At 42.2% G+C, this 71,865-nt stretch overlaps 1 protein-coding gene and 1 long non-coding RNA gene across 2 annotated transcripts; one reads left to right on the forward strand and one right to left on the reverse strand.

Moving 5' to 3' along the window:
- Positions 1-12,523: 12,523 nt before the first annotated feature.
- On the reverse strand, positions 12,524-13,723 carry LOC147601658 (uncharacterized). The gene is made up of 2 exons (XR_015257860.1): positions 13,612-13,723; positions 12,524-13,033 (listed from the first exon to the last, which is right to left on the reverse strand). It is a non-coding gene; the product is annotated as an uncharacterized LOC147601658 (long non-coding RNA).
- A 2,230-nt stretch (positions 13,724-15,953) lies between these two features.
- On the forward strand, positions 15,954-50,364 carry TBX20 (T-box transcription factor 20). Its single transcript, XM_086741667.1, has 8 exons — positions 15,954-16,174; positions 17,900-18,134; positions 19,385-19,549; positions 24,785-24,893; positions 30,470-30,628; positions 34,083-34,159; positions 45,635-45,744; positions 49,942-50,364. The coding sequence occupies exons 1-8, from the start codon at positions 16,048-16,050 to the stop codon at positions 50,280-50,282; spliced, it is 1,323 nt and encodes a 440-aa protein (XP_086597793.1). The 5' UTR covers positions 15,954-16,047; the 3' UTR covers positions 50,283-50,364.
- The last annotated feature ends 21,501 nt before the right edge of the window (positions 50,365-71,865 follow it).

Raw genomic sequence — 71,865 nt, forward strand, 5'->3', positions numbered from 1 at the left:
TATGAGCTGGTTAATACCGGCGTCATCTCTCTGTGAATCTGCATTAACGAGTCATTACAAGCAGAACCATGCATAAGTTGCCCTGAAACTTTACAAGGCACTCTGTTGCCTTCCTGAGCTGATTGAAGACGTTGCTTGAAATGTGCAAAGAAATACGTGCAGTGCCCAGTGTCTGTTCGACTTGTAGCCCCAATCATCTTTTCCTCTTGCTGCTTCTACTAGCTGGTGCTCGAACGATGCAATGGACCGCATCAGGTCAGGCACAGGGCTTCTACCAGCACTGATGAACACTGCCAAAATCTACTGCCATTAGAGCACAAATGTGGAGAAATAGCCACGGTGTTAAGTCTTTAATATCCTTAGCCATGGACAAGAACCGAGGGGTAGAGGAGGAGAGAACGGTGGGAGAGTGGTATGTTATGTGTCAAAGATGTGTGTCGTATCATGACGAACTGGTAATGGGTCCCCTGGTGCTTTTTCTGCAGTTTGCCCAGCCCTGCAAGCAGTACTTTAATTAACAGGCTAGTTATCCAAAGCCGTCTTTACTTTTCTGCTGGCTCTTCTTACTCAGTGTATTACAGTATTTGCTGCTCTGCAAAGCTCTGAGGACTTCTGCGAGGAGGAATGAAACAGCAGATTCGGTTCCCAAATGCTCTAAAGCTCCATTTGAAACCAGAGAGCAAGTCAAGGTTTTCCGTTGTTTGCATGGGAAGGTTTCAGATGATATAATAGTGTCTTTTTCATCCTCTGCAGCTCTGGTTCAGGTCTGTTAGCCATTTCAGCAGTGTCCCTCTGAGGGAACACCAGCGATGCTGCTGCTGCTGCTGCTGGCTCACAAAAGGCCCCACTTCCTTGACACATCACAGTGACTGTGAAGAAAGCCTTTCTCCATGTGAGCCATGCTGCAGCTCAGCCTGGTTCTCATTACGCTCCTCTCCGTACCATTATACTTCTGCAGAGAGGCAGTACCCACCCAACTGGGGTCACGTCTGCTGCTAACAATCTGCTGACATATTAGTTAAGTTATATGGGTTTCTTCACTGCTGCCAAGGGCAAAATATTCCCACATCTACAGTATTTCATTATCTTTTTTTTTTTTTCTTTTTTCTTTGTTTTTTTTTTTTTTAACCAGATGCTGGTCAAGCTGCAAAAAGCAGGGAAAGTTCCTGAAGCATTGTGCTCTTACCTTGTTAATGCTGTCCGGTTTCCTCCCCAGAAGTGTAGGATACAAATCAGCTGGGAAGTAGCAGTCAGGATTTTTTCACTTGGCCTGTCTGAGGGGTCTTCTGCTTTTTGCTTGTTCCTGCGCTCACCTGATGTGGATGCTGTGCAATTTGCTTTCAGTATCTCTTTTAACTGAGGGAGGTCTAACCTAATGAGTCACCTGCAGGACCTTCATCTTCCACACTGAACATATGGGCAGTTTGCAAGGCATCTTAATGCCTCTTCCAGAGTTTTTGACCCCAAAGCACTGTCTTTGTTTATATAACACAAACCAGATATGCTTCGTTGTTGTGCTGTTACCATGAAGCAAATACACTGGTTGCTTGTGTCTTGAAACTCGCTTCCTTAAGGAAACAAGGCTGAAACAATTCTGTCTGCTTGTCCATCCCACCCCTCCTCCAACAAAACTTCTGAAACACTTGGTTAATTTCAATTTAATTTGAAAACAAGGACAGGATGTTAATGATATTAAATGTATACTTGTTTGTGAATGTATATAGACTAATATAGAAGGCAGAGATTCTCTTTATGCCTCCATTGATGGAAGAATTACAGCATGAATTGGTTCTCTTTCTTATTAGATAATTATTGACATAGTAAACTTTATCACAAGACGTAAATTCATAGGTGACCAGCCTTCACAGACACTGCTACTTTATGCAAAGTATTTCTGTATGTCCCCTTTAATACCTGCTTCTGAGAAATTGTACCTGCACTTGCACATACTGCCTGCTCCATTGCATCATAGAGGAGCAGCCTCGTCCTCAGTAAACCCAGTATGGTGTAGATGTATTGGTAGACTTGTTCCTCAAGCCTAAGAAGTGGGTCTGGTTTCCCAACATAAAGAGTTTTGTGAAATCTGACATGTTCTTTCCTGCTTTGATTACTCAGGTTTATGCAATTGTTTCATTTGTTATAAGCTTCTATTTAAAAAAAGAAAGAAATTCAGTAAATTCAAATTATACCAGAGGGACTAAAAATAACTTTAGCTGTGTTGCATGTGCTGTTACGTCATATATAATAGTTTAAAGTTCTTCCAGTCCCTGGCACTTGGATAGCTAAACAAGCTTGTTAGGAGCTTCACCATAAGCCTTCAAAGAGGACCACACCTAGACCCATCTAAAGCTATTTGGTATCAGTGTGGCATGTTAATATAAAGTCTGCTGAACAGATAGTAAATCTGGTTTCTGTCTCTCTTCTGAAGGAGGGAACCCAACTTTTTAAAATCTGGGTTCCATATGCAGAGCCAGCTATGAAGTCTTTCCTTTCACAGGAAAAGCCTGCACCAGTGTCCTCAAGTTTCATCAGCTCTGTTATGTCTCTTGTGTCCCTTCCTTCTCCCTCCTGCAGGAGATTCAAAGTACCAGTGCTTTGGTCAGGCCGTCTCTTCTTTACTAGAGACAGACGGCGAAAAGTAGGTTTCATGTCCCTGCTCCCTGCCAATAACCAGAGGCTCGGGGATAAAATCGATGGGCGTGTGACAAGGACCTCAGTAACGAGCCTAGTGAGGAACCACAGCTTCTGGTGTCAGTCATTTGAGTCAACGAAGAAAATGTGACCAGGTTGTGGACAGCCTGGTAGTATAATTCCCTCTTAGTTGGGCTGCAAATAGTTTGCTGCAATCCTTCCCCCTTGATTTATGGCTCTGAGGAGAGGTTATTTTAAGATACCAAGAATCCAGTTCAGGAATATGGTTAACTGCTGAAACGACCTCATCTTTGCTAGGCACGTTTCCTGCCGATAGCTGAGTTCATCAGTAACGCTGGGTGTTAGCACGGCTCCAGCTAAACAGCAGCTTAAGAACATAAAACGGTGACACATCGTAGGAAGAACTGGGCAGAATAATCACAGTTTATTAACTCCTCTGGATCTGGGGCTGAGTGTGATGATGTTTCAGCTTTACCTCAAAGCTTATGCGTTCTGAGAGCGAGCTGGCATTTCACAGCAGAAATTGCTTTTCTTAAAAAAAAAAAAAAAAAATTAAAATGAGAACCAAAGTGAGTTACAGATGTCAAGGACTATAGGCTGCCAGTGAGGGCTATGAGATAGCATGCAGATGACCTAGGCAGTGCTTGAATAAATTGAAAATAATTTTGTTTAAAAGACAAGAGGAAAGAGAAAAGAGGGCTTTCAAAAGAACTAACATTCTTTCTTTCTCTGCAGATACGACCTCCCTTCTCTACCCCTGTAGCCCATACAGTTCTCATTCATGTGCTTGAGATGCACTCAACTGTTGGTTCTTTTTGGTTCTCAGCTTCCTGTGAAAGCCCTCTCATTCCCATGACAGTTGATTCTCCAGCATAATGCAGCTTTAAGAACACACACTTCTGTCAACAGGAAAAAAAAGCCCACAAGGTAAGCGACAGGGATACGTTGGAAATCCCACTCTCTGTGCAGTGTCTGCTTCTCCAGCCCCCATCACTGCCATCTACACATTTTGGTAGGATGGAACAAACACGTGCTGCTCCTGAATTCCACCATCACTGCCACTGAAAGTACCAACCTGTAACACACACAAATTTGTGGGCAAAAGAGCACAGTCTAAATGCAGACAAGAAATAGCAAGGTTAACATGTTATTCAAAACTGTATATACCCAGGTTTTAGTGGAGAAGATCAGGAAAATAATGGTGACCATTGTGTTCTGCTTGCGACTGCAGTCTGTACCCGTTCAGTCTTCCAGTGCTCAGGTCACACATTAGAGAGGGATCAGTCACTGTGGATTAGCACACGTCATCCATTTTAGTGACAGCAAAACGAAGTAATACTCCCTCTCCTGCAGCAGTCGGTGGCTTCTCTAAAGACATTTCCAAATTCAATTGCTCTTGGGTTAATTCCTCTTCTCTTCTATCATACTGCAAACTGGACAGCTGCCTCAGCTGGTGTCTGAATCTTCAATAGAGAAGAGGTCAGCGAAACTATTTTTCAACATTTAGCAGAAATCTACTGAAACTGTCAATTTTAGAAAGCTGATGGCAAGTTGTTTGACAGATGCCAAGTGGTAAGAGCCCAAATATACTATTGGGAATGTTTATTTGTGGGCATAATCTCCCCTGTCAAACTGAAGAAAAGGATGCCACGCCAGTTGCAAATATTAAGTGACAGATTTCGTACGGCCTTTCTTTTGCTGAAAACATGAATGCATGTTAAACGTAGAAGTGCTCCCCTCAATCCCTAGGAACACATCAGTTGCAAAAAGCTCACAACCCTTTGAAACTGAACTTGGGAAAGAAAGGGTTCAAATATTGGTTGCTTTGATAACAAAAATATTTAAAAAGCTCTCTGAAATCTGACCCAATTGAATACGATAGTGTCACCGGCTGTTAGCGAGTAGCCACACCAGCTTTAAGAATAGACTCTATCTTCTCCTGGGTGAAAGCTCAGACAGAGCCTACAAATCAAGCTGTCTTCCAAATGCTCTGTTTTATAAGCAGTACTAATACCAGCTCTCTGTATGATGCTTTTAATCAGCGGGCTCCAAAGCCTCTTATATAGCAGGCGGAAAGCATTCGTTTTTGGGCAAAGCAAAGTGCAGGAATGTAGAGCTTTTGCAATTAGGGGCTGGAGTCTAAGACTAGTAAATCTCGGTCTCATGTTCTAGTTACCGTCTTGTACTGATTGAGGGTAAATGTGGCATTGCCAAGGAAAGGCAGAGGCTTCACCTGAGGTGTAAAGCTGTCATTACAGCTGTAAAAGTTTAGCCGCGCTTAAGCCACTCTTTTTTTTCCCAGCAAGTATTTCCACCCCTGGGACTTAGCACCAGATCTTCTCTCTCTCTCAACTCTCTGGTCTTAATTTTTTTTCCGTTACCAAGTGTCATGTATGTCTGTTCATTTTGCCAGAATTAACCTTGGATTTCCCTTTTTGATATAAAATATGTGTTTCAAAATACTCATTAAATTATGTCCAGGCTTTCCGCCGTTACCTCTGCTACAGCCTACTGTATGCCATTAGCTTTCTTTTACAGTGCCAACCTTGGTTTTAGTATCCACTGAGTAAATCCACATAATTTATTCAGGTAGACTAAAGGGAACTTTCTTCTCAATTCTCATTTATTCCAGACATTTTTAGGATATCCACACTAATCGTGGTGAACAGTTTTAGCTTTTTGTGTGCTATGTAAAGGTAAATATAACTTTCCACAGGATCATTTACATCCAAGTGTTTCCAACCTGAGAAACGAGGTTTGTCTTAGCAGCGGCACTCTTAGCATTCCTGGTGTTAAAAAGTTATTAAAACATTTTTTTTTCTTGTACTGTACTTTGGTAGCTGTCTTTGAAATTGAAAGATGCACAACAAGGTTCTGTACTAGATACTTGTTCCAGAGTTTCTGTACAAGAAAGAGGAATATAGACCTAGGTACATAACAAGGGGCTATACTATGGACTTGTGAAGAGAACTCACTTATTTCAACTTGTGCTAGATCTAGCTCTTGGTCAAATCCTTAACTTGCCAAAAAGTGACAATGTAAAATTTTTTTTTAAACTTGAAATATATTATTCCAGCATATTTTTTAAAATAATTTCCATTACTCGAAATTACTTGAAAAAATTACTCCATTACATTTTAAAATAATTTCCATTACTTTCAATTAATGAAAGAGATTTATTATTCAACTTTTCTTTTTTTTTCTTTGACTCCATATACAGCTGGAATTATAGCATATGGCTTCAGGCTGATTTTCATCAATCGCTTCATCAAAGAAAGATCTCTTAAAGGCGGGGTGGGGAACAACAAGGGAAAATGTCTCACCCTAAATTTAAGAGACTACCACGGAGGCAAAGAAGTAAGTCACTGGATTAACTGGGCTAGGCTTATCCCAGACCTCAGCAATGGGTAGGCTTGAAAGTATAGCCTGTGCTCTCCTGACTTGACAGATGGGGAAGATAATCAACAGTATTAAGTCAGGAAAGCTTTGGTACTAATCATCAGCTACGTTGTGGTGGGGTTTGGCTGTATTTGGTAACTATAGACATACAGAAAAGCCAATTCCTGCTCCAAAGTCCTTGCAGCCTCATCAGAGGCAGGGACAGGCCAGCAGTGGAGAGTTGGATTTGTTGTCTTCCTCCCTTGATGACTGCCTTCCACAAGCATCACATTTTACAATGAGGTGGTGGAACACTGGAACAGGTTGCCCAGAGAGATGGTTGATGCCTCCTCCCTGGCAACATTCAAGGCCAGGTGGGACGGGGCTCTGAGCAACCTGATATGGTTGGAGATGTCCCTGCTCCTTGCAGGGGGGTTGGACTAGATGACTTTTAAAGGTCCCTTCCAACCCCAACTATTCTATAATTCTAGGAAGAATGCCTTCTGCCTGGCAGTCTTTAAAAAGTTCCCCATTTACCTTCCTAATGCTGGGCCAGAAGAGCACACTGTAGTGTGTAGAGCAAATGTACTTCAACCCTTGTGCAACAAAGAACTGTCAAAATAAAAGCCTAGGAATGGTGATTTCTCTGCTATGGAAAAAGTAAGATTCATGACGTGTGCAAGAGATGGTGTCTCTTTTTTTTTTTTGTGGAAAGGAGCTGTTTTCACACTTTTTACTTCCTGTTGTTTTTGTCTCTAAAATATCCAATTTACATGACTTATAAGCCTTTATAAACTATATATAATCATAGAACCTCTATATCTGTGATTATATTTATTGGTTATGTATAGCAAGATATTATTCTGTCGGCTGAGTTACGTTTGCTTCATTTCTGTTTTGCAGTAACAGCAGTCACAGTTGTGTTAAATTTTGTAAACCTTTCCTGTATCTCAAAAAGAACAACCCAACTTTGTATCCTCTAAGAAGGCTTGAGGCTAACTCATTATTTACTCTTGTTTAGCCATATTTTAAATTAACAGATTCGGGCACTACAAGATTATAAATTTTCTTTGTTAAGAAAAGATACACATTCCTTTATATTAAATATAAAGAGTTATAATCTCAGGTCTGTCATAGGGAAATATTAATTTCTGTGTCACCCAGAAGCCTAATTGATTTGAAGTTTCATTACCACAGTCGTTACTGCTGAAAGCTTTAAGATCGACCGCGAATACTCTGTTACAGTCAACAAGTTAAGCTCTAAAACCAGCCTAAAAATCCCTGAGAGGCTTGGTAAGGTTGAGCTGAAGTCTTGGTTCAAGTTCTCTGCTCCACACAAAATGAACTGTTGCCTTTACAGGGGCCACATTTTCAGCTCAGATAGCCTGAAAGCTGATGATGACCTACCTGGCTTTTAGCCACGTTTTATGGTGTGAATTCCAGGTTGATTGGTTTCCTCACTTTGATAGAAATAACGGGAGCAAGCTGGCTGCTGCTGCAAACGGGCCAGCAGCGCTCAGCTCCTACAGTTGTCTTCATGCCGCTGAAATGAAAACCCTTTCGGTGCCAGCCTTCCAGCAAAGTGTATGCTGAGAATTACACGGACTTGTGAATTGCTTTCCCTCAATGTTATTTACGACCACGTTTTTGAAATAAGCTTAGTTTCCCTCTGCAAGCTTAGCCATAGCCAGATAAATCAGCGGTATGTTACGGGTACTGAAATATGTTTTCCAAGCCCTAATGCTGAATACTTTTGAAATTGCAGTTAAAAAAAAAAAGAATTCCTTTTCATGCCAGAACACCCCCAATCCAGTTCCCCATACTGTTAAAATAAGCAAAAGCAATGCCTTTCACCATGCCACGGTGTGGGAATGCTTCTCCCTCCGTCCTTACAGTGTGGAAATTAGCCAGAAATCTCTGGCAGCCCCGTCTGCGATGCCTGATGGGTCCGGCAGCGTGGCCCTGTCTGCGCGAGCTGGGTTTCTGCGATCGTGGCTGTAAGGCTTCAGACAGCTGAAGGCTGCTCGAGCAGTTTCTTGGTGACAGCAGTGCTGCTCCCGGGCCATATAACATGCTTTAGGACAAGCTGTTCTGTATGATCTGGAAGAGTTGTAAATCGCAACGCTGCTTCTCACTTTTTGAGCTCAATAGGCCAGAAATGAAATCTTCTTTCTTCTATATGCCCCTTATGTCTCCTTTTTTCCTAACTTTTTTCTTTTTTTTTTTTTTTTTTGTTTTAACTACCATTTTCCTTTACCAACACAGATGTGGGACAGAAAATGTAGGTGCATCACTGAACAAAACTGGAAAAGCATCCAGTACTGAAGTTTTTGGAAAATGGCTGATAGTCTTTTTTTAATTCTTTCTACCGCCAGCCCTCAAAGCAAAACTCATCGTCTTTGGGCGTATTCCTACTGCTCTATGTTCACAGAGGGAAATATGCAGAGGTCAGCAGTTTCAAAGGCAGTCTCTAATTTTAGGTTCTTAGCTTTGGATATTTTGGGACAAAACTTCGGACACAACAAAAGAAGTGACAAGAAACTATAAATCTAGATGAAGTAAGTAACACCCAAGACATCTCAAACTGGAGACCCAAAAGTAGTGACTCTTCTATTTAAAAATAAAAGAAAAAAAAAAGTTTTAGTATTTGCCAGAAAATGTTTTTTCTTAGTTCTTGAGGTTTGTATCCTTCCCCACACTTCCTGCTACTCCTATTTTCATATCGCCATTACAGGCAACTCTTAAATTCTCCTACCAATCCAAGGCCTGCAAAAGCCGAGGAAAAAAATTGCCCTTTCTTTTAATGTGCATGTGATCATCTTAGGGTTGAATGCTGTGTAAATCTGAAATTTGTTTTGAGCCAAGAAAATGCTCCTTGAGACTTTTTCATTTAGCTGAATTTGTTCTAAATACTTTTTATTGGCAATGTATTGTTTATTAATGTCTTTTAAGTACACAGTGCTCAACAATGTTTATGTTGCAAACAAAAGACCTATTTAAATTCCAGTTATGTAATAAAGCTCAAAAATGCTGATTTATTAAATAATTATTTGAAAATCAAATATGAAACATGAAAAAAATCAAGAAGGCTTGTAAGAAAATGAAATTAAAACAGTTTAGTGTAAAATATCTGTCACTGATCACAAAAAAAAAATGAAATTCATATTGTTCCAAGAGCTCAAATATGTTTTCCAAGTCCCACTGCACAACCACACCACTCAGTAGCCAGAGATTTTCTTCAACCAGCAAATCGCAGGGACAGCTCTTCTGGAAACTGCAAATTCGAAATTTTGGAAGTACCACAGTACCTGATTAAAGGAGGGGGAACGATCGAGTTTTACAGTCTGCCAGGAACTGCTGTTCCATCTTCAAGTTGAAAGTCAAGAACAAGCTCAGTCCCATCACTGGGACAGACAAACAGGCAGATGTACATATGCCTGTCAGGATGCGGTAACTTCAGTGAGACTTCACAAGTCATGAACTAGAAGAGATTTTTCAGATGCTCTGGCAAACAGCTTCCACATCACTAACACACATTTTTATGTCTTTAAAATGAGCCCTGAAATACAGGAGTCTTGTTTTCCACTAAAATTTTGGTCCAAAGCAGTGGTTTCAGCTTACAGTAAATCTTGCGCTGTGGCAGATTGTGGGTTGCTTGTATTGATTCATGGAAGGCAACTAAGAAAAGCACCACTTGGTAAGTTTAAATGTATGGTACTGCAGACGTATGCGTACAGATACGTATACCTAAGTACACATATTTTTCATGTTGAAAAATATTTTTCATGTTGAAAAATATTCTCATCTGCTAAGTAAGCAAGTCATGCTTTATGATTTATAAAATTTTGAGGATTATTCTGAAGTGCTTTGGATGTAAAGAAATTAAAAATACTTTTTGCATAAAGAAACCTGGCAAACAGATCCATTTGCAAGCCATTGAAACGCAGTGCCCTCCGACGAAGTAGCTGGGCTGTAGATAGAAAATTTTGTGTTCTCTGATTACCTTTTTTTAAGACCTATGAGGGAGCTTTTCTGAACCTATCCATCCCTCCGACGTGCCAGCCTTTCTGCTTAGTTCTGACAGTGAATTCAATGCATATTTCCTCTAACTCTGCAAAACAGGTGGAAGGGCGCTTAAGGACCTTGGTTTGAAATCGCACATGAAATGGAGCTATAAAAACAGAACGTTAAAGATCATGTGTTTTTTTGTTACACCGCTGACTATTGCTTTAAACACCAAAATCCAAAGCGAGTGCTTGGTCACTGCAGGCACATGGTGTGTTGCATACGTCTTGGGTGCTGGTGGGAATAACTTGTTTTGCTTTGTTTTTTTTTTCAATTAAACGATGTTGGAAGAGCTGAGGAAGACAAACGTGTGTTAATTAGAACTTAAAATAAAATAAAATTTAAAAAGGCTCATGAGTTCTAGCATATAGACGGGAAAAGGGGCAGAGGTCCTTCACTCTGGGGAGGCAGGAAGGCCTTGCTGCCATCTCATCGCGGGGAGCCCAGCTTTGCCCTGGACCCCTCTCTGGTCCAGTGCAGACCTCCCCCCCCTCCCCACCCCTCGGGCTGGGATGAGAGGCTGGTCGGCCGCCTTGGAGCATCCCTCTCCCAGGGATGTAAACCTCTGCCCTCGCCGGGGCGGTGTCCGTCCCCCCCCGACCTTCCCTCCCCACCGGCGAGGGCATGAGCATCATCGGCGAGCTCCAACCCTTCATCCCCCTGCACAAGGGGGCAACCAACCCGGCCGGCTTAAAATGCGCTGCCTGCCACAGGCAGAGGGAATTAATTGCCTTGAATAACGACCTTCGTGGGTGCCAACAAGCTCAGGCCGGGGAAAATAACGTTCGGCGCGTTCGTGGCAGCTTTTCCGGGTGGGTGATGGTAAAAGCCGAAGAGATTTTTTTGAGACATTTGCATTAAACGTTGGCGTCCGGAGCCTTGCGCTGCTTGGTGGTGCTTGGCGCCATCGCTACAGAGCGTTAGGAGTACAATGCCGTAGTGAAAATTTCGTCGGCTTTTAGGGGCGGTTTAAAAAAAAAAATAATCTGTGGAGCACCCCAAAGTTGGATTTTTTTTTTTTTAAAGAAAAACGTCATCTCTTTTATTAAGCGTCTACTTCAGGTTTATATAGAAAATACAGTGTATTTTCTGCGCAGGTAAGGGGCGTTAAAGTCTACGAGGTGCCGATGCGGGTACATATAGCCCCGCACGTGTGAAGAGGTGTTTATATCCCCACGGATGCTCCCATATTCGCACTTTCCCAGCGTATGCCTACGCTCCCAAGCTTGCAGGAGAAGCAGATTTTGCTCTACGGCTTTGGACCAGGGTGGAGGTGTTTGATGACCCTCCTGGCTCTGTGTGTCTGTCTGTCTGTCTCTCTGTCAGCTGTGCCCGGCCGTTCGGGCTTCTCCCTGGACAAAGACCTCTCCCATCCAGGAGCGCAGCAGCCTGCAAAGTGTGAATAATTTTTGGCGAGGAGTTACACTAAGTGGGAAAGCTTTTAGCACATTATCCGCTGGCAATTGGGCTATAATCTAATTGTCAGCCCTCGGGTCTTAATAGAGCCTTTCTCTTTCCACCATCGGATTTGCATCTGGGAGATGCCTGATGGGTTTAAAACGCCTCGCATTTTGCTCCTAGAAGCCACCTCCTCGGTGTAGGTGACATTGAAATGTTTTGTTTGTTTGTTTGTTTGGGGTTTTTTTATGTTGTGAAATCGGGTCTCGGGTACCTGGGCTTCTGCCTTGCTGGCGCGGCTCTTGGCGTGAAAGGGAAGAAGCGTGAAGGAGTGACGAGGGGAGCGGGGAGGAAGATGCCCCCAGAAACACGGATAAGAGCGGGGTCTGCTCCGGAACCGGGGAGCGCAAAGAGAGGGTGAACCCGGCGGAGAGAGCGATGTAATTCTGGGCAGCAGGGGAGGGAAAAAAAAAAGAAAGAGAAGGGGGCCTGAAAGCAGTGCTGATAACCGCGTAAGGTTGCGGAGGAGCGAAATCCCGTGGGCAGGGGTTTGTAAAGCAGCGATGCGCTGGCGAGAGATGAACGGGCCACCCTGCCCGAGCGAATAAAGACGGGTCTTCACACTGGACAAGCTGTTTTCATCTCCAAGGGGGGTTGCGGGGGGTGGGGATGATAAGATTTTAACTCCTCCCCTCCCGAGGAGGGAATATGTTCCAGCCAAAAGCAGCACCGCGGGTTACCGGGCAGGGTTCTCGGGCTCTGGAGAGGAGACAGAAATAACGGGAGAGGAGGAGGAGGAGGGATGGGATGGGGTAGGGATGCCAGGTTATCCCAAGGGACGGCCGGGAGAGGAGCGGGTGTCCGCTCAGCTCGGCGCTCTGCGGGGAAACATCAGCCGGAGCCAGTTTGGAGGCACAGCCCCCACGGGTGCCGGTTTCGGGGTTGCTGACGGATTTGTCTCTGCGGCGTGAAGTGCGCGGCATGGGGGCTTTTGCGAGAGAAAAAAAAAAAAAAAAAAAAAAAGCCAAACCAAAATGAGCTCTAGCCCCTCTTGTCACAGTTGCTTACAAACCGAGCGTGGTCCCCTGCCCGCTCCGCGCCCCTTTCCGTACGCCCGCGGGGCTGCGCGGCCGAGCAAAAGCGCGCAGATTCGGAGCCAGTGTCACCCCAGCAAAGGCGCAGCTGAAGTTACCCCTGGGGCTCGTCAGGAGGACAGGTTTTCCCGGCGGGTTTCTGTATGTTTCTGTCCCTCGTGTCTCGTTCCCGTCGTGATTTTGGCTAGGTGAGGAAAGGGCCGGGAGGAAGCGATGCTCAGCGTTTTCGCGGGATCGGGTTTTCGTCTTTGATTTCAGGGATCAGAGAGAAGTTTTGGAGGGGGGTCGGGCTGCCAGCTCCCTGTTTGAAACCCGACGGTGAAACCGAGATTTAGGCCTGATTAAAGCCGGTAACGGAACAAGCCCAGCGAGGCAGGTAGAGGCCACCCCGCAGCGATTCCCCCGCACGCCGCGCAGGACAGCAGGCAGCTCTTTAAGCGTTCTCGCTACACGGATAAAAAAAAAAAAAAAAGGAAGGATTTAATTTAAACGGGTTCATACAAGGCAACGAAGCGCGGTTTGTGACCTCCCCTTCCAATCCCCATCCCCGGAGAGGGCCATGGGCAGGGGAGGCAAAACAGCCCAGGGGAGTGGGACCCTTCCCCACTCGGGTCCCCGGATCCGCGTGTTTTTCTGGCTCGGCCCCGGCGGGGATTCGGCGGCCGAGCTGAGCCCCGTTCACTGCCCGGGGGGGAAGGCGGGGGTACTCTGGGCGGCCAGACACCGCTCGTTTCCTTACCGGAGGCGGAGCGAGGGGAAAAATAAGAAAATAAAGATTCTCGTGGGATAGAGGGAAAAATTGCGTGGCTTAACTGAGCCATCCCATGTGAACGGACCCTGTTCAAAATAAAATAAAACGAAGCTCCCTCTCTCTTTCCACACAGGGTTTTTGATCCCCAAGGAGCGAGCAGGTATCCGCAAGCCCCCAGGGCCGGTCCCTCTCCCAGGATAGTAGCCCCCTGCCCGGATCCGCTCCACTCCGCGCCCGGCCGCGCAGTGTCCTCCCCTCCTCACCCCCTCTCACCACGCAGCGCTTCTTCCCCTACTCGCGACGGGGCCGTGTTCTTCTCTCCAAGCCAAAGGCAGCGACCGGTCACCCGGCGGGGCTGGAAATCCTGCGGGGAGGCGAAACAGAAAAGGGTTGGGGGAGGGGGAGGATGTCCGAGATTTGCTACAGCCGATCGCTGTCCCCCTCTCCCCACTCGTGTCGGTGTTTTCCAGCCAGGCGCGGTCACCACGGAAATACTCACCGCCGCCCCCCCGCCCCTGAGCCCCGACGGGACGGGTGCGCCCGGGCAGCCCCTGCTGTAGGGACAGGTATGGGGCGACGGAGATAAGCAGGATTCTCCAGAATCTGCTCTGGTACTTTGATGGGAACTTGGCTTTTTTATTATCCTTATTTGCGCGGCGCAGGGAGGAGGTAGGAAACCAAAGGGGAGTTGGGCATACCCACCGCGGGAAGGGAACAATTCCCTGGGTTGTTTCCACCCTCCCTTGTCTTTCTTTTCTGGCAGGCTGCACCCTGCTTTTCAGGCCGGGCCAAGAGAGCGCAGGGCCGGGACCCCGGGACCCCCGGCCCGCCGCCGGCAGCGGCCCAAGGAGCGGGGCTGTCCCGGGGAGAAACCGCGCTGTTACAAGCGGCGATCTCCTTCGGAATATAGCACTAAAGCAGCGTGGGAACTCTTTTTTGGGAGTTCGATTTTTTGGGATTGATGCCGGGGGAATGGTTCTTCCTGGTGCTCTCCGCGGCAAGGAGGCGATGCTTCCTGAACTGCCCGCGCCGCTGCAGGGGCTGGCTGTGCTCTCCCTCTGCACCCTTCTGCCTGCAACCCTTTCCCCCGGCTTACCCCTCGGGCAAGGCCGGCACCCCCAAACCATTGTGGCCCACACTGAAATCCCCCTGCCAAACGCCTCAGGCACTCCTGTTTGTGACACAATATTTCTATTCTATTCTATTCTATTCTATTCTATTCTATTCTATTCTATTCTATTCTATTCTATTCTATTCTATTCTATTCTATTCTATTCTATTCTATTCTATTCTATTCCATCTACCAGCAAATTCAGGTAATAAAAGGGGAAGCCACGCTTGGTTCTCGCCCATTTCCACGCAATAAGGCGCTATTCCGTGTCGCCCACTTCCCCGGCTGCGAAGGGCGCCCCGAAAAATTGTTTCTCCCCATCAATTAATTAAGTCCAACAGGAATAGGAGCGGCACAGATCTGTACCTGGGCGGGGGCAGTCCTTTCAGCAGCACATCTCTTGGAACAAGCCTGCCTATTAAAAACCCGTCGGATTCTGTTCTAGGTTTAGAAGTTGGAAGTTTAGTGACAAATCTGCGTGTCCTCTTGAGTCGTTTTAGCGAGCGAATATTTTCAGTGCTCATTTTATCTAAAGGACTTGAGTTAAAACCCCCGCTTTTTTTTTTTTTTTTTTTTTTTTGTTTACGGGAGGATGCTGACATGTGTTTCACAGAGTGCTGGTGAGCAACTTCCTTAAATCACTGCCTTGGAATAACCTGCTCGTTGGCACCATCAGCCCGTCCTGGTTTTCTCTCTGTCTTACGTGCTCGATCAATACCATCTAGTCTGGTGGAGTCGATGAGACGGAGCTGAAGAAAAATGCGTGACCGGTGGCCCACGCACTGGCTTGGCTTGGCCGGGAACCCAGCGAAGGGCTCACCTGGAGTCGGTCGGGGAGAGTGCATCTGATTGGGATGAGGATATTTGGGGTCCGGTGGGGAAAAAAACGAGCGCACGATCGGCCTTAAGGAGCCTTCTGTCCCAGGAGAAGGCACGCAACGACGAAAGCGGCTGCTTTAAAAGTTGTGAGGTTTTCAAATTAGTATTTGAAATGGAAAATTGACACGCACGCAGGAGGGAAAAAAAAATTAAAACCGACCGATTTCTTCTCCATTCAACGATCTCTCCACTGATTCTTGCCTCGACAAACCGAATAGCCTGGAGACCTTCTCGGGACCATCCCCGCCCGCGTGGCCTGTCCATCACCCCCCATACCCCCCCGCACAGTGCTCAGAGGAGCGGAGGTCGCACCCCAAACCGCCCCCAGGGTGCCGGCGGGGAGCGGGGCCGGCTTTCCCGAAGGGGGAGCAGCGGCAGGGAGCCCGCTAGAAGGCCGGCCGCCCCCTGCCCACTCCGCCGGCGGGCAGAGCCCTCCCCTCCTTTCTCCTCCTTCTCCTCCTCCTCCTCCTCCTTCTTCCTCCTCCTCCTCCTCCTCCGCCGGGCAGGGGCCCCTGACGTGTCCCGCCGCCGATTGGCCGCCAGCCGATAGGATCTCGGCGGCCCCGCGTTAAGGCGGGGGAGAGCGCAGCCCCGGGCGCAGAGTGCATCCGTCCCGCACCTCGTATCTCGCTCTGTCCCCTGCCCGGGGCCCAGCGCCGCTTCCCCCCTTTTTTTTTCCCCTTTTCCCCCCCTTCCCCTTCCTTCCCCGCCGGGCGGCCATGGAGTACGCGCCGCCCCAAAAGCCGCAGCTCTCCTCCCGGGCCAACGCCTTCTCCATCGCCGCCCTCATGTCCAGCGGCGGCCCCAAGGACAAGGAGTCCCCCGAGAGCACCATCAAGCCGTTGGGTGAGTGGGGACACGCGTGGGGAGGCAGGCGCCGGGCTCCCATCCGTCCGTCGGTCCGTCCGTCGCCGGCGGAGCCCGGCTCCCAGCCCGGGCTTCCCCTTGTCGACGAAAGCCGGTTCAGTCTCTTCGTTTACCCACGCCGTCGTTTTCACGCGAGGCTGTTTCAGAGCGCAAACCGTTCCCTAAATTCCCCCAGCTTAATTTTCCGCCGTTTCTTTACCCGGCTGCGCCATTCCCAGCATCATCTCATAGCCCGGGGGAGTTACGCTTCTTCTGGCTGGCGTGAAACGAGCCTCTTAAATAAATATTTATTGCAATTCATCAGCGTTTTTGAAATCAAATAACAGAATCTCCCGCATCGTGCCTAAGCTTACGAGGGGTAGCAAAACTCGTAGGTAGACCTGAAAATCCCTTCGCTCCGCAGCTACTTGGTGTGGGCTCACTCTACATCGACCGGGAGAGGATATTTTTTTAGCAATTCCTCGTGATTTTCAGGTAAGCGATTTCGCTCGCCTCGATTCAGATTCTTGAAGACTTTTTTAAAAAATCAGCGTCTTCCCCTACTCGCCCCCAATTTCCGCAGCTCACGGTCCTTGCATGTCTGCAAGAGTTCGCGGAAAACGAAAAAAAAAAAGTATTAAGTGTTTTTTAAAAAATTAAATAAAAATGTAAATTACAATATTACAGACAAGCTTAAATAAATTTGAAAGAGCAGCATTCTCAGCGTCTCTCCATCTGATCAACTGACTCAGTAGATTTCACATAGTCCAGGGATTCATGGCAAACTTTATTTTTAGTCTAGGCGGTAACGTAGGCCGGGAATGTTGCAGTGTTTTTCACATATTTTACACTATCTTGTGTTAAAAGTGGCTATTTTTCTTTTTTTTTTCTTTTTCTGAAAATGGTCGCTCAATTAAGTTGACAAATTTTAAAAAACTGATTGCCCCACGCCATTTAATTAGAAATCGAAGGGGAATCACTGTAACTCGGCTTTTATTCACCGGAGACGCGGGCGAAACTCCCAGATGAGCCGCTGAAGTCCCCCCAAAAGCCTCCCGGGGCTTTGCAGAGGGTAAATGAGGGGTCGGCAGCGCCGGCGACAGCTCCCGCACCCGCGCAGCCAGCGCCTCCGCGCAGATTGGAGCCTGTTTCTCCAACGGGGTGTGCTCGGCCCCAGCAAAGCGGCTGCCGGGCTGGGCAGACCCGGCTTTCCAGTCGGGTGAGTTCGTATCAGAAGCTGTCTCCCCCGCGGAGCCTGCGCGGCCGCGCTCGGGCTTCTTTCTCCGTTGCGCGCTTTAGGAGAAGCCGCCCACGCTCCCTCCCCGGCGCCGAGCGCTCCCGTTTTAATGAGAATTAGCGACCTTTCCGCGGAAATCCACCATTCGCAGGGCCCGCCCTGCCCTTCCGCGCCCCGCGGAGCGGGCAGTGACCGAGGGGACGATGCGGCCGCGCTGCTCCCCGCCAAGGCCGAGGCATCATCCCCTCAGCTGATCTCCGAAAGTCACCACCCCTGCCCTCAGATGATGCGCTGGCGCCTAAGGAACAGAGCAGATCTGGGGGTGCGCTGGACCAGAGCGCGGGCAGCTGGACGATAAAAGCTGCTTTTTTTTTTTTTTTTTTTTTTTTTTAAACAAACAAACTTTTCCTCGGCGTTAGCGCCATGCTGGCTGAATCCCCTCATTTTATTTTATTTTATTATTTTTTTCCTCCCCTCAAACCCTGCAGAACAATTCGTTGAGAAATCCTCTTGCGCCCAGCCTTTGAGTGACTTATCCAGCCTGGACCCTCACGGGGAATTTAACAGCAGCCCTTCCTCCCTCTGCACCGAGCCCCTCATCCCCACCACCCCCATCATCCCCAGCGAGGAGATGGCCAAAATCTCCTGCAGCCTGGAGACCAAAGAGCTCTGGGACAAGTTTCACGAACTGGGTACCGAGATGATCATCACCAAATCCGGGAGGTAAGGTTGGGCAGCCCCGCGCAGCTGCCTAAAAATGGGCTTTGGGAGAGGAAAAAAAAGGCAAAGTAAACAAAAACCTCACGATTTTTATTTGGGGAGAGCAGCACGGATGGGCTAAGGAGAGGAGGAGGGTGAAGCTTCTTATTTGCCCCGCCGATGCGGTGCGGTGCATTGTGCGGAGCCCCGTAGGGGGCAGAGGGAGAGGCCAGGGCAGCGGAGTGCGGTGCTGGCCAGCCGGTTGAAATCAACCCGGAGTCGGTGCGGGAGTGGACGGGTGGGTGAAAATGTTGGTTTCACCGATAATTTGGTCTGCGGCTGACAGCTGCTTCGCGCGGTGCGGTGATTTTGCGGGGCAGGGTTGGTACAGACAGAGGGAAATGAGGGGAAGTAATTCTGTCAGGGCTCGGTCTGGGTTGTTTTTCTCTCAGTTGCAAATAACGTGTAAAAGAAATCCCAGGCTTTCCCCGCACCTCGAACCGCACGGTTTCTTCAGCAAGGTTTTGGGTCCGGCAAACCCAGCCCGCAGGAGCCAAATGTCTCCTACTCCCCAAAGTTACTCGTTATTGACGTTGTTCCCCGACTTTTTTTTTTTTTTTTTAATAACTAGCGAGCTCTACCAGCGTGAGTCTAAAAAACCCGCAACTTAAAAAAAAAGTACGTATAAAATATGCAATTTGAAGTTCAAAACTTTAAACCGTTTAAAGTTTAAATTTCTGGTCTACGGCACAGCCTTATGTTTTAAAGTGTCATTTGGTCAAAATGTAAGTGAGGAAAGAGAAGTTTAGTTTTGAAAATTCTTATCAGGAATATCGTGAGCAGCCTGAAAAGAACATACATTTAAAAATATGTGAGAATATTAAGGAAGCTACAGTGTTCCCTAACACTAGTGTGGATCCCATTAAAAAAAAATGTTTCTAAGGGCTAATGTGCCTTAGGTACAACTATTTTCTGAAATCGTTGTGTACTTTTAACTAGCAGGCAAAAGTACGTTTCTCCTTTTCTTTTTCACTTTTATCATTTTTTTTCTTTTTATTTCCAAAAAACCGTTCTGTTTTCAGGCTGCTCTTCCTGTGCATATTAGAGAGATACACAGGATTTAACTTCTTTCACGCTGAAGCAGAATCAATCGGGGCTTTACTTTTTTTTTCCAGGTGGCTTAAATATAATTCTTAATTTTAGCGGCTTTTCAGACCCTCTCTTATTTCTGATCTACACCCACGTATTTATTTTCTGATTTGCATTTATTTCAGGAGAATGTTTCCTACCATCAGGGTTTCCTTCTCGGGAGTGGATCCTGAAGCCAAGTATATTGTGTTAATGGATATAGTTCCTGTGGACAATAAAAGATACAGATATGCCTATCACAGGTCTTCCTGGTTAGTGGCTGGAAAAGCTGACCCTCCGCTCCCTGCAAGGTTTGTAGATTTTACAGCTGATCTTTTATTTTCTTTACTTTTTTCTTTTTTTTTTTTTCTTCAAGAAATACCTTCTTATTAATCTTTCCACACTGTTTGCTAACAGTGCTCTGAGACTTTGAGTCTGTGCTCAACAAAAGTTGATTGCAGAATTCTGATTAATTTATGTGAGGCAGAATCGGGCCTCAAATCTCTGCCTGAGGTTTGATTTATGCTGAATGTTCCAAGGCATGTAGGAATTGGCTAAAGGCTCTTTTATATACATATATTTATTTTTTTTTTAATGAAGTTTACCTCGGTTCAGATAAGAAAGCTTTTGTTAAAAAAAAAAAATAATACTTATTGTCTCTTGAGTTCCCCCCCCCCCGCATTTGACCTCATAATTTAAAGCAATCCAGGCACCACCAGCCAAGTCCAAGCAGAAATACTACATTGCAGTTCAATGCTGTTTATGCTTGAAATTACATTATTTCTTGATAACATATCCAGTGTTTGCTAACCAATAATTTTACTCTTGTTTTTAGTTGTCTCTTAGACAGCAGGCCAAGTATGGATCAGTTCTACAGCACAGAGATTTTTTTTTTGTGTGTGTATGTTAAGAAATCTCGGCATTTTCTGAGATGCTAGGAAAAAATCAAGTAAATTCCCCCCCTTTTTCTATACAGAAACAAAATGCTGTAAAAAAAAAATTAATCTCTATAATCATTCCGTTAGTGTCTTTTAATGACTGACTCCTTTCAGCAGCGGGACATTGCGGCTGCAGCACTAGGCTGTGTGGTAGGAGGGTACTTCAGCGGAGACCCACACTTCATCCTATTCAGCCCAGCACTTCAGTACGTACTTAAGTCCCCGAGTCCAGCAAGACCGAAGCACATGTCGAACGGCTTTGCTGAGTCAGAGCCGGAGATATGGAAATAACGCGGGTGCCTCTCTGGCTTCAAAGAAACTTTTTGCGGAGGGCTCTGCACAGGCAGACAGACCCGCTCCAGGTGGCTTAGCCTGGAGTTAAGAACTTGCCTGTTACAGAAACAGAATTTAGAAGTGAAACACAAGAAATGGAAGCACACTTTTGTGTGTGCATGTGAGCACGGGGAACAAACCCTGCACACTTTCCTCATATAAATAGTTCGACCGAAATCTTGCTGACTGCTGATCTCTGGAAGGCGGCTCAGGGAAGTAAACAAACAAAAAGTGCATGCAGAGAAGCTGTGATTAGAGACAGCAACCTAGGAGTTATGTTGGCTTTGTTTTCATGGCCAAAAACTCCTTCTTGCAATGTGGTTAACGTTTGAGGGCTTCATTTGACGTATTGTAATGGGCACTGATCAAAACCCAAAGAAAAAAACACGGATGCTGCTCCAAAAGAGTGAGCATCAAAAGAAGAAATAAGGGAAGAACAGAAATAGTTCTAAGGCAGAGCTCTCTCCTTCTTATTTTTCTGTTCAGGTGCCTTTTGGGATATGTTTAAATAGACTTCTAATTCATGGTATCTGGCAGAGACTAGCCCAATAAGGAAATATTCACAAGACCATAAAACAAGAGATCGATCCTTGGAATAATTAGCAACTGCCCTACTGACTGTTTTAGAGCTAGGGTCAAGCCTTCTTGGAGTTTAACATTTATTATCGCACTGTGGTAGCCCTTTAAGGTCCCCGAGTCAGCAGCCCTATACACAAATGTCTACCTGCGCTCTTTAATTTTCGGGACGTTTTCAGGATGTTTTGTGTGCAAACACACACCTTTCCTGTTTTGTTTTCAGGATGCTTAGCCAAAAGACCACTGATCATAGCACAGGCACAGATTACTTTTTCTTCATGTGAACAGTACTTACATACACATTTGTGTACTTCCTCCTTCTTACGCTCCTGTTTGGTAAGAAAAAGGATGTCGAGAGGTTTGGCATGCTGATGTTTGCATTGCTAGTGCTTTTTCTGAAGTGTTAATGCATCTTTCAAGGCGGGAGGCCTTAGTCTTTCTCAAACAGATTAAAAGTAGTACTCCTCACATCTTGAAATGGGTTTGGTCCTGCTCCAGTAGCAGCAGCCCTTAATGAAGTTATGATTTCTTGTCCTCCAGATGCACGGTTTTAGCTCTCTTTACCTGAGGAGTGTGAAGTGTGGGGTGTATGTGTGCTTAGTGTCTGTGCACTGGTACTGAGGTGCTGGCTCCCCACGCACATCCCTGCCTGCATCTGCATAGGCACGGGGGAATTATTCAGGAGTCATGTTATGCATGGGTGTAAGACTTTGCAGGATCGAACCCGTTAGGTGCTTCACTCTTCCCATCAGAAAAATAACTTTCAACGCTAAGACAGCAATTTTTTTTTTTTTAAATTAGTAAGTATTCTGTGATATTATTTGAAAGGTTAGCCCTTCAGGGAACTTTCTATAAAAACCAGTTTTATCCCTGCCTTCCTGCTGTCAATGCTTAAGACAAGTTTATGCTGCAATGAACACTTAAATAAAAATACTTTTCAGAGAGTCTTTTGTAAATCTTCTAAAGTGCTATCTGGGGATATAATTCCTATGCGGTATTTTACGTTTGTTCTTCCAAACTGCTAAGACTGTGTGAAACACCAGTTTAATAAGTTTCAGCATATACCTTTATTCACTCTTCTTCCTTTTTCACCTCCTTTCTTTCACTCAAAATTCTTGTCTTTTTTTTTTAATTGTGTTTGGCTACAATCGTTTGTTTAATGAAGTTATAGCGTTTACTCACTTACAGAGAACTCTAGGTACGAAACCTTTAAAAGGTATTATATTCTGCAAATTGTTTGAGACATTAAGGTAATTAAAAGCATCATGCACAGGGCTCGTGGACCAAACCAACCGTTAAACTAAATAGGAGAGCGCTGTTGCATTCCAAAACACGCAAGAAGGAAGTGGTACCCGAACCTTGCATATATGATGAAACATTATATGCTGTGGAGCAAATTCACATCCTAATATGGTTCCCAAAGCCTTTGTGAATTGGAGCGAGCAGCCCCTCACATCTGGCTGGCCTTAGGCAGCAGAGCTGGCGCGAACTTCTGGGGGAGCCTCGTGTGCCGAGCTGGAATGTGCACGTTTATTTCTATAACCCGGGTGCTCGTGTGTGCTCGTAGTCTCATCGACTTCTGCTTTGAAGGGCAACGCGTGTAGTTTTGAACACTCTCCTCTGAGGCATGCAAGCTCAGGCTGTAGGAGAAGCATGCGGATAGGTGTAGTTCACCAGGTGGAACCACGTGCTGCGGTGGGATTGACGGTGTGTAGCAAATTGGTAAAGAAAAGCCAGATTTACTAATGCATTTATGTAACGGATATTCAGGAGCTGATCCTTCAGCAACATTCCCTTTAGCACTCTGCTAACACCCAGGCACTTCGTAGTTTGAAAGCAGTGCCAAGCGTTCACTGCCTATGGTGTAAAACAATTGTCCTCAGCTTTTAGACAGGTGAGGATCTTTACTCATTCCCCAGCACATATTTGAAATAGTTCAGCTTTTTGGTCCCAATTAGCCAAACCTTGCTGAGCCTGACACTCTGTGATCGCACTAAACATTATTAGCTATCCAGACATTCAAAATTAGGAGTCAGGCTCAAAAAAAAAAAACAACAACCCAAAAAACAAACAAAAAACCCTACAAGACTGGATGAAAAGTTGCAGGATGGATTTTGGATTCTTTTTGGTTTTTGTTTTGTTTTCATTGAGATTTTCACAGTTTTTTACAGGAAGCTAAAGTTAATTTTCATGAGAGGTAAAATTCTTTTGACATAACAGAATTCCAGGTCTGTGTTTTCAGATACATCATAACTTTTCAGGAGCCTCGTAGTGCAATGAACAGAGTTGACAGGAGTGAGGATGCCTGTATGCTAGGAATATTTTATTGCAATAGGAACCCTGGCTCAACATCCCTCCCATGGACATAGCTATACCAGCCAAGCCGTGCTTTGGATCAATGTAAGGAAAACATCCCGCACATCTGAAGCGAGCTGCGCTGGCAAAACTTCAGTTTCATTGTGCCTTGGGGACTCTACTGGCAAAAACGGAGAGTGCAGGATCAAATCTCCTTTTTGAGCAACAAAGCTGTGCTCCCCGGAGTCTTTAGTACGGGCACTCCTTGATTAGTGATCAGCGTTGTCCATCAGAGAGTTACGCCCCATCGTTTAGTGGTTTTTCCATTCTCTTCCTGCTTAACCAAAAATCGCAGCTCAATGGAAAAAAAAAAATTATATTTCTAACCCCACATCTCAGCACTGCCCCACCCACCTAATGGAAGAATCCATCTGTGTGGCCAAAGACTTCACCCAAAATGACAGTCAGGCCCTCAGCGAGTGATAACCGACACCGACAGAAGCAGAACAGGTCCAGTTTGCACTAGCTGAAGGTCTGCTTCCGCGCTTAATTCACTATCAGAAAGAACATTTCAGTTAAAGAATTCTCAGCAATACATTATTCCTATAAAATAATTGTTTTTAAATAGCCTGGGACTTGTAATTAGTCTAGTCATAATGTATATATCATTGTATCTACATGTCTTCTGTGCTTCCTTTTCTTCTGCTTAATTTCCCAAGTGGTGGATTGTTAATTACAGAGCTGCAATTAATTTTTTTTCATGTCAGACCACTGTGCAGGACTGCAGCCTTCAACTTCTTATAAACAGACGTCACCACAGCTAACGTGTGATCGAGTGCAGGTTAAAATCATTATCAAGGCTTAATGTTATATATAAAGAAAAATGCATTTTTATCTACATTCCCCCATTATCTCTCTAATGACACCATGTTTTTCCTCTTGGAGCTGTAGTCATTGTTATTGTAAGTGCTTGTTAGCACAGCTGTGGGGAAAGACATGATCAATTTTTCATTTGAGAAAAGACATAACAGCAAATGTTAGTTAATGTCTCCATTTTAGTTAACTAGATAAAATAATAAGTATGGTTAGAGAGCAGTGCAGCACTCAGACACAGGATTCTTCATTACGTTCCAGTGAACTAAACAAAAAAGTCATCTGCTTTACTGTCTTTCATTACTAGTCGCATTTCAGGCGTTCATTAATTTGGGGGAGATTGTGTGTGTCTTGTTCGAGTAGCAGCTCTGCATTACCCTAAGCTCTCAGGAAATCCACGCCCGTGAAACCACTGCATATCCCGAAAGAAAGATGTTACAGACTTAAATTTCATTACGGAGACGGTGCCCATGCATGCGCCAAGAGATGAGATTTTTTTATGAGCAGGCCTGTTCCCTGTTTTTGTTTTAGGTTGTACGTGCACCCTGACTCCCCATTCACTGGAGAGCAACTGCTGAAGCAGATGGTGTCCTTCGAAAAAGTCAAACTCACTAACAACGAGCTGGATCAGCACGGCCACGTGAGTAACTCTCCTGGTGGGAAAGGGTAAAGGAACTGCTGTAGAGAACCACTCATCTGTGTCACAGGGCTAAGCTTGTGGGAGAGAGACCAAGATAGAGAAAGGTTGCCATGGTCCCCATCTTACACCTCTCTTGTCCGGCCCTTCATAGCTCAGTGCAGGAGGATGCTGTGCGAAGCCGAAACGTGTTGAGTTTTAATCTCTGTTGTAGAGGAACAGGTGACTTCTGAAATTGAGCATTTGCCTTTCATAAGGTAGAGCCCAAGTGTTGACCTGTGTTGACTTGACAAGTGTTCAAATGATGGTCCTACTGCCATCAGAGGCAGAACATCCACTGGGGACACGTTCAGGGTGGAGCTGAGCATCAAAGCAAGGGAGAGAAGGGAGGCAGTTGAGCTTTGTCATGCTTCTGCTTCATTTTGCTGTGACTTGGCAGTATGCTCTGCTGTACACACGGGCTAGCAAGCTCACACGCTTTTCCATTTGTGCTTGGAAGCTCCTTCTCCTTACAGGCAACCTGTTAAGAGTTGTATCCATCAATAAGAGCGCTTATACTTCCAGACTCAATGCTGCATGGGCACAGAGACATGACACCAAAGCTAGGGCTATGTGTGCCTCAGTTGCCCTTGAAACAACTGTAGGCTATCTGCAAGTCAAGGAGCCGCAGGGTGAACTTGGGCCACTAAAGGAAACAGGTCCCAGCTCTGACTGGTACCAGTTTGTTGCCACAAGCCCTGGCTGGAAGCTGGTAAACAGGATGCAGAGCTGCCGGCCGTGGGCTCCTGCTATGCTCCTTTAGCTACCTGACTGCCTGATGGGAAGTGGTAAGAAAAAATCTTGTCTGTCCTGTCCCCTTCCCAAAATTGACTGTTACGTGCAGGAATGGCTTCGCAGTGCCTCCAAGTTGCAAAGGAAGAGCTAAAAGGGTCGTCTCTGGGCTCAGGGGCTCCCCAGGGGAAGGCTGAAGGAGCAGGGGGATGGACTTGAAGGGGTTGTTGGCTGAGGATGGGGCAGTTAAGAGGAAAGAGTGTAAATGCAGTGTTAGTAAATGAGGCGTTGGGAAGAGAGGAGTGATTTTGAACTCTGAAGCATCTGTAGGGTAACTAACCTGTAAAGCTGAATAATTGTGGCATAGAAGGTATCAGAAATCCCTCCCCTAGCGTGGTGTTTATTGCCTTTTCGGACTTTGTGAGATGGAGGCTGTTTGTCTGAGCTGTGTTCTGTGCAAATGCCTCTCATTCAAACAATAATTTTTACGCACTTCAAGACCTAAGAATTGAACCACAGCCATGATCATTTAAAATACATCTTGGAAACATCAACATAAGTAGTTTAAAACAAAAGAAAGCCTTAAAAGATGCCTTTATGTTGCTCTTTTGTAAAGATCCCTCTGTGGGTATATTTTCCTTGCATCCAATTCCCACTGTTGCTCCCTTCCTGACTAGCGGAGAATGTCGTCTTCTTTTTTTTTTCCCCTCTCTTTTATTTCATAATCTGCAGAAGGGCATAGCTGAAGATTTGTGGGCTCTATCACCGAGTGATGATAGAGCAGTATACGTGCGCATTTAAAAAGAAACATTTTTCATCATAACAGGGGCCATGTGTGCCTCTAATAAAGGGCTCGCAGCAGTATATTGCAAACTAGTTAGGAGTAGTGCAGTTCCCAGAAGCCCAGACGAGTATAAAAAAGAAGTAGGACTGAGAAGCTGTCGGGAACAGAAACATGTGACAGAGTAAGAAGATGTAATCACCTCAAATACAGACAGTGGGAGAAAATGATCTCTAGCGCTTTAGATGCGACCTCGCGATTAACTTTCCAAGAAGTGGCAGAGGTGGATCCTATTCTTTATGTGAAGGTTTTGGACAGCTGAGGTCAATGGAAAGTTCTGCAAGTTGAGTTAAGAATAAGCCCCGAAGGCTTGATCCCACATTGAGATTTGCGTGACAGGTGTTACACCTTTGTGGAGCAGTCTCTTTTTAACATTTTGTGGGTTTTTGTGTTCCAAATTAGGGTGTCAGGTCTTACGTGCTGCCTTATTGAAGCTATGTAAATACCATCATTGGACGTTCAGTAGAATTAAGGAAGAAATTCATCCCCTGGAGCCTTTAAGGAGGGTTCACTGTGCAACGCCAATGGCATTTCTGAGCTCCCCTGTACTAAGAGAAGGGGAGAATTGAAATGCCTCCTGAAACTTCTCCCTTCGTTTTGAAAATGCCATTCTTCACTGATGAGATCTTTTCAGTTGACCTGCTAAAATCTTAAATTGTGTTTGATAAGGCATGTTGGTTCTTGAGGAAGTTTTAATGACCTAAAAAGACGCCTTTAAATACTAATTATAGAGAAGCTGGATCCAGCTCAATTCCAGTTTGTTCTAGTTCCTCACTTTCTCCATGCTCCAGGAGACAGTTTTGGTTGTTAAGGTAATTGTGGTGTTTTATTTGTAGGGTGGTTCATTTCCTGAAAAGGAATCTGTAGAGAAGAGAGGCATTTGTTTGTCCTAGCATGTATTTGTTTTCTCTTATTCTGAGACGTTTTGGACTTGGCAAGCGTCTCTGCTGGTGTATCTTCAGCAGCACGCATCAACCCATCGCTATGTACATATTCTCCCCAAGCAGCAGGCAGAAGTCTTATCTCTGTGTGCATGACATACAGATTGCTCCATGGAAACACTTTCAGATATCCTTACCAGAGGAAGGAAATGGCTCCTATCTCTGGACTTTTACTGCCGAGCAAGCAATTCGCATTTTTCTGGTTGTGGAACATTTATGAGCGTGATTCTCACCCCCCTCCCCTGGCCCTAGATTTCTGGTGATATTTTTCACACAGGCTGCTTCTTTTAGGACTTTTGGTTGCAGTTAGTTGGGATGGCATAATTTCTGGTTTATGGTGAGGTGAACCATGAGCGTATATATCCTCATAATTGCTTTTCTGGCATTTATGATAGCAAAACTCAAACACGTGAATGTTTGCAAAAGCAAACACAAAGGTGTGAACATGACCAACAAGTAACTGTGAAAGCAGGTGTTTCAGAACAGCCACAAGGAGTTATGGCTGGATTTTTTTTTTTTTTAAGTCAACCTGGCAGAATTTAGGAACCTCTATGCTTTTAGAAAGCAAACTTTGGCTGGTAACACCTTTCTTTGGTGAATATGGGAGCCATATTCACAGCACAGTTCCTGAATTCAAAGCCACCTCCGGGATTTTGCAGCTGGCATCCAGATTGCTTCTGGTGACCGGTCTGTAGCCAGTGGGAGCCAGATGCCTACAAACCCTCCTGACCTTACAGCAAACAGGATCCTGTAAGGACGAATCCTGGTCATCTCCCCTGCTGCAGGCTGTCAGCACGAAGGCAGACAGGATGGCTGGGGGCCTGTGGCCAGGCTGTACAGCGAGTAAGTGTGTGTTAGGGGGCTGCCATCAGTATAGGTGTACCCGGCGTTTCTCTTGGGACACAGCAGCATGAGTATCCCAGAGCTGGCGTCAGGGGTTTTCTGATGGCTACACCATGCAGGTAGGGGACTGCTTGGACTTTGAGACCACTCCTGGGGACTACTCTGTGAGCTGCACCCTGTGTATCCAACTCCTTTAGGCTGTTTTGATGGTCCTAACGTAGGAAGTTGTATGAATACTAAGGGGTACCTTTGTGCAGTATCCTGCTGACTTTAGTATCAGCGAGTATGGCAACATTGGCAGCCTGTGCATGGGTGCAGGTGGAGCACTACACACACACAGACCCTCACGAAAAGGAAATAGTGACCTTCACCTTGGCCATGGGTCTTTTGTGACCTCCTGGCTACATTTGGTACTTGTTTTGTACCTGGATGACTCAACTTGCCCCTGGTGGGAACGCACAGGGCAGAGCATCATGGCAGGGGATGTTATCCACGTGCACTTTTGGTTTCGGAAAACTTTCGTAAAGGATTACGTGGTCTTTTTGAGAAATGGAGTTTCTTTATCACAATTTGCATTCACAGAGGAGTGAAAGGAAAGGGCATGTGTGGGAGATGCTCTGTCACAGCTTTTTCCTCCTTCCGCTCGGCTGCTGCTCAGATGTAATGCCTTAGTGTGGATATCGTGGCTATGAAAGGCAATGGGAAGTGCCGAGCTCTGTGGGCTGACCCCTCAGTAAGCTCATCACCATCCACGCACCATCCTTTAAAATGTCTTTTCCAGCTGCTTAGAGCAGCCCAAGTGACTCGGATGGTAAGACAAAATTTTACAGAGAGAGAGAGAAGTGCTAAGGACATTAAAGGCAAGGTGAATGGCGTTGTGTTCATCTATGAAATGGTGAAGTGATTTGAGAAAGGACCTGAGCTGGTAAAAGCAGACATGCAACACTTTCAGGATGATGGTTCCCCATCACTGTAATGACTTTCCTGTTACTGTATGCACCCTGCCTCAAAGTCACAGTGCGAGTCTTAGCAATATTTGGCCCCAAAGGAGCAGCAGAGAAAACACTGGTGGAAATTTTAGCCATGACAAAGCTATTTCTAAGTTCTCTGCTCCAATGCAACGTGCAACCCTTCCCATTGACTGAGTTAGCATGAAATATTGCACCACTTCTGCTGTGTTTCAGCCGAAGTTAACGCTTCCTGAGGAATGCACATTAGCTATTCCAGATGTATGGAGCTGACTGTAACGTCGTTATGGTCCCTGCAAAATAGAACCACCCACACCATTGCCAATTACGTCTTGTGACTGTGATTATATCCAAAACAAGGACTGGTGCGAGCCGAGCTCTGTATTTAATTCTTACATTGTAATACTGTGGTTAGAAGCAGCCAAACAGGCCTCAGCCAGTGGCAGCTGAGGCAAACGGGACTCTCGGTTTGACGCCAGCGAACGTTGAAGTTGGTTACTTGGTACAGTAGGTTTAGAATCGTTTTGGGAGCTCGTAAAACAGTTATTAATGAGGATAAAATGGCAACACCTAGTCATTTTTGGGTTCTGTACTGGTTTCCCTCCTTGCTCTCATTTTCAGTTGTCTGCATTGAAGAGAATCTACAAAGTAGTTGCTCTAAAGTTTTGGCACAGTAAAAGGATCTGGGGAGTTTTATTTTCGGTCAGACAGTTTGTGGTGCTGCTGGTGGTGGTTTTTTTTGGTTGGGTTTTATTTTTTTCTCTGCTTTTTTGAGGGGTTCCTGTCTCTTCTCATTCTGCACCTGCACATTTTTTGCAACTGTGGATTCTCCGTCACCAGCTTTGAAGAGCTACATATTTACACTCGCAGCTGACACCTGCAAACCGGGGCACGCGCTAGCAATAACAAATTCCATATGTAAAACACATTACCTATCGGAACAGGTATTTATACTTCCAAAAAATGTGTGCTCACCAGTGGCGTAGGAGTGAGAGGAAACCAGCTCATGGGGTGCCTGCTTTTCCAGCTTCCTTTTCTGGAACTGCCCAACGGAGCCAGAGAGTTTGCTCTGAAAATCAACCCCCGGCTAGTTAAGATTTCAGATGTCTCCACTGCAGTGTTAGATTTTTTTTTTTTTTTCCCTACAGTTTTATAGCCTTCGAGGGTCCCATTAACCTTCCTCTCAGGACAGTGCCTTCTCACTCTTTCTTGCAGATCATTTTGAACTCCATGCACAAGTACCAGCCAAGGGTCCACATTATTAAGAAGAAGGATCACACGGCTTCTTTGCTAAACCTGAAATCAGAAGAGTTTAGGACATTTATCTTTCCAGAGACAGTTTTTACTGCTGTTACCGCCTACCAGAATCAATTGGTGAGTACTGTTGATAATTTCCGCAAATTTAACCAAGTCCCACCCTGCTGAAAACTCCCTTTCCCCCAGTCTAAACTAGGAAACTTTCTGCTATAATCTACTTTGCCATGCCAAGGTCTGTAGTGACTATGCCCAACCTAATTCAGGTGTAATTCTTACCTATATGGTACCCTATATGGGTAGTACTACTAACTTCAAAGGGCCATAAGAATTATTCATGGGAGTAAAGATCACATAAAGAGACTTTCTTGTCTTCCCTTCTGTCCATACAAAGCTGTTTGCATATTACCATTTAGTCCTTTTCCAATTATAACTCATTCAGGAACTGTTCTTATTTGCAGTGATCTTTCACACCACGAGCTATTAGCTGAGAGATATTCTGGCTTGCACATGATGACTTCATGGGCTTAAAAATTGACTAATTAAGCTCTAAGGCTCAAATGTAAGCGAAAATCACTGAGAGATATGCTTTTCAGAGGCTGTTCAGATTACATCCAGATGTCTGAATTTCAATTTCCATGCCAGTGAATAATACATACAAAATGGCGGAGATCATAACAATGGATTGCTAATGAGTAATTTTAGGAAGTATATAAACAATTGGAGAGCAGAGGCTCTGCTAGACAGTGGATAAGGCTTTAGTATTTAAGTCAGTGGAAATATGTTGTTGGCTTCAGAGCGATTCAGAGTGTGGTTGAAGGACTTAATGACTATGGCACTTCAAAAAAAACCACCTCTTTCCCTCTCTAATTCCCCTGAGTTAAGACAAACATAACCACTGTCTAAACATGTGTGCAGGCAGCATCACAGAGTCAATGTACCTGCTGGTTTATTTAAAGAATTTCTAATTAGCATTTCTAATTATGAAGCACAAGTAATTAATTTCCAAATGCTATGAATAAAATAAACTACTGCATGGGGGTCAAAGAAGCTAACAGTAGTAGTATTAAGTCGGTCCTTATGACAGACCCTATATCCCACTTTACGGCTTTAGTATCAGAATGTATTGATTTTAAACTCAGGTTTGCATCTGAATGCTGCACAAAATGCATTCAGCACCTGGCAATCTCAAAAATAAAATGTTTGGACAGGCGCCTAGATTTTTCCGCATAACTTTCTGTAGAAACCAGCAAAATAGTAACAGGCACAAAACCAGCTAAACCTGGAATTTATTTCTGTAGGATGGATTTGTGTTTACCAATGATATTTACACCAGAGATGTTTCTAAACTAACCTTCCCAAAGTACATACATTGAGTCCTGGAAAATTTCTCAATGGAACATCTCCGGAACCCCTAGAGGTTGATACTGTCATTTTATTTATGACTAATGAAAATGGAGCCTTTTTTCATTTTTGCCATTTCTTTCAGAACTGTTTTAAGGAGGGGTTGATTACATTTCTGGAGGTTATTAGATAAAAGCTAAATACATTACACTTTCAACAAACTATCTCATAATTTAAGATTTAAAGGGCATGCATTTATTTAAACAGTCAAACCACTGCCAAAGAGTTGAATTGTAGGTCAGATTTCATTTTAAAATGCTTTCTAGCAGATGTTCTCTGATTGTTTGTGAGACAGTCTCTCAGGAAAAATATGGCCATAAATGATTGTGAGTCTCATCTGGCTTTGGTGGATACAAGAAGTTTCTCTTGTGATGTCATACCAAATCTTTAATATTAGGAAAATGGAAGTTTGATTGGTGAAAATACGCTCAAGAGATGAATAGATGTCCTTACTATTCTGCAGTGCAGTTGGCTCGATGTGTTGGTGATCTAAGTCAATGGAACTAGTTAGAGCTTGTCTTTTTTTCAAGATAGTTTTCAGAATGCTGCCATAAAAATGCTCACTGTACGTGAGGCACTAACCCACCACTCTTTGCAACATTGCTATGAGTCAAGGGCTTATGGGTATCTTGGGAGTAGAATAAGACTACAACTAATTTGCTGTGCTGTTGCAAGGTCCTGTGGCAAGGCTAGTGTTCAGCATAGCTTCCACCAGTTCTACCTGCATGATGAGACAGCCTCAAACCCTCAGCCAGCACTGAGGTCCCACGCTTTTCCATGCTTCCTCTCTCTGTGTTTCCCTCCTAGAAGACCTCTTTCTCAGAATGAAAAGTTGAGTTCAGTTGTCCTTTTTTTTTTTTTTATTTTGAATTTTGGAGGAGAAGCCACCCCATTTTGCAATACTTTTGTTTGATGAGAGCATTTGATGGTTTGAGGATTTGGAAAAGATCCCTTTTCTTTCTGAGTCTCAAGACTAAAAGTGAAGTTGTGGCCTCTTCAATACGGGCTTTTTTTTGAGGAAAGCCAGGCTGACATAGCCGCTCATTATGAAATACTGAGAGCTGTTGATTTTTATGGGCTTCAGCTAGAGTTGGTGGCAGTCACCGCCTTGCAGGACAGGTCCTGTGCTGACCCTCATCAAGCTCTAACTCCCATTTACAGTTTTATTTTTAATTCTTGGAAGAAGTATGGCTGGAAAATCTGAGTATTATGATGATGTCTCAGCTTTTATTTACCAAAATAATTAAAAAAAAAAAATTGGCTGGACAGCTAGAAAATTTCACAGGGGCAATGGTATATTTTTTTTTCTGCTCCAAAAAAACCATAGTGGAAGCCACAACCTATGCCTGCAAAGTTTCACGGTGAAGTTAAGGGGAGGCCTGATGCTTTGAGGCAGAGGAACTGCTTATCAGTGGGTTACTCTGGCAGGATGGAAAGGCTGACAGGATGCACTGGGCAGGTTTGTAGCTGCATTTGAAGAAGGAAGGAGAATTTCGGTTGTAAGATTTCTGGTTTTTTTTTCAGGACTGTGACAGTTTTAACGGACTTACTTCTTTAACCCAAGCTCTGTCAGTTTAAATCTGAGTTCTCCCCACGTTTCCTCCCTCCTTCCCTTCCTCAGCCTCTTTCCATGCAAAAACAATTAAACTGCCCCTATGTGATAGCTGGTAGGTCTGGCTGAGAACATTTGCATCGCAGTAAAAAAAAAAAAAAAAAGAAAGAAAAAAAAAGATAAGCCTGAGCTGAAGCAATGTCTTCAGGTCTGCAGGCAATGTGGCTCCTACTTTAGGCTCATGTTACTTCATGTGCAGCTCCACCAACAAGGCTGAGATGTTAGCGAGGTGCCGTGCATCGCTCATGGAAAAGACAACCTGATTCATGCTGTTAAACTATTTGGAAGCGGTAACACTGTACGTGGGTGGGTTCCTCCTGCTCTGGGTAACATGAAGGCTGAGCCCACTGTGCCCGTTGGTTTTTCCATTGCCGTATGTGTAATACACCCTGTTTTGCCTCCCCAGCTTTGCAGCATCTCAGGGGTAGTATGCACACACACGCAAGGAGCATGAATAAAATTAGCAGTGAAGTCAGGAGGATGGATTGGTTAACACTTTGTACGCTGCAATACCTCAACACTATATTCATGTTGCATTGCTCTTTTCTGTGTTTCTAGATAACCAAGTTGAAAATTGACAGCAACCCTTTTGCTAAAGGATTCCGGGACTCTTCCAGACTCACTGATATCGAGAGGTAATGGGGACTTTCTGTTTACTTTCCATGTAGATAAGATAAAGAGAAGAGAGAGTTTGTAGGGAAAGCATCCTTTCAACTCCTGAGAAGCTGTGCATTTTAATGTTATCTTGTTGCATATAGTAAGCTTCCTCCACCTCCTTTAAAAATACTTATAAACTTTATGAAGAAAGAGCTGGTTTGAGTTTTGACATCTGTTCCAGTTGGGGCTGATATATTCATCTTCCTGAGGGGGCTTCTTGAAGGAGGGAGAGGGTCAGTTTTACAACTTCAGAATGAAAAGCTTTTTTCTTATCATGACATTTAATCCTGTTGAGGGCTGTGAATTGGGTCACTGGAAAACAAGGGCAGTGGTCCTGTGAAAAGCATCTTTATAGCTCCCCACTGCTCCACACAGTGAAAAAGAGAGAGGGGAGCTTCCCAAAATACACTTCAGCAGTCCCAGACACTGAAGTCAGCAATTATTGCCATCAGGACAAATCCCATAACTCCCACTCTGACGACAAAGATGCCATTTTTGTTTCACCAAAATTGCACTGCTGGCTGCATCAGGGGAAAGCTTTATCTAGAAACTCTTGAGTTTTGTGTGTGTGTACAGCTCATTATAAGTAACTGCTGCCATAGGGACAGAAGCATTAACCCACAGTTGAGTAGGAAATAAACTTCAAACTCTTGGTAGCTCTCCAGCATGTCACATTTTTATGATAGCGTGTCAAATAGTTTGGCAAATGAAACAAATTAAGCTGCCTGTGTCCTTTAGGCTGGAAGAGAACTCGATGGAGATAGATATAGCACACCTAAATTTTCCTATGAGCATACAATCATGAAAAAAAGTTTGGAGAGGCCAAAACCCTCTAGGCTCCTATGTTGGGATATCCAGATGTATCTGTGAATCATTTTTCACGGGTGCATATAAGGGACAAACTGCTCAATGAAGTCATATCCATATAGCTAGAGAAAATGTTTACAGCATTTCGAAAGTACATAAATCTAAGCGGGTCCATGGCTGGGAAATAGTGGTATATTTTATACCTTACTAGTGACTGGATCGTTAGGGATTCATTGAGTAATTGGGTGAAAGAACAATAATTTGGGAAACCAAGCTTGTAGACTGCAGTGCACATTTGCAAAGTTGTTAAAAATTGCTTCCTAACTGAAAGTCTTAGTTGAAAATGTAAAAAAAACCCAAAAAAACAATGCAGATTTAATTAAAATAGCATAGACTGCCATATTGACAGAGTACTAAGGTAAACAACATCCAAAGCTCAGGTTTGTATGCAATAAATAGTCAAGAAAGGACCTGTAGGAAGAGGAGAGACTTTGATTTTTCACATTTCAGTTTCCTTGTTTTACAGACAGGCGATATCTAATGACACAGCTTTGCAAGGGCTGAGAGAGTCTGAGTAGATAAGCTGGGAGAAAAACTTAGTTACCTCTGTGCAGATGAACAAACTATCATGGTGCTGGATATGAAGGGAATTTTAGGACATCTTATTATAACAGCACATGGCATGGAGTCAGAAATGCCGAGCATAAACCGCAGTACCCTTTTGTTTATTGATAAGTGTAGAATAGAGAGTGAGAGAGGCAGCTTAGCCCAGGCACGGACGTTGCCATGAAAGATAAGGTAGCCAAATGCGAAACCTACAATAAATACAACACACAGAATGTGAAAAGTATTGAAATGACATTAAAACTTTGCATTTGAAAGTCCAAGTTGGGGTAAGGTCTTATTTTGACTTAAATGGGAAAGCTTAGCCCTGATCAGGGAACAAGAGGATTTAAAAAAACAAAACCATCTGCACAACACATCAGGTAATGAGGTAGTGAAAGTGTAACAAACAACAGGGCTGGTAAGAGACTTCGAGAATTTCCTAAGTTATCTGATATGGTCCAGAAATACCGAGGGTTTTTTTTTTCAGTTTCAGCATCAAAATATTCAGATGGACGAGAATGTCATTCTCTGAGTGCCCACTGGTTCTATAGATTTAATCTTAGCCCCGGGAATATTGCTTCAAGAAATTTGATATAAAGCAAAAGACATAGCAAAGTGAGATAAAACAACAAGAAGAATTTCTTGCTTGATGTCCACTGTGACATACATTACAAGGTGTAGGTGATGCATTGAATGGCACGGCACGACTCTTGCTCAGTCTGGTTGGAAACGTAGCTCTTCCCCTAAGATCACTCTCTGAGAAAAATATTTATTTGCCAGGGAAAAGACTATGCAGGCCAAATGCACATTTGCACACCTCTTAAAAATGGAATAGTTATCCAGAAGCTGTGAAAATACCTTCTGTGCACTGCTTCCTAAGCAGGCCTGCGCACAACATGTGCGTGCATAATTTGCAGTGCTGCGCGGTGATTCTAGCATCCTGTGATGTTAGGGCCAAGAGAGCACTCACTTATCACGAGTTCCAGCTTTTCCAAATGACTTCAGTAGTGTGAAAGTGTACAGAGCTTTGTATTTCATTTCCAGGTATTTAAGCCTGCTTTTTCCTAAACAGCCTTTGGGGAGGGAAACAAATCAGATCAATTGATCTTTAGAGACCTAAAGAAATTAAATTAGTCTGGAGTCAGTTACTGCACTAAACCATCCGGTAATTGGATTGCTCCTTGTAACTGATTGAAAACAGCCTCTATCTGTAACAATATAGGGAGCTTTTCTTTATAGTAGATCTGAGAGAAAAACACATCTTTTTATGACATGATGACAGAAATTGCACTTTTTTAACCTAATTGAATATGATTTTATAAATATGTGACTTTAACGATTTCAGGCTTCCCATTCTAGATTTACGATCCCTGTGTAGGAAATTCAAGCTGCAAGTGCCTTGAGGATTAAAACTGTTTGCATTATATGTGTTGGAGTTAAAATTATGTATGTAAAGGTAGTGAAATTTGCAGAATGGTAGAGGAGGTAGGCAACAGCAAAGCTACTGAAGTGCCTGTATTTTCTCTTGTTCCTGCTTAAATACCTTACAATGGTTTCCTTGTACTCATAGCTATATAAGCAAAGCTTTTACCATTGAAAAAGTCTTTGGTGAGTTTGGTACATACTGAATTTTCAGTAGGATGTGAGATTACTTCCACAACCAGCTCTTTCCATACATTACTTGTGGTAATCTATTTATGGTAATGGGGCAGACTTTATCTGGGGCTACTATGATTTAGATAAGTTGCCGATTCACCTTTTAATCTTTTTATGTGGTATTTACATTTCCTCTATTATAAAAAGGCTCCCACAGTGGTTGTGATTGAAAAACTGAACATTTAGCAGCAATTGTCAGAATATGGAGCTTAATGTACTGTGGTGTTGACTATGGGATGCCAAGCACAGTAATGTGGATGAGTGTGATCTTTTTAAATGGTAACTTTTGTGAAAAAGACTAATGCAGGTTTTATGAGCAATTCGCTCTGGGGATAGGCTTCAAGGGAATATCTTTTTGCTTCTACTTAAAAAAAAAAAACTGCAAAAGCCATGAAAGATGCAAAATCAGACCCCAACACATTAATTTTTTTATCTTGAGCATGAATTTATTTTTTGTGTTATTGTGAAGAATTAGCCTTTTAAAAATAAATAAAACCATTGCCATTAAATATCATGCAAACAATACAGTAAAAAAAGGTGATCATTTCAAGAGTGTGAGTCAACAGAACTACTGAATCATAAAATAATGATCAAATAAGAATTGACAGATCATAATAATGATCTGAACGTTGCTTGACTATTTGACCCAATACATGGTAGGCAAGTTCAGGGTGTGGACTTGTAACTATTAAAGAGAGCTAAGGGAGTATACTCATCTGCACAAGTCCAGTAATGCTTCTTGGAGGTATATACGTACTTCAAGAGGCAATATCTTAGGTATTGGAAAAGTATGGCTGCACACACAATTAATTTTTAGGCAGACAAAGGAAGGATTGGGGGAGGGGGAGTGGGATAGGGGAAATAAGTAAGAGAGTTGCATGCATCCCAGCTGGATTTGCATGATAATCAGATTCTTATTTTTCCCCTGAGGAGCTTCATGTCTGAGATGTGGAAATACATTGTACCAGCTTACAAGGCTGTAAGTGAAACGGATGCTAATGCCCAGATGTGGGCACTGCCCTTTTGAAGTGTCAGTGAAAGCTATGTGCTTAATGATGTGCTGTCCACAGCAGTCCTTTTTTCCATCCCTTCCCTACTCACCCCACAGAGCTGCTTTCCTCCACATTCCCACCTTTTGCTGCTGGTCTAGAAGAACTTGCCTGACTCTTGAACGCACCCTACCAACTGCCAGAAATATATTCTCTATGACCTATTCCCATGTCCATGGTTAAGTAGGGCTTTGTCATAGTTCTCCTCCAACAAGTCAAACTCGCCAGCTGATCTTTTATCCTCAGCTAGTTCTCAGTCTGTGAATATTGGCAACCAGCCATGGGAGATCATCTCTGATGTTTAAGTTAGGAGAAGCAGTGAAGTCCTGAATTTACGGAGAAACACCAGGGAATCTGGTGCCTAAACGCTTGGTATCTGCTGCCATTCTAGATGTGCTTAGGTTACCCCAGCCTCCAGCTGCTTCTCTAGAGGGGTAGATGGATTGTCTATATTTTCTGTGTCATCGCTTTTGTTGCTTGGATGTCTTAAGACATCTAGAAAGCACTGCCTGCCTACATTTAGACACCTGAAGCATTCCCTTTAAATCTAGTTCCTCCACCTCTGCTTACTGTTAGCCAGGAAACAGTTACTTTTTCTCAGCAGAAGGCCCTCCACACCAGCTAAAATCTCTTAAGTTCCCAAGCTTTTAAGCACTCATACCCTGGCTCATTTTCCACTTAGTTATTCTGTTATCTATCTTTTTACTTGTGCAAAATGGTATAAAAATGTTTCCTTTTTCTAGTGTTTTCCACTCACCTTGTTCAGGCATAGCGTGTGCGTAAGGGGAGGGGATGATGTCAGATCAGACCCCTGGTTTCCACCACACAGGATGTGTCACTATATTTGGGGGGGAAAGATACCGAGAAAGAGCTTTAATATACATTTGGTGTTTTTTTTCCAAGTCAGAGAAGAGAAATATAATTTTCTCTCTTATTTTTCCTTCTTCGTTCCCTGCATAAAAATAGCTGGGGTTATTTGCAGTTGAGAGAAGTGGCGTGGGTATATTTAATAAACTCATGCTCCTTTTTCATAAGTATCATTACTCTTCCCATGTCATGGCTTCAGCCAGGCTACGTGACCTCCACACATATTATAGCTCTTCCAGAATTGCCATCAGTAGGCATTTGTTTATTGCAAGGGGACCAGCAAACACCACTTTGGGGGTACAGTTGTTCCTTCTCCTGCAATCATTGAAAAATAGATTTTTCATCATTTAATTCACATTTCACTTCTTTCTTTAAATTGCTTTTATTCTTGGAGTAATGCATTAATCCAGCTCAATAGTCTTGACTTCGTGTGAAAGTGTTTGGTGGCTCTCTAGTAGATTTTGGGCCAAATTGAACTTCAGCTCACGCGAGCCAATGTCGTTGGATGGCCCCTGTTTCTTCCCCAGTTGGAAATGATTCAGCTCTAACCTAAACAGTGGAAAGCAGATGCTTTGTTCTGGTCAAAGATTTGGTCCGTACCATGCCAGAGCTGAATTAGGTTCCTAGGGTCAGTCTGTAATATTAATCTACCAGTATAAGAGCAACTACATGCAGCAAATGTATATGTCTGTGTGTTTGTACGTGTGTAAAATAGCAACTAAACACCACAGGAACAGGAAGGCTGAGTGATACCTGAACAGTGGTCCTGATAGTGTTTATTCTTCACTCTTAGCTGCTCTTATGGGAATGTATTTGTTCCTCCTCCTGTGTTGTTGGTTTTTTTTGTTGTTGTTGTTTTTTGGGTTTGTTTTTTTTTGTTATTTTGCTTTTTTTTTTTTTTACAGACTTGTTTTTAGCACTTGGGTCTTGGACAAATTAGTCATCTTTTCCCTTAAAAAAAAAAAGTTCTACTACAGTGCGACTTCCGACAAGTTTATTTTTGTGCCTTCTCAGCCCATTTATTCCATCTGTCTTCACCTCACCTCACTTCTGATGTCTTCTGTTATCTGGGCTTTCTTCCAAACACACTAACTGGCAGCTACAAAAAAAAAGGAAACCTTTGAAATGCAGAACTAAAGAAGTCATTCAGGCTGCAAACTGATAATTCATACACTTTATATCCTGTTCTGTATTTTTCTTTGTGTTGAACTGAATAGCCAAGCAAAACATAGTTGTCAGTTTTATTATTTTCTTTCTATTAATTTTTTTTAATTAACATTGCTTTTTTTTCTTGTAAAGAAACCCCCCCCCAAAAAAAAAAAACCAAAAGAAAAAACCAAACTCCATGACACCAGGCACAGGGAGTGGATTTTGAGGATATCCTTACCTTTTTGTTTACCTGTCACTTGGATAGTAAGGGCAAAAAGAGAAAACACTAACAGGTTGCTCAACTCTGCTCTGAAGTTTCTACCTCTTGTAGCCATTCCTGAAACGGCAACTTCTGCAGAAGACAGGAGTTCGGAGTGCCTGGCTCTTTCTCACTGCACTCTGGCTTTTGCACATTGTCCTCAGAGGAGGTTGAACCTGGCTCCCAGTGGAATGGGCGCCTGCCTGTTACATCAACTCCATCCTCTTTGGAGTGGTGTTATAGATCTAAGATGGACACTAACTCAGGCTTGGCTCCAGCAAGCTAGTTCTGGATTAACTTCTCTAACACCTTCTGCCAACAAAACAAAATATATTGCCTCAAGCCTCCTCCTCCTAAAGGGAGAAGGTAGGCTTCCTGTTTCTGTCCCCTGGGTCCACTTTCTGCCAAATTCAGGAAAATCCATAGCTTCAGCTGCATCCAGGCATGTAACAGCATCAGTGCTGACCGTGCCTTGTGGCCAGGTGAGCCCTCTTCCGTATCACCAGGGCTTGTGGTCGTATGCTTCAGAACCAGGCTTGTGGTGATGCTGTGAATGCACAGCTGAAGCAAAGTAACAGTAAGAGGAGGAGAAAAAAATGACATGAAAAAGCATCAGAGAGATGCCTGCTTCCACCTACAAAGATGCACTGTTCTTTCATCTTGATTAAAGATCCTACTCAGGGTAATCTGGGATTTATCATCTCCCAAGATAATTTCTGTAATCCGAGTTGACAGCAAAAGGAAGTGAGCATCCTCACGCAGGGCATTGCTTCTCAACTGCTTCTCAAGTCAGATCTGTTTTCTGCCATCTCCCAGTTCATATCCACAGCAAGATCCTGGATTTAGTCTGTAAAGTGTTAGTGAATCACTTATCAGCCACATCAGGATCTTCCTATCTACCTTTGTTCCTCTGAGACTACTGTGTACGTACAGGGCACTGTTAACTAAACAAAGGCAAAGACTCAGCTTGTAGCTGGAAGACATAAAGAATCCCTAGCTGCAAGTTTAGCTTTAGAATCAGTTGCTGGCAGAGGCAAAAGTGAAATGTTCAGCTGAGAGGTTAAAACCTGCAGAATGGCAAGATGCTCTCTGTGCACCTTGAAACCTTGCTAATTGATAAATTCTCCCAGCCCTTCACTTCCTTGCTTTCCTGGTCCAAAACTTGCTGGTTTATTTCATGCATAAAGGAAAGAAGTGCTTTGTTCATAATAAGCAGAGGTTTATTTATAGGCCTGGGCTCAAGGTCTGCTTCTGTCAGAACGTAGATCGTTGGTTGTATTACCTCTCCTCACATTTATCCTGCCTCAGCATCTTCTCTGTGGGTGTGCTAGCCAATATGAGCTTATTTTTTTCCTCTCCATTTGGCACATGCTTCCTTATTCTCTTTCTCAAAGAGCTTCAGCCCCTAACTCGCTCTTCTCCAGCCTGTCATCTGCTACTATTATCCAGTTGTACACATAGCACAGCTTAATCATAGTAATATATTGTACCTGTGTGTATGTTTTCCCCACCTCTGGGTATTTACAAGATAACTGTGAGGTGAAGAGCAGTCTGGAAGACTGAAAATTGTTGGTAGACCATACAAAAGAATTTGACAGAAGGGAGACATCTTTTCTTTATCCACCTGGCAGCTTGTGATCTCTCAAAACAAAGTTTATTTCTAATTTATTGCTATAATAGAAGAAACTGTAGAGTCCTAAGATACATTAAAAAGGTGAAAATGGTTACGTTCAAGTATTAGATAACAAGTGTTTGATCACAACTGAATAACAGAAATACAGAAGGTAAGCACTGAGTAACTGAAAGTCACTTTGTTCTTCAGTCAGTTTAGTGTGGATCAGCTCTGAAAAAAAACTAAAGGAAAGCTTTAAAAAAACCCTCTCATACTCTTCACTTCCTAACTCTTTTATTGAGCAGAATCATAAAATGGCAAATATTGATTTATCTTTCAGTAATTTATAAAATTATTTCCATAAATCCTTTGAACCACGCTGATATCTGAAGATGCTGCATACAGAACTGTAAAGCCAGAGTCTTTCCCTCTTAGTAGTATTATTATTATAATTCAGGACTTTTGAAAATTGATTTTATTGGCCCACTCTACAGAGCACCATATTCTGGACATCCTAAACAGTTCATACTTTCATAAACAGAATTTTCAGGAAGATTTTGAGATTTAAGTCCTTTTGGTCACAGTTGACAAAAGGGTATAAGCAGGAACTTGTGTCCCAGATTGCCAGCTTCGTTCCTCCATTTTGAACTAGATTTCACAGGCACTAAAATCTTGTTGTTAAAGTTTTGCTTCCTCCTACACATCTGCTTTGGAGCAAGTCCTAAAGCACTTGTCTTCAAAGGATGGAGGGGGTTCAACTCCTCTTTCCAACCTGTGTGGGAAACTTCACGTGTTTCCATAGACAGATGAGTTGCAACCCCTTTCTGCTCTGAGAAGGCTTGATCTCTGGGTAGTGTTCTCTGAGGACAAAATGTTTGAGCACGGTGCAGAGGCCACCACTTCTTCCCTTTGAAACATAAAAGGAAGGAAAAGTTAGCCATTAATTTGGAGTTAGGTCACTTGTCCAGGTTGGGGAGCATCTGAGTGCAGACTTCAGCTCTTGTTTTGCTAGGTGGAAGAAATAGTGTGTCATGGGATAACTCAGAGGTGCACTTAATGAGTGGAGAAAATACACCACTTCTGGCTTTTCTTTGCTGCCTTTGCATGCTCAGAGGGGTTTCCTGCTCAGCTTTTTGCATTCCATAGGTCTGTTTGGAGGTTTATATGCAGCACGTGTGGAACGTGGAAAGAAGAGTGTCCACCTGAAGGCAGCGGGGGCCAGGTGCCTAAGTTCTGGTGTGAATCTCAATGCCTTGTGCTCATGATGTGAATGACAGCCTCAACCTCTGAAATGAAAAATTAGTAGGTGTGTTGTGATTATAGCATAAACCACCAACACGGGTAGGCAAGATAAGCATATACAGTTTTAAATATTAAATCCTAGCTGCACAAAAGGAACTACTTTTGTGAATTAGTTGCTTTCCCTCATCCAAATTTCCTTGTTGCACCATTACCTCTGTCATAAAAACCTTTTCTTCTTGTGCCAATGAATGAGATTAATCTTCTAAAACCTTTAGCATACTATCTGCAACATTACAACATTAAAAATAAATAAACAAACCTACTATATAGTTCCCTGGTTTCAAACTTTGCAGATTCAGGGTTCACTTAGAAGTCATCTCTCTTTTTCCTTTAAGAGAAGACAACCATACAGAATAATAGAGTTCTCTGTCTAGCATACAAGCCCATCTGGAAAGAATTTAGTCTGCAATAATTGTGGGCATTTGCTTTAGCTTTAAATCCCTGTAGGTAATTCAAATGTAAATTTATTGGGGTGAGTTTATCCCCAAGTCGCCATTGGATCCAATATTTTCGGGATGAATTTGGCCCACTGCACTAAAACTACAGCCTGCATTGTTTCTGTTGCATCAGGATATTATTACATGCTGTAACGTCTCTCGTTATAAGCAGACCTTTACTAGAAATAAAGTCAATAGAGACAACACAGACAATCACCTGAATCACATTTATTTTCAGACATTTGAAGATGAGTAGTTCTTTGGTTATGAATATGTTCATAGACTTGTATCTAAATCACTCAGACAACACTGGTCTAATTCATTATTTTGTTATTCTGTACTCATCTGAGATAGTGTTTTTGGTTAAGTAAAATTCTTTGCATTTCACGTTCTGCTTCAGGAAAAAAAAAAGTTTCAAGAGGCATTCAGCACATAATGTAAACAATGCCATCTGTCTTTTTCTTTGTAAAATCTTCTTTGAGATAGCCCCGATATGCCTACTGTTTTCAATCACTTAAAAGGCAGTAATTCAATTATATCATCCTCTATGTAGGAACTGCCATTGCTTTCAGTCCACTTCCAATCCTGACACAAGTAAATCACTTTGATAAGATCCCATTTTTATTTATTTTTTTTCTGAGGAGACTAGCATAAGTAATGATGCCAGTGATAGACCAAGGACAAAATGACCATAATGGGCTTTCTGTAGGAAAGGAAAACATGTGCCATTGTGATTTATCATTTTACTTGGAAAATGTTTTTCCTTGGAATTTCTGTAACACCCACACTCTCCAAGCAAAGGGCATTAGCAAGTACGAACGGCCAAATGGTAAATTCAGACAAAACCTTCACCAAGCAGCAAATTTAAACAGCTACCCCTACCTAGATTTCTTAAATGGGAACAGAAGGTCAAAGCCATTTTGGAAATGTGCCTCGGTCTTATTCATCTTTGGTATAATGCCACTTACTTACATGGAAATGCCGTGGGAATGTGTAAGCTTGAATCTTCCTTACAAACTGCTATGGCTTATCGTGCAGATATGCCTTCCTTCTATTTAAAAATTGTTTGGGTGACTTCAGTGCTTTGTGCCACCACCAAGGCGGGGGCCTAGCAGACACGTCTAACCTCCCAGAATAGATGCGGCACGAGATCAGTAGTATCTGTAGACTTCCTGCTACGAACTGGCCTCAGCCCTGATGCTGAGAGAGCATGGTTACAGCTGAGCTATCTCTGGACACATCTATCCCTTGCCCCTTATTTCAGAAAAATAGGAGAGGACCAGATGAGATGGTCAGGTGTGATGTGAAAGCTGGTTTGAAAGGAGCTGGACCACAGGTGTCTCCTTGAACCCAAACTGATCACTCACCACAAAAACCCAGAGCTTGCATTTTCAAATCTGTGAAGAGTGCTGGTCTTATGTTCACTGTCTGAGACCACATCCAGGAAATGCAGTAGGAATTTCACCCTACTTTGCTGAAGAAGCAGTACCGCGCAGGTAAGAGGTGATTACCGATGTTAAACATTGGCCAATTTCAACATTTCCAGTGGTGTGCCATGAGGTAACCCTTTTGTTAAGTGATTTTGGAGAGTCTATGTGAGAAAGCTGTGATCTGGACAGGGAAAAGGCTGTATGTTCATTGTATTTAACCTAATGATTTAGGAGGCTGTTTAGGATGTTATTGATACAGTAGGTTTTTTCCTTTCTCAGAGAAAGTGTGGAAAGCCTCATCCAAAAGCATTCCTATGCCCGATCACCCATTCGGACCTATGGAGGAGAAGATGATCTCGGAGATGACAGCCAGGCAACACAAAGCAGAGGTAGGAAAATGTGCTCCTGAGGTAAACTGTAGTGCACTAGTTATGCTTGAGAAAAGGAGGACCACAGTCAGTGGTCTGAAGTTCTGTAATGAAGAAAAATATTTGTTACCTTATGGCTCTTCTGGACATCTGATATGCTATGGCACTAGTGTCGGTGGCTAGTTCAGGAGGCAGCTGATGGGAAAACAGGCAACTTCATTACCATGGTGCTGAGAACAAGCTGACGCTTCCCATCCCTTGGCAGGACTTACAAGCTGAGGCTCAGCACCATTTGTAAAGTACCACGTAGATGTGCCACTTGCTGCCCCTCCAGCCTTCTGTGAACAGAGGACTTGGTTCTGACCATCTTCAAACAGCCTGTGGTTAACCTGCTTTGCCTCTACAGGAAGAAAAGCCCATAGCTCCCTGGAAAGCTGATGTTTAATTTTTACCTCTTGGTCTCGAAAACGTGCTTTTCCTGCTGAGGCAATTCACCTGAAATGCTTTACCAAATGGCTTGTCTACTTTAGCAGTTGCAAAAGTAATAGCAAGAGGGAGCTGTTCTTTGTGGGGATACTTGCTGGACAAATTGCATCTGTCGTAAATTGACACTGGAAATAGATCTCAAACCCATCCTGCGGGACCACTGCCTGGCATAAACTTGTGTTGCATTGTACTTTGCATGTTGACTTCATGACCTGCCTGATATGCAACAGCCACTTGAGGTAAAGCAGTTCTATCTGCCTTCCGACTGGCAGTGCCCTTGTCTTGTCCTCTAACTTCATACAGCATTGCTAAGATAAGAGCATTATTTCTGGTCACAAGCTCTTTAGACTTGTGTGGGGAAAACACACTTATTTTTAACCACGAGTTGCTCTTCAACAAAATGTGATTAGGTGGGCTTGTTCATACACATCTATTCTAAGCGCAGTTCCTTAGATTGCGGAGCTTCTGGAGCAACTCCTCAGCTGGTACGATGCCATCCTTTCACATACTTCTAGGAGATTACCTTGCTTAATGTCAGCTTAGATCCTAGGCCAGTTATTATGGAAGACAGTGTTAAAATTTCCCTTGACAGAGTGCTCAGAGCAAGGCACCTTCTCTCCAAGAATTAAATTTCTCCTTGGTATGATGTCCTCCTGTAGGAGTGATAAAGTGAACGAGGTGAAGCTCAGTACGAGAGCTGACCATTAAAGCCTTTCTCCTCTGAAAAGAATCCTTAGGAAGGTGTCATAGGAGGAAATAATAGTTTACTATGATTAATTTTATATATAATATATACAGGTTACAGTTGGGCATTTGCTCGCTATATGGCAAATAAGTAAGTGAGGAAGATGATGAGTTGTGGCAACCAACTTTTTTTTCTAATCTAGGAGCATAGGATGTGATTGTTCTGGGCAACCAGGAGCATGCACAGGGAGTAAAACATACTGCTCCTGCAGATGAGTAACTGTTACTGCCTTCACTCTCTGTTTGGGTCTGGTGTCCTTAATAAAGGAAAGATATGAGGAGAGAAACAATGATCTTATTGAAACTCCACAGACATTTCCATTTCTTCTGATGCATTTTAAAACTACATTGCATGCAAGGGATGTCCATCCATACATATGAGAGCTGACAGTCAAATACATACAAGTTGCTGTGTGATGTGTGTTATAAGCTCCCTGAGGCCCAAACTGCCTCAGAATTACTAGAGCACATTTTCTTGGTGCTGGCAAATGTCGTATGTGAGACTTACTGGAGTACTAAGTTGCAATTAGAGAACATTGCAGTTGGAGGAGGAAAGAGTGCTTATGGAGGTCCCTCATGAGAATCATAGAGTAGTTTGGGTTGGAAGGGACCTTTAAAGGTCATCTAGTCCAACCTCCCTGCAAGGAGCCGGGACATCTCCAACCAGATCTGGCTGCTCAGAGCCCTGTGCAACCTGGCCTTGAATGTTTCCAGGGATGGGGCATCCACCACCTCTCTGGGCAACCTGTTCCAGTGTTCCACCCTCATTGTAAAATATTTCTTCCTTATATCTAGCCTAAATCTACCCTCTTCTAGTTTAAAACCATTACCCCTTGTCCTATCGCAACAGGCTCTGCTAAAAACTTTATCTCCATCTTTCCTATAAGCCCCCTTTAGGTATTGGAAGACCGCTATAAGGTTTCCCTGGAGCCTTCTCTTCTCCAGGCTGAACAGACCCAGCTCTCTCAGCCTGTCCTCATAGGAGAGGTGCTCCAGCCCTCTGATCATTTCATGATCATTAATAAGAAAGAATCACATACTTATTCTGTGTAGAACAAAGAAAGTCTATCACTGCTATTTATATCTTATTACTTCAGCACCCACCCACAGCATTCTCAATTCAGCCATTTTCAGCCATTTAAAGACAGAAGTGCCTAGCCTTTAGTAGTATATTTATCACAAGAAGCCTATTTCTAGAGGAATTAACAGATATGAAATATATAAATCCAATTAAAACTCTTTAATGCATGATGTCTGGGTGCCTGTGCCTCAGCATCCACACACAGGATTCACCCATTCACCTGGAACACAGCCAAATGTAAACCTTCTTGGCAAACACAGATTTGCATCCTGCTTTCCCTGTAGTGCAATAATGCTCGGATACACCCTGATTTGTAAAGGGGTTTGCTCTGGTCTGTGAGCATAGTGTTATTCTTATGGTTTGGCTCTGGATCCTGATTTCCCAGTAGTTAGGATTTGGTTCAGTGATAGGGCCAGGATTTGGTTCAAGTCCATTTCTACTGCTGAATCTACACAATTTCTCTTTCCTGTTACTGGGTCATTTTACTTGTTTCATTAAGCAGAGGAGCAATTAATCAAGAGTAACTCTCTTTCTGATTTGAGAATATATCCCTAAAGAGATTTTTTTTTTCTTAAATAATAATTACCATTTTTTCTTTCTGTTGTTGTTTGCTTATAGTTTTGTTTTGAGTATGTGGCTATGATTGGTCAGGATACATAATTCCAAGAAGTTTACCTTGACAGATAGATGTCTTCATATTTTTTTTCTCTTCACAATTTGGATGAATCAGATTTATGAAACTAATACCTGTTGTAAAATTTGTTATCTCAGAATGTTTTGCAATACTGGCTTGAAATTCTATTTTGTCAAATATTCTTGCCAGTAAATTTATTTCTTAAAGTAAGAACCATTTTCTCAATGGATGAAATTGGACAAGAAAGAAAATACAAAAGGGACATGAGTTGAATTATTGTTTGAATAGGAATAAAAATCAGGAGTCTATTTATAGGATTTTATTGTATTCTGCATTTCTAGAAATCAGATATTGGATGATGACCACATAGAGGAACTGCAGAGGTGAAGGGCAACATTGTCACTAGAATATTTGAAAATAACCATGTATTTAGTCAAACAAATTATTCATTGTTTCCCAAAAATTTTACTGTCAAAATAAAATAAGTAATTAGTTCTAATTTAAAAACACCATTTTCCTTTTTTAAATGATTTTGCAATCTTCAGAGAAAAAGTGTTTTAAAGAGGTGGAAAATTTGGGAAAATAATTTTTGGAAGATTTTAGATTAAAAAAATACCAAAGAAGCCACTTCCATTTGATCAAAAGTAGGTAATTACCCTGAGAGCAACGTTTTAGTATTTTTGTGCATTTCACTTAAAACCTGGCATCTCTTACTAAGATTTAGCATCAGTGTTGTTTCTTAAAGCACTGTACTCAGTCGGAAAAATAACAAATGTTTTGACATTTTAGATTTTTTTTGTTCTGTATTTTTTAAAAAGTCAGGTTGAATGAAAAGATGCAGTGTTGACAAGATTTACTGAGGTAAAAAAAAAAAAAGAAAACTTGCAGTGCAAATTACATTTTTCTGCATCAAAAGAAAATGACCAGTTCTACTGAGGATCTGATGGAAAAAGCTACAAGCGTACAAGCATGTCTTCAAAATGAGGATGTAATGCAGTGAGATTCAACATCAGAGTAGATGCTTCAGTGTTTAGTAGCAACTTCTTAAAAGGGAAATTTGTCTAAGGTGTAGTTATAAAGGACAGCAACTGGCAAATATAAAGAAATATAAAGAAAGACAAAAGAAAAGAGAAGTATTTGGGAAGTATTTCCAATGACAATTTGTCATTAAAATCAGGCTTGCTATGGAAGATTCTCTTTCTCCCTTTTTGCAATTTTACCAGCTTTATGTGTTGCAGTGCAAACATGAGGCATTCTTTCTCTTTGCTTGCAGGGTCAGCCTTTACAACATCTGATAACCTCTCCCTCAGTTCCTGGGTATCCTCCTCAACCAGTTTTCCCGGATTTCAGCATCCACAGTCTTTGAGTGCCCTGGGTACCAGCACTGCATCCATAGCTACACCCATTCCTCATCCAATCCAAGGATCTCTGCCTCCGTACAGCCGCCTGGGAATGCCTCTTACGCCTTCTGCTATAGCCAGCTCCATGCAAGGTAGTGGCCCCACTTTCCCTTCCTTCCACATGCCTAGGTACCACCATTATTTTCAGCAGGGTCCTTATGCCGCTATCCAGGGACTGCGTCACTCCTCCGCAGTGATGACGCCCTTTGTATGAGTGATGTAAGACAAGAGAAATACGAGATTTTGAACGTGCAAGTTTGGTATGAAAAACACAAGGGACCTTCCTGAAAGGCCTGTGGCAGGAGTGCTGAACTCGTAACAAACCAGCTAAGAAAATGCATTATGGATATAGATTCCTCCATTGAGGGATCACAAGAAGAGAGCGCGCAGCTTGGAGCTGCTCACAGATCTATGTGTAACACAGTTGAAATGGATCCCAAAGTTCCCAGGATTTTTGGTTGCGTGCAGCTTGTTCCAAAGGTGCATTATACCTAGTGGAAAGAGATTATGTTTATGCAGCAGTGTACAAATTAATTGTGTATAGGTCTTTTTTTTTCATATGCTAGAAGAAATCTGAAAAAGGCAATACTCTTACTCATTTTCATCTCTTCTTGTGACTAATAAGCATCTAAACAGGAAAATGTATTGCTACAACTTTGAGCATGTTTCAGGCTATGCCAGCACACATTTGCTGGGAACGGGACAAAGTGGAGAAAGCCACTGTCCTTTTTAAAAGACTGGCTTATATTCACCAAAAGCAGTATTTCTTAGCTGCTACTATAATCCCAAAGAGAAAATTATTAACAAGTTTTTCTTTCTTCGTTTGTTTCTTTCACAAAACACTTATTAGTTCCAAAAAACGTACTGTGTTACAGGACTGTAGCAGTAATGATGTATTCTGTCCTTCAGTCTAAAAAGAAGTTTGTCCAATATCCTAGGAGGAGCAATGTAACTGTCTATTAAGGTATGATGAAGGAAAATGTTGATTTGTGAAAATCTTTTACTTAAACTTAGAAACCCAAGTTATTAAATCTTTACATCAATGCTTGTTCGCTGCTGCGCTTGCCACTGAAGACCTGTTTCTAGCTGCAAATGTGTACCAAGTTAACCAAATTTCAGGCTAGATCAGTCTATAAACTCTCTAGGTCAAACCATAATCAATGGACTGGTGTAAAATTGATGACATTGGAGTATCCTTCTACTTGTTCTGATTTTCTTGGGTTTGGCCATGGCTGTTACTATACAAGGTCTTTGGCCAGGAAAATTAGGGTTGTACTGTTTTCCCATGTCCCAGTATCATGGTGGAGTTTCCTTGGAAAAGTATCAGTGCAGAACTTCACATGTAATTTTTTTTTTTAATTCATATCTGCCTTTTTTTCAGTTATTAACTAGAGTTTTCATTCAAAGTACTGTCCATTTTTTCTAGTATGTTATGTCTGATGCAACAGAGGAACTTTAGAGGTATAAGAAAATATGACCTCTCTCCAGAGAGCTAACATGAATCCTTTGCACTGCTGAAAAGAGTACCAGTGCGATGCTGGTTTTCTGCATGGCAGGAGCTGGGATTCCACTGTAAATAAAAAGTCAACACAGAGTTTCTGTGTAGAGTTGCATTCAAGTTATAGATGATAACACATCTACTGATAAAAAAGAACTAGCAATCCAATCTCATATATTAAACATCTGTGTAGAGCTGGAACACAGAATGGAAAACAGACTTTCTTGGCACTATTCTCTTCTACTTTTGACCAGAGTGTGTTGGTATCATATGGTAAGAAGCGGAGTGCTGTACACTGAGTCACCTACCTCCCACCTCCGTGATGTGCAAGGCAAGTCACAGGCCTTTTTTTTTTTTCCCATTGCCTTGTCTTACATAAAGATAAGAGCCATCTTTACATATTTCCCAGTAGATGAATTTTAAAACTGGTCAAATTGGCCATTTCAATCACCTCAGCTATCTGCAGTATCATCCTAATTTCCCTTTACTGACTTTTGGACCTGGTGATAAAAAATGAACCTGAGGCAATTTGCAAATTCTGTGCTCTGTATGTGAATGAAAAAGAACTTTTATTTACAGTTTCTGGGCTCAGAGCTACTACAAGGAGTTCCATAAATGAATATAACAGGCCAAGCTCTGCAGTATTTAAATGACTTAGAATCAGACACAGAATGTGGCTTGATGTACCCAAATATGAGATTTTGCTGCAGGCTATCGAATTCACCTGAAAAGTGCATGTTGCAAGGCTATATCTAGTTATGACCCATTTTGATATAAACCCCCTATTTTTCAGGAAATTAGATTATACTGGCCCCACAACAACATAACTCTTCAAGTATATATATGATTCCACAGAAACAGGAATTTCAGGGGAGATTTGGAAGAAAATTTTAACTCCTCTCCTTCAGTTGCTTGGCTTCTGTTAGAGTTGTATGAAGGTCCTATGATGACATGCACTAAAGCCTGTGGGGAAATTCTATTTCTTTTATCTGTTTCCTTCTGCAGCTCCATTAACTTATCTGGAGTTGCAGGGGATATGGTTAGGTTCAGAATTCAAGCCAGTAGCTTTAATGTTGATACTTCCATCAGGAAATGGTCAAGTAAGTAGGCAGCTTTTACATTACTCCAGAAATAGGTTTGGAACAGGTAGGTTGATTTAGGCACATTTTACAAGTCACATAAAGCCTGGTCATACAATGACCTGTCCTTCCTTTTGAATCAAATTTAGATAAATAAGCTGTACCTGTCCCTGTTCTGAAAACACCAATATTTTGCATGCAGAAATGCCCCTCATACTATTTCAGAGAAAATTCTCCAGGTTCTCCCTGCAGAATGAAACTAGATTTTGACAACATAATTTACAAAAAAAAAAGAAAAAAAATGAAAGACAAGTGCTTTTCACTATGAGTAAAATGTGATCCATATCTGAAAAAATATGGCAGTAGATTGTCCCTGTATAAAAACAGGGCATAGCCAATTCCTCATCTAAATTCTCTCTGATGAGTCTCGTATTGTAGACAACGCTGAACTATCTGTCAAAATCCAGAGCTTGATTTTTCCAGTCAGATCAAGTCTTTCTCAATGTGCTTTCTCTTTGCGCTGCTCTCTGGCATATGCTGCTCTCTGATGGTTTAATTCCTTTGCAACAGAAGCCCACTGGGTTCCCCAGTAATGCAGAATCATGGCAGATCCCAAGCAAGCGAAGGAAGGCAGCTTGTAAGAACCTTCCCCAGGAAAAAGGTCAATAGGTATATCCAGTTCTCACCTCTTCTTTTTTTGCCCTCACAATCCTACCTCCAAAACCTGTTGCGCAGAGTTGAGGTTGAAGGGATTAAGTTCATGGAGACCACAGGATGCTCAAAGAAGAGGTCTTGCCACCTTGCAAGGTTTCTTCTCCCTGTCCCTTCACCTTCCTGTGGGCAGTGGGCAGCATGGGAATGATTCCAGGAATAAAATTCCTGCCCTGAAGCAGGCACAAATTTCTTGACTGTGACAGAGACAGGATTTCATTCAACATTCTCACCTAAAAATAAAGTCTAACTGTAAGAAGAGTGACTGTAGTGACAGCAACAATATAGGAACTCTACAGAAAAGACTAAAACCCAGCTACAAATCAGCTTTAGCATTGATTTCACAATTGGAAGAAAAAGAATGTAAATTCATAATTAATTTGTTAAAGAGTGAAATGGCTTTTCCTAAAAAAAACTTATCTGTACTACTTTGACAATAACTCAGTAATTTATTCAAGGAGTTTTTTTGCTGTACTGCTGTCAAAATTATATCACTTTCAGGACAGAACATCTGTTGCTGGTAGATGGTCTAGGAATGCCAAAAGTAATATAGACTTTATTTTCCAATATAATTCAAATTTTATATCCCATGAGAAGTGCTCTTCACTGTTACGAGCTCTCTTGCCTGAGCAAACTGGTGCTGGCTTATGCTGTTGGCTTTTTTTTTTTTTTCAAGAAGGGCAGAGAGAATATGCCTGAATATGTTTTTCAAAGTGAATGATAAGATTATCCTCCAAAGTGTTACAAGTACTTTGGGGTCTTTTCTGCATTACCCTCTTATCCATAGATAGTCAACAGCCTCAGATCTTTAATCCAACAAAAGCATCCCAAAGACTTGACAAAGCTGCCTTAGATGCATGTGTCTGAACTTATTTTTCTTCTACTTTTGGAGCCCTGAGAGAAGCTAGACATAAAAACCACGTTAAATTTGGCTGTTTCCTTTGCAGTATCGCTTTATATGGCCTGAGGCACTGTCAGAGATAGAAATTCAATGCCCCTGGGTTTCAGTGGTACTCTTCTGGGTATAAAGTGACAAACAAGCATAGATCAAGTGGATAAGGTGACAGAGTTTCTAGTGGAAATGCTTCTTCATGAGTTCAAAGATGGTAAGTTTTATGATAGCTAACATACTTGGTAGTACAATCTACAAGATGCAGATGCAAATTTTCTCCCAGAAGGCTTTATCCATGGAGGCTGGGACACTGCATGAGCATGTATACATAAGAAGATGTTGCTGCTTCCAACATCCAGCAAACACTAACCAGCATTTGAAAATGAATCTCTTTTAAACTGAAAACATTTGGGCTGGCAACTTGATGATGCACTACATCCTCTTTATGTCTGTGTACTATAGGGAAACAGAAATACCAATGAAAATTATTGCAAAAATTTGAGTAGCTTCCCAAAACTGTAAGTTAATATAAATGGTGGTAACTCACCCCTAGATAAGGGGTAAAAGCAACAGTGAGACCAGTGTAACACTTAGGGCTCCATAACTGGGAGGGAGTTGTGGCCACAGCGCTTATACTCATCATCTGTAGAGGGATGATGTTCACTCACTGCCAGATTAATTTTGGTTTCAGTGAGATCTTATTCTCACTATTCCTTGCAGAGCATTTTCTGCTGTAGGAGAGGTGGTTTCTTTACTAACGACTTACTTGCTGTCCAGAGGATTTATGTATTACTCTGTAATAAACTGTCCTTGCATATAGTCTCTAGTTTATCAAATGACAACTTCTTTATTTTATCTTTTTAAAAGAAAACTAAGCAGTGATTTAAGTAAACTCTGAAGTAACTTTTTATGATAGTTTAAGGACGAAAAATACAGTTTGCTGTATTTTACCTTTAGCACATTTAAACGATCTTTTATTTTTTCTTTTCCTTTTTTTTTTTTTGTTGTACCTTCAGAAACACGAGGTAAGATTTGGTTTAAAAATAAGGAAGGTAAAAAACTGGATGTAACCTCTTTAACAGAATGTACCACAGTTCTGCTGTTTGCTGTGTTGACTTTGTTGTTTATAATGCATTGCGTGAGCACATTCACCATGTACTGAAGTGTGTGTTTGTGTGTATGGGGCGGGAGTAGGGGGAAATCTTTTTATGGAAAAAGAAGTTATGAACATAAACTATGAAGCAACATCTAATGAAAAGTTTCTTTTAAGTGCAATATATTTATTTCTGCTAGAAATATAATATCAACATTATGTAATATTTGAAGCATTAAATGTTATTTGTAAACAGCTTAAAATTATATATATATATCACAGAAAAATTGTACAGAAGTGCAAATGTGTGGATATTCAGTTTCCTTCATTAAAATATTGGGTGTTTTGATATATCATTCTTATTTAGCCAAATCTTTCTGCTTTTCCTGTTTTTCCTCTAACCAAGGCACTGAGTGCAGTGGAACCAGTGACAGATTTTTCTGAGAGTGCACAAAATCCAGTAGGGCTTCAAAAGGTGGTCTAAATATTGGATCCATGTGAAGTGTTAGTTGTACTGTGGTTAAATACAATTGTAGTTCGCATATAGTAACACTTTTTTTTTTTCCTTCAAAGTGCTTTGCAATCTTATTCAGAAAAATTGCTGGTTTTGCCACCAGAGCCCAAATAAGTGGCTGAAATATGGGGTTCCCAGGATCCCCAAGATAATAAATAGAGACCTAGGAAACATAGTCTAAGAAGAAAGTGGAAAGGAATTAGGTCTCTTTAATCTGGAGAAGTGAAGATTTTGGGAAGGAAAAGTTTTCAAATATATGAAGAATGTAAAGAAGCAAGGAATAAACTCCTCTCCATCTCTGCTGCAGGCTTTTATTTAATAGGATTTTATTTCTATTTTAATAGCATATATTAAAGCAGAGGAGAGTTACCTGAGACATCTAAGATATTCAAAGAGGAGGGATAGTGAAGCACAGCACTGGATTGCCTAGAGAAGATAAGGAGCAGTGTCTATCACTGGAAATCTTTAAGAACAGGTTGAACATGCATTAGTCAAGAATGATGGGATTAGAGCTAACTTTGCCTTGGGGCAACCAAATGATCTTTTGAGTTGCTTCTGAGCTTTCTTTCCATCCCTTAAAGCAGCTTCTGACAAAATCCTCATGTTGCTTCAAAAGTTACACACCTGTACTTCAGCTTGTCCTGAAATTGAGATCAGCTGTCGGGTCTTTTGCAGCTAGTTCATAAGAGTCGATGGCTTACAAAGAAACTCAACGTGACAGAAGAGCTGTAAGGTTCTAATGAACAGCAGTGCCATTGCCTTAATTTAGTTTTGTCTGTGAATGTAAGCAAGGAGAGAACAGCCTGAGGAAATTCAAATCCACTTTGAGGTTTGCTGAGTTGCAACCATGCATTAATGTACCTCTTTTACATCTGGAATATAGGGAAATGAGGACAGCTTACTGAGTTGGTAACCATATATGATGCCTTTTGTATCTGTATTATATTTTTGTGTCATCTTGATAGCAAAAAACGTGTATTCTCTCATGGATATTCACTGCTGTGAAAATATTTTGCGTAACCTCTGGCTAGGGGGCTTTCTTGCTTATGTGTAAAACTAAGTGCGTGCCTTGGCACTTTCCTGAATCAGAAATATTGGCTGTATGCTGGTTCAAGGTGTAGTTATGCCAATGGTCTCACTGAAATGGGTAGGCTTGCTTGCTTAAAGTTAAATCAGTGCTTATGTATTTCAGTGGCTCTGCAACTGTAAAACTCCTTGTGCTTTGTAGAATCAACCTTTGGGAACAAGTTGTCTGTGCAACAAACACCTGCATAATTGGAGCATTTATTTGCTGTTGGCCAAAGAGAAACCAGGGAATTAAATAAAGGGAAGGTTCTGAACTGCCTCCTAGTAGGGTTATTCTGAAGGGACTGGTGAGTAGTCGTGATGACTGTAGGCTGCCTTGTGTTTCACATTTAGAAAACTGATTTATATCCAAATTGTGTATCTTGGAGATAAGCAGTGCAGAAAACAAATTATTTGGAGAGTGATATTTTCTAAATTTCCCGTGCAGAAGCACGATGAAGGCACTGATTTAACGGTATGCTAGAAGTATGGAGCAGTAAACGATACTAAAGATAATTTCAAATACACATCCAATATTTAGATTATACACCATCTGTTGATATATGTATATAAAAATAACAATAACTAGCAATGATAATTCTAAGAACAAAGAATTCAACTGTCAGTGGTCTAATGCCCAAGATCTTTACTGAAGTGTCATGATATCAGGGCTGGTCAGTGAGACTCTGGGGACCTTTTTGGGAACTACAGAAGTTGGTCCTTGTTCTCCATAGTAACAACCAGTGAGACTAAGAAAAATCTATGGGGATGCCTACCTGAAAAATTTGCCAGAGAGGCTTTTTTTGAACAGCGGGATGATAACTTCTCCCAATGCAGAGAGTATCAGATAATTCACCACTGCAGCATTTTTAGCTCTGTTAATATAAAATAAAGTTTTACAAGCAGACCCAGCAAAATCTGGTATTTTTAAGGCTTTTTAGGTTGGAAAACAGGCTTAAAACAGAGACTGCACTGATTAACTAACTTGTTGAATTAAAATCAAGCAACAATGCTGAATCATTTTGATTTATTAGTTGACTTTGACTTGTTTTTATTCTCATTGTGAAGCCTGCCAGGAATATGAGTGGTAATTTTTGAGGGGCTTCAGGTTTCTGTGTCCTAGAGAATCTCCGGATTTTGAGTCATGTTTTCACCAACTTCATGTTCTGGGCTCTCCTGTGTTTGGAGAAGGGTGGTTAGCAGAAATGGTGATGAGATGAATGATTGTCCTTCAGATATGTAAGGGGAGCTCAGCTAGCCCTCTTTGTTTTAATTCAGCTAGCTATTGTAGGGGACTAGCTCAAACAGTAAGATGAATTAAAGAAGGCCAAAGGCTTGCAACTGAATCTGTAATTGATGATATTTAGAAAAAATAACCCTGCAAAAGGTGGAGGTGATATAGTTCCTTACACAGCTGCAGCTTTTCTCTATTTAGATGTTTAACTTCTGGTCTGTTGTCCTGTGAGATTCACAGAAAGGAATGAAGTACATGACAAAAAAAAGTCTGTATCTTTTACCTGCATCAGAAGTCTGTTGTCTACTTGTTCAGAGGCAATGTGTTCATATGTCTTTGTTAGCTCAAACCAGAATTACTATTGTGCTTTTTACTTGGGTCTCTGTCTCAAGGCATCTTACAATGTCCTGAAAGCAATGATATGGGATTGGAGTTCATGATGTCTTTACTTACAGTCTGCACCATCTTCCAGTCAACATCTAGGGACAATGTGTACCATAATTTTAACTATAAAATACTAAATTATTCAGGCATTTGATGTCATCAGAATCCACTCTCTTTCTCTTTGAGTTTTCACAGTGCTGGAATGAGTTGTGATTCTTAAACTGTGCTTAATAAGGGCTGATGGAATTGGACTGCCTTCAATCAGGAGTCTTTCTGTTGAAAATCACTCCTTTTCTGTCTGTACCTGCATTTTTATATGCTTTTATGAGACAAAAAGTCTATTGGTCTTCACTGGTGTTCTCTGGTGTGCAAGCTGAGTGTGGGAGAGAGCAGTTTTTTCCTGTTTATCTTACTCCCTGTCTTAAAGTCATGGTTGATACATAGCCAGTTACAAATCTATTATTATTTCTTCCTGTGGTCTCTCATGGATTGATCCCAAGGCAGCCAAAAGAAGAATTAATTTTTATCTTGATGTAAATTGTTGTCTGTAAAATTTGCATTGCTAATAGCTGAACACGTACCCAGAGCTTTGGAATGGCAGGCTTCAATTACCTTCCTCTGAATGTCATAGCTTTTAGACTGGAGACACCAGTCATACTACTCATCTTCAATGATATTACAAATAAGTTAGTAGTACTCAGGAGATTTATCAGCCTGACTTTATTTAATCACTCCATTTTCAGTTAACACAGTCACCTCAAACACTGCATTTCCAGAGGATGATTAGATTGTTTCAGATGGTTAAAGACTTTGGCTTTCTTTGCTCCTTCATTTAGCAGTGTACTAGGAACCTTGTGCATTTTTGTAGGAACATATAAAAGTCTAACACTTGTGCCCCCTAATTTCCTTTACAAGGCTTTAAGCATTTTTCAGTTGTTCTTAAATTAATTAGTATGTACTGAATTGCCTGCCTAGCACTTAAGACAACTTGGCATGGTTTTCCAGTAGTACTAGACAGACAACTACTTGTGTTTTCAGGCACAGAAAACAGTTTTCCTTCTTATATGCTTGATAAGGGAAAAGACTAACAAGGAATATTACAGGCTGATATTTCAAAGCCATTACGGATGTAGATGCACAGCTCCCACTAATTTTATCAAGCATCATGCTTCTAAGTCCTGTTTTGCAAGTCTTTGCTATAGTATTTGCTATTTTGAAAGGTTTATTTTTTTTTCAGAGACCAGCTTAAATGTTTTATCATCCCTTACTGAAACAGTATTTTAAAGCTGCTTTTGCTCCATGCCATAATATTATACCTTTGTTCTCCTGTTCTTTCAACCCTGGCCATACTGTTACACAACACATGGATACCTCCTTTTTATTTGCTACCTCTATAATAAGAGCACTCATCTAAGTTGCAGAGGTTAATTTCTCTCTCAATCTCTTTTTTTTTTTTTTTTTTTTTTTTTTTTTGTTGTGGGGTTTGGGACATGTTTGCTTTTGTGGATTCTCTTCTTAGGAGCTTAGTTCTTTTAAGCTTTGCAGAAGAATGGTCTATATACCTGTCTCAAAGGCAGAGCTGCCATCTCTGAATTTTGCTGTCCAAAATATGAAGAATGGGCCAGGGCTGTCTTGCCACAAAAGAAGCTGGGAGAAGTCAGAATGTAAAATTACGTGGAGGAGCATAGGATCAGCATGCTCTTACTGCAGCCAGCAAGGAAGTGCCTCCAGCCTTGCTCCTGAGCGCTGCTGCTGCCCTGCACGTTCAAGTTCCTCCCAAGCAAAAGCAACACTTTTTGCTCTTTAGGGCTTTGGTATAGGCAGCAATGTAGTCAGCAGGTTTGGGACCGGCCTGTCCCTCCTGTGCACTAACATATCAACACCCAGATTATTTGATGTTGAAGAAATGCCTTGTCCAGCTTGTGCCTAGAGCTGCTGTGCCTGGAGTCACTCAAGGCTGTGGATTCCCCTAGTGACCTAGGAGCCTGAAAACTAAGATCTGCAATATTCAAGTATCTCTCACACGTACCAAAATTAACGACTTAAAATATTTTTAACATTTGTATTATTCTGGAAATGCAAATCCACAATACAGCTGTGATGAGATGGACACTTTCACCAGGATGAACACACTGGAAAAACTAGAAAGACATAAATAGCAACTGTCTGGATGCTACAGTAGAAATAAATTGGAAGCTGATCATAAGATCCAAGTGGGTATTTAGAGTCAGTGTAAATAGAAATACCAAATTAAGCAAATAACATGTAATTTTGAGACAAATTGCTCTATGAGCCAAGCATAAAACTTTGCACTGGCTATGCACTGTATGATAATAGGAGACTAGGGGAGACATTTTAAATCCTAAAATCACATGAGAAATTGCAAGCCACCAAAAAGAGTACTTCACTAAAAGTCACATGTGCAATATCATCATAAACAAAACTGCAGTATGGTTAAAGAAAACAACTCTAGCTTTGGAAGAAAGTTTCCATTATCATTTAACCTGAAGAAAAACCAGATCATACATCCAAGTTTCAGCTATACCAGATCTTAATTGAAAGAAAATGTTAAAAATCACCCATATGATCGTGCTTCAGCACAGGAAAAAAATGATACTTATCCTAATTTTTCTGTTAGCACTGCTAATCCCCTGCTTTGGTTCTAGAGTATGCCCACATAAAATAACTTGCATGGCTAGGGCTAAACCAGTTATTCAAACACACAAAGACAACAATGGGACGATGATAATGGATTTCTGCTTTATCTGTGATTAATGACAAAGGCTGAGTATGCATCCAGATGGAGAAATTATTAAAAGAAGACGAAAAGGACCCCAGAAAAGGAAACGGAGAACTGTATATCATCTTCATTTAAATAATGAAAGCCATAAGAATCAATAAGTGCACCAAGCTGTTGGAATAAAATTGAGAAAAGAAACAGAGCTCTGTAAAGTTTCCCCCATCATTGAATATGACATAAATAATCTTAAAACGAACAATGACTTCATTTTCATTTCGCTCCACACTTCACTGATGTTGAATTAACAAATGCCTTAAAATAGATTTCTCCATGTGAAGTCACTTTGAAAAGTAGCACTTGCAAGAAGCGTTTTAAGCTAGTGAGGAAATCACAAGTTTGAAAAAAAAAATGCAAGCCTTTGCAAAAATGCTATGTGATGATCTGCACTTTTGCTAGTAAAGAAAGCAACGATTCTTAAACATGATAAAGTTCAGACATAAACTTGATTCTTTCAGTGCTACATATCTCTATGATGCAAAAGACCATAGCAGGGAGCTTGTTCATGAAACACAAATGTGGTTTTAGCTATTTTTACTGGATTTCCTTATTTATATCCACAAGACATTATAAACTAGTTGTTTTACTTTGCTCCACCCAACCTCACATGTATCAGATATCCAGATGCAGAGCTGTAAGGTACAAGACTCATTTTAAATTTGAATATAGGACGGCTACAATCCTCATAATCTAATTTTAAGACTAAAACATTTCAATTCAGCATTAGGGCACATTTTTTTTCCCCTCCAAGAGACTCTCTGATTTTTCTTTTGTAATTATGTTGTGAATTTTGTGATGTTTCACTGTTTTTTACTAAAAGCATGCCCATAAGAAACAAAATTTCATGAGAACCCCAGCTTCCCACAAAAAAGGGAGGAGAGGGGAATAGATGAAATAAATCTGGTCCAGAATTCAGGATAATAATATCTAAACCACCTTTTTTTTCTTCTTTTTTTTTTTTTTTTAATATATATATATATTTGGGACTGGAAATAGCAGAATAACTTTTGCCATTGTTGCTATGCCAGCAAATACATTTATTTCTAACATAATTTATTCCAGTTATATAACCAAAATAAATAACAACGGCAAAGTGACTTTTTGCTGTCACTCTATGCAGCTCTACTTCAGAATCTAAAATAATCAACTTGTGAATGTTTTTTTGGTTGGCTGATGAACTGGAAAAATAGGGGGAAATTAATTCAGAATGATCTGATAAGGCAAAAATCTAATTTGGAGGAGTATAAAAGGTTGATTTAAAAGAAGAACAAGAAGAACCATGCATTTTGGGTAATTGTGCAATGTTCTACTCACTGAAAATATTTGACTGTTCCTCAGGTTAGTTACCACTCTTCCTTAACTTACTTATTTACATTAGTTTAAAAATTAAATCTTAAAACACTTTATCAAAATAACATTTTTAAACTTGTGATATAGTTTCCTTTTTTTATTTCCAGATGAAACTTATTTCAGTTTCAAGGAACCAGTTCTTTCTTTTGACAAATTCACTCATCACTGAACTTCTTTGCCATGTAGCCATCCTAAGTCACACTCCTTCATTTGTATATCTAATCTTTAAATTATTAAACACTGCCACTTCATCATACTTTTTTATTGTTAGATGCCAAAAAAAACCCAAACAAACCAAAACTGAACAAAAACCTACACCCTAACATAAAATTGCAGTCCTGACTACTGTAAAGGCTGAGACAATACATAATTCCACACTCCCTTCTGTAACTTGGGATGCTGTGATATGTTTAGACCTTATTTGCATGTCCAAGATCAGTGCTTTGAGGACCACTGCTCCTTCCCCACTACCCTGTATGCTGCACAAGCTTGTGTTGTGGACCGCTGACTCCGCTGGAGAATGGAAATGCCCTATGTGGCTGGGCTGCTGTGGCCCTGCCTTTTTCTGCCAGCCTCCTTTTACAGGTAGAGATGTGGTTCCCTCTTGCACATTCTGCTTGGGGCCAACTGCTTACACTGCTCCATGCCACAAGCCTGTTTCTCTGTCATGATGCAGTGGTTGGAATTTTTGCATTGTACCAAGCCCACCTGATGTCTGTGCCGACATCCATGTGTGCACACATACAATTCCTGGCACAGGTGTATCCTTACCGCCCAACCTTGCCATGAAACTTCAAAGCTCATGGAAATGATTCCAACTCAGGTGCCACAATTGGGGAAGTTTTTCACAGGGAGCAACTCACAGATGAGGCCACTGCAGGGAAGGCTGGAGCATGCTGCACTAAATGGAGGGCAGTCACCTTTGTAATTTCTTGACAGGCATCATAGAATCATAGAATGGTTTGGGTTGGAAGGGACCTTCAAAGGTTATCTAGTCCAACGCCCCTGCAAGAAGCAGGGACATCTCCAACCAGATCAGATTGCTCAGAGCCCCCTCCAACCTGGCCTTGAATGTTTTCAGGGATGGGACACCCACCACCTCTCTGGGCAACCTGTTCCAGTGTTCCACCCTCATCGTAAAAAATGTCTTCCTTATGTTCAGTCTAAATCTACCCTCTTTTAGTTTAAAACCATTACCCCTTGTTCTATCACAACAGGCCCTGCTGAAGAGTTTCTCCCCATCTTTCCTATAAGCCCCCTTTAGGTACTGGAAGACTGCTATAAGTTCTCCCTGGAGACTCCTCTTCTTCAGGCTGAACAGCCCCAACTCTCTTGGCCTGTGCTCATAGGAGAGGTGTTCCAGCCCTCTGATCATCTTCGTGGCCCTCTGGACCTGCTCCAACAGGTCTGTGTCTTTCCTTTGCTGAGGGCTCCAGAACTGGATGCAGTACTCCAGGTGGGGTCTCACCAGAGGAGAGTAGAGGGGAAGAATCCCCTCCCTCATCCTGCTGGCCACGCTTCTTCTGGTGCAGCCCAGGATGCAGCTGTCCTGAGCGAGTTTCTCTTTTTCCTAACCCTTGCCCTCACGCTCAGCCTAACCTGACGCTATGCAGACGCAGGAACAATTCCCATCTTTGTTTCTAGTCACAATCTCCCGGCCTGTGGGACACCAGCTCCTCCTTCCCCTCCTGTTCTGGGGCCCAGCTGTGAGAAAGGTGCTGCCCGGTCCCCGCCACGGGCTGGCCGCGGGGCATTCCACGGGCCTTCTGCGCCCCCTGCCGGCGGCGCGGCGGCAGCCGCCGCGGGACCCGCGTGGGGTCTCTCTGAGGAGGAGGCGGAGGAAGGTGGGAGAATAAACGGGGAAAAGGGAAAAACTAGGAGGAGGAAAACTGCTTCAGCCGTTTTTCAGGCAGCAATAGGCATTTTTTTTTCCTTACACAACATTTAACCTCTGGTCTGCCTTGAGCATATACTCTCAGATTTTCTACCAGCTCCTCGGGTGCCAAGTCCACGCGGTGACTGAAAGGATGCTAGCCAGCGTCAGCTCTCTGTTTATGTTTCTTAAGTTGATTAGTCTTTTCTGTGTGTTTTTTTTTTTTTTAATCTCAGTAACTTTGTTTGTTTGTGTTCTGCTTACTGGTTGGATGACATCCAGGCAGTTGTAAACTGTAATGTTTTTTTTTCAGACTATGGATGGTAAGATATATATTTTTTTATACTCTCTTATTTTCAGCAAATATTATTGTTGTCTGTAATAAATGCTTTCTGAACAAAAGAAAATAATTAGCTCATATCCACATGCACTACTTCTAATTACTTCCCAGTAGGCAAAACAAGTATAACGCTCCATATCTTAACAAAAAAAAGGTTATCTTTAAATACTTTTGGAACATGTACTCAACAGCATACCAGGCAGAAAATACACAGCCTGATTTTCGTTTACACAAAAGCCAATTTATAATGCTCAAGAAACCTTGCATGGCTTAAAGCAGATGTCTGCACCCACTTAAAACTTTCTTTCCACACCAGAGTTGTGTAACTGAACAGTTGTTCAGGATTTGCTGTTGCTGGACTGGGTAAGCGTGCCACACCTAACACCTTACTCAGGGCAAAACGATGTGGATTGCATGTTCGCATAAAGATGCATGTATTTGCTCTTGTGGCAATGATTTTCATACATTAGCAGTCACTTCCAGTCTCAGAAAGCATGCTGGCAGTGAGCTACAAAGAGACCTTGTGATATATTCCCTTGCAGCAGTCTCAACATTTTGTCCTCTTCTCCTTCCACGGTTTGCATAGATGTAATTTGTTATTAATGGCGAAGCCATCCGAATACAAGAACACACCCTACTATTCTAAAGTCTGATTGTTGAATTGGGTTGAAATTGGCTAAATAGTAAATAATAATTTGATATTAGACAAACTCATATATGCGTACCTAGAGACTTATTTCTGTAGGTACCTGAGTAAAAATCAAGAACTTAAGGGCTTTTCCTCATATCTAATCTTTATGACTTTGGATTCTATATTCAAGTGGACACAATGGGAGAAAGGGATTCATCCTCTGAAAAGGGACAAATACAGTCTCTGCTGGAGGATCAGAATGTCTCAGCTGGACTCCCTAGTGAAATGGGAATAAATCCCTTCCTAATGGAAATGCCAAAATCCAGAGGGTGTGTCTGCCATAGCCCTGTTGTCTCTGAGAAGTAGAGGCACATGCTTGACTGGTCGTGGAGTCTGGATTCCTCCTTGTTCGTCCAAGCCATATTTGGGGAGCTTTTCCAAAACAGGCGAGCTAAACCCCAGGAAAGAAGATTCCAATGTAATTAGTGCTAAAATTACAGGGACTATTAAGACAAGGACAGGGCATCTTTGAAGAGTAAAGTATAGAGAGGACAGAAACTTGACACTATTTATTGATGTAAAGCTTACAACAGGAGAACTGTAAGAAAAACTTGAAGTGGCAGCTGCAATCTTTCTTTTTTTAAGGTGTTCATTGGTGTAAACTCCTTTGCCTTCTTTAGCTTTCCTTTCTTTCAAGCACAAGGGGTGCAGTTCTTCTTTTCCAGATAGTAGTGACAATAAGGAAGAAGGACAAGAAGTATGCCCTCCATGAGACCTTTGGGACTTATTTATGGAAGCCCTGAGGAGGAAGAGACTTCCAGAATCAGCTGAAGAGAGGAAGGCAGCAAAAATCCATCACACAAGAGACAGACAGACCCATTCTTGAATGTGGGCAACAAAGGCGATATCATTCCAAGAGAAAGCAGAATTTATTGTATCCTGAGGTAGAGAATGTACATACAAGGATGCCCTCTCAATCTCTTGAATTACATGAGAAATTTAATTACGACTGACTTAGCTTTTATGCACCGCTTCAGAAACATGAGACTTCAGGGCTTCTGATCTACTATAAGTAGCAGGCCAGGGGATCCAGGTTCTAGGACCACGATTCTCTCCAGCATTTAGGTATTTCTTTTCTACCCATAGAACTCCTTTAAAAACGTATGAAACATAAAAAAAAAATAGTAGAATCTTTGTTGGATTTAGTCTTCTGTTGCACATTTAAGGTCATTTTCCAATATGACTTTTCCTCCCTCTTTCCTTCTTTGTCCTCTGACTTCTCATTTTCTTCCTCATGTACTGCCTGCTTCCCTCCAGTCTTGTTCCACATACATAGTCCCTGTTCTCAACACTACTAATCCATTATTGTCACAGCTCATTTTCTTCCTTGTTATCACCTGATTTTAGATCATTCACTATACTTACAAAGTAGATCTGCGGCAGACCCACTAGTGAAACTTGGGTGTCTCTTTAAGACCCACGCTAGTTTTCACCTGCAAACTCAGTGTTTCCTCTTTCTTCTCCTGCTCCACCACCTTAAAACAAAAGAGTAAGCCAATGTTACAGGTTTGGTCCTGCCCTTCTGCTTCTGGAGTTCTTTTTCTTATCTTTTTTTTTTTTTTTTTTTTCAGGTGTTGGCAAAATTTGAAGGCATCGCCATGTATTTTGTTGTAGAATACTGATAATCTCTGAGTTACACAGAGTCTTCATGACAAACAATCATGGAATGGCAGCTCAGGGTAAATGTAGCATATTCCTTGGCGTATTAGGAGCTGGGTGGTCTCTAGTTCACAGCTGGATCAGGGGATACTCCGGATGAAATTTTTTCATAGACTCATTGAGGGATTAGCTGGAATATAATAACAAAAAGTAGGGCAGGAAGGGATCTTCAGAGATCATCTCTTTGGCTCAAACCAAGATCAGTTTATAATTAAACCACCTCTGAAAGATGTTTATCTTATTTGCTTTTAACAGCCTCCAACAATGGAGATTCCACAGGTCCTTTAAAGAGTTTGATGCTTAACTATTCTTTCCTTAGAAATTAGCCCTAATGTCTAACCCAACCCAGACTGTAATTTTAGCCCTTCACTCCTTATCCAGTGTTTCTGTCTCCTCTTTTAGCAGCCCTTTGCCTATTTGAAAACTGATATTACATTGCCTCTGATTACTCTTCTCCAGGCTATTTTTCACATCCTCCTTGTGTAGACTTCAAGGGTGTTTTCTGCTGTGTGTATGTGTTTGGTGGAGGGGGAAATCTACTTTGTAAGTTCTATAGCTGATGTACAATAAGAATGACAGAAAGGGATAAAGGAGATTAGGAAAAATCCCTATCCTTCAGTGGGTCCACATCTTTCCTGAAGTACACTGCTATCGGACACATTCCTTTAACTGAGATCTCACCAGTACTAACTGGAGTCAATAGATGACTTCATGAGTGAGATATGAAACTCCTCACGCACTCCAGAGTAACATCTTGGTTTTCCACAGCTGTGCAACAACACTGACTGATTTCTCTATAATGTAAGAGAATTTTTTATCACTTTACAATAAAGTAAGACAGTCACCATTTATTTTGCATTATCTCCTCTGCAGGTTTTCTAATAATGCCAGCAGTAAGGCTTATAATGACAGCTGAAATGTGAAGGTTCCATGCTGCTTGCAAAATGCACCTCTGCGTATGCATACGACACATACATGTGAAGTTACTTTAAAGCTGGTATAAGTAGTATGGTGAGCTGTTAGTGGGCAATGAAGCTCTTTCTGGTTGGAAAGTGGGTAGAATTTTTCTAGGTATTGCCTCAGCAGATGGAAAAAATGAAATCTCTCTAAACATAAAACATATTTTAGAACCTTATCACCTTTTCCTCACAGTAATTCTGCATTTCTCTGCTCCCCATCATCATCCCAAGAGTGTGTTCTTGCACCCAAAATCAGCAATAAGTATTCACTCCATCCAGCATACTCTTCTGCTGTTTGACATCCTTTTCTCCTTCCATGAAGTTGTGATTTTAAAAGCATTCTTCCTGTGAAGTATTTTTTCAGAGAAACCCAGGATTACAAGTGGGCTACAGTTCCCTTGCAGTGCAGCCCTGGGGCTCATTCTGTAGCCTCCACTCAGTGTCGGTGAATTGCCTGTGACTTTATGATGTGGCAGTTGCATGGAAAAAATGTCTAGATAAAGACAAGTATGTCTGCTACATTTGAAACATGTTTTCCATGCCCAGCAGTACTGTGCGATTTTTTTTAGTATTTTATAGATATTTTTTATACATACATGCTTGCAAACACACACTTATATATGTACGTGTACACTTGAAGGTGCATTACTTAGTGAACTCTACTCATTTTGCTATCAGGCAAACAAGGGAAAAGGCCTGAGTCCATCAACAATATATACATTGATATATACAATCAATGTAATCTTTCAGGAAGGAAAATCCTCTGAACTCCCACGTGTCATGCTCTGAGGAATCACGCTACAAGATCCCCTGCTCAGATACAAGTTGTAGCACCTTGAAGAGCTGGAGTGGTTGCACCTGCCTGGAGAAACAATAAACCAGCTGCTGGTCTCTGAGCATAATGAGTTGTTCTCTCAAGCTCAAAAAAAAAAAAAAAAAAAAAAAATCAGAACATGAAACAAAGAGGGTTTTATAAAAATAAGTGCTCACCCCCCAGCCCCTCCAGTGGTACCTGCTGCATGCTTCTTAAGATGTGGGCCAGGCTAGAGATTTTTCTTAGCTATAGATGCTTCTTTTAATTTGAGTTCTCTTTGCTAAAATCATAAGGAAGTAGGATTTTCCTAATGGTAGGGATAGAGTGGGCAGAGCAGCCCATGCCTTGTTTGAAGATAAATGGGGCTTTGGGGTAAGAGAGGCAGTGTCACAAGGGGTCTGTGGTTACTTGTGAGAAATAAATTGGCAGGAGGGCAGGGGCTCACTTGTAGGAAAGTCTGTGGTGCTTTAGGGGACACTCACAGGGGAATGAAACCACCTGCAACTGCGCATCACTCATGAAGAGAGACGGTGAAGGCAGACACAAACAGGAGAGAAGTTGGTAAGGCATGCTTCTGTATGTAGTAGGTAATTTGTACCTGCAGAGTCAGAATGATCACCAGGAGCCATGCAAATCCGTGGCAGATGTATTTACAACTTGTACTTGAAACACAGGCCTGGCTGTTCTTATTTTGCATGTATGTGAGAGAGTCTCCTTATGTGGAATTACTCAACATTCACAAGTCAGGTGTGAGTCAACTTCTGCATAGATCTGTGCTTTAATTTAAATTAACAGCAACTCTGGCAAAGCATCCTTAGAGTCAGCGAGAAATGTCTATGCCCTGGCCAACCTGTTTTCTACCAAAGAAACAACCCAGATTTGGCCTGCTAGTCTAGATGAAAGTGTATCTTGAAACAAAATGAATGTGTTAATTCTGGGGCGGGGGGGGGGAACCAACCAAACAAAAAGCTCTTTTTAGTGAGTCTATATAAGCACTTGGCATACTGTTTTTTTTTTAATCAAGGTGATGCAGAAGTAAAGAGGATGCCTTAGACAGTAGAGGGCACTGTGACCTCAAAAATAAGCTCCAAACCAGGCCATCGTTGTACTTGTCAGCAGAGCTGATGGGACACAGGCAAAGCCGTTATTCCAACTGTAAGGGAGCACTACTTGTTTCATAGTAGTAGTTCAAGAGACCAAGGCGATGATGTGAAAAAGGAAGCGGGGACAGACTGATAGGTAGTGGAAAGCCATGATGCCTACAAATGAACTACATTTCCACATGGAAAATTGAAAGAAAGGGATTAATTCAGTCAAATTTTTTTACACCGTGGCACATCTCAATGTTTTGGAAACACAGTCTTTAAAGCCTGATTTGGGTGCTGTTATTAGCAAGGACTCGGAATGTATAATGAAAGCACACAAATAGTCAGGATCATTATTTGAGAGATTATAAAAACGTTAAAAAGGTGAGCAAGAAGATGAGGAAGATATAAACTGCTGCTGTTAGTCATCAACAAGGACTCCATATGGGATATTCAAATTTTTGTCTGTAAAAATTGTATTACATTTTTAGCTTTGAGTGGGCATAAATTAAAGGCTTTGTAGCCTCAGCATCATTTTTTCTCCTCTTGATCAGGTCTCTGGCAAAAAGACCAGATTTGCCAAGAAAGGATGCCTTGCAGCCCTCAAAGTGACCATGTTAGTCACTTCAGTTTGTCACAAAGAATTCACCTTTTCTCAGTCATATCCAGGAAGCAAACAACACTCCCAAGTCATGGCTTTGTTTGTCATTTAAGGGGTATTCGATGTGCAGGATCATCTTGCCTTTGGTCCTGTCTGCCACTTTGCTTACTTTGCCAAAGGCACTTTCTATCACTGTCTGTGGGTAATTAATCTGCCTCTTCCCTACCTTCATGAACTAGGGCAGTAAAGGATATACTGAAATTCCCACTGAAATTAATATCAGGGTGACAGCTAACACCCAAACAGGCAAACTTAGACCCTGCCACTGTTTCTGATACAGCTGTCTGTAAGTATTTCATAGCGGTGCCCAAGCTTCTCTCACTCTTGCCAAAGTAGATCTGCCAGTAAATCTCCAGCTGTGTAGGTTTACTGACTTTGATAAGGCAACATATTTCAGGAGCCCCACCTCTGGCTGCTCTGACAGTTGTTAATAGAAAAGCTGTTCAGTGACCACTTCCAGATCATTGCTTTTCTCATGTTTCTCTTCTAAGCCCATCTCTGGTCTTCCCATATTTCCACCATAAATGGTGTCCATATTCTCAGCCTTGCATAGATGGCATCTGCCATGAAATATAGTAATAGCTCAGTCCATGTTCATATGATCCTGTTCTGGTGTTGTCACTTTGCTCCTGCTTGTTGCTGCAAGCTGTTTTGTCCGTCATCTCTGATGTATCTTTTGGCAGCAGCTACTTACAGACACATCAGATAACCTCTGGCTCCACAAAAAAATAAAGCAAACCCATGGTGGCTAGTAAATCAGGTTCAGGGAAGCTGGGTCCATCGCTTCTGCTTGCAACAGTGAGCTCTGTGGTCCTCTGATAACTTGCTCTGTAATTTGCTCCTCCAAACAGAAGCATAACAAGATGCAGTTGCTGGCTATGAATCATGGCATCTATGCCAAATTAGCATGACTACTTGCTGTGGCCAAATGCCACGCAGTGAGAATGTGGAGTGTACAGCAAGAGATCTTCATTTTGAAAGCTGTAAGGAGATTATATCATGCAGAGGAGTTAAAAGTCCTCAGAATGGTGAAGAATTAGAGAAACATTCCAGGCCCCGGTTGGGAGAAGACGATCACTCTCCATGCTATAAGAGGGG

The sequence above is a fragment of the Chlamydotis macqueenii genome, chromosome 2 (genome assembly GCF_036417535.1).
Source record: "Chlamydotis macqueenii isolate bChlMac1 chromosome 2, bChlMac1.mat, whole genome shotgun sequence".
Taxonomy (NCBI): domain Eukaryota; kingdom Metazoa; phylum Chordata; class Aves; order Otidiformes; family Otididae; genus Chlamydotis; species Chlamydotis macqueenii.

Coding starts and splice junctions, on each gene's coding strand:
- TBX20 (XM_086741667.1), top strand. CDS start 16,048: ATGGAGTACGCGCCGCCCCAAAAGCCGCAGCTCTCCTCCCGGGCCAAC. Junction 18,135..19,384: donor ATCATCACCAAATCCGGGAG/GTAAGGTTGGGC, acceptor CATTTATTTCAG/GAGAATGTTTCCTACCATCA. Junction 24,894..30,469: donor AGCTGGATCAGCACGGCCAC/GTGAGTAACTCT, acceptor TCTTTCTTGCAG/ATCATTTTGAACTCCATGCA.